The 72089-nt window shown below is 33.5% G+C and overlaps 3 long non-coding RNA genes across 4 annotated transcripts; 2 read left to right on the top strand and 1 right to left on the bottom strand.

Moving 5' to 3' along the window:
- Window positions 1–20703: 20703 nt before the first annotated feature.
- LOC127852919 (uncharacterized) lies at window positions 20704–71603 on the top strand. The gene is made up of 3 exons (XR_008036359.1): window positions 20704–20813; window positions 21617–21727; window positions 71553–71603. It is a non-coding gene; the product is annotated as an uncharacterized LOC127852919 (long non-coding RNA).
- On the top strand, window positions 22403–57266 carry LOC127852914 (uncharacterized). Of its 2 annotated transcripts, XR_008036355.1 has the most exons (4): window positions 22403–22443; window positions 23470–23549; window positions 23968–24097; window positions 57047–57266. It is a non-coding gene; the product is annotated as an uncharacterized LOC127852914 (long non-coding RNA). The 2 variants fall into 2 exon arrangements; XR_008036354.1 differs by lacking the exon at window positions 57047–57266 and having other exon boundaries at window positions 23968–24111.
- On the bottom strand, window positions 66430–68089 carry LOC127852915 (uncharacterized). Its single transcript, XR_008036356.1, has 3 exons — window positions 68033–68089; window positions 66926–67005; window positions 66430–66506 (listed from the first exon to the last, which is right to left on the bottom strand). It is a non-coding gene; the product is annotated as an uncharacterized LOC127852915 (long non-coding RNA).
- Window positions 71604–72089: the final 486 nt, after the last annotated feature.

The raw sequence follows: 72089 nt of genomic DNA, 5'->3' as shown, positions 1-72089 counted from the left end.
GCATAATGAATTAAAAATATATAACGAACTATTTAAATGGATTACTTGTGTAGTTTTACACATAGATGACATTTAAAGAATGATATAAATGACGTTGTTTAATAAGCGGTTTAATATTGGAATAGTTGTATTGCATGTGCCCACACTATGAGCTAAATCGGACAGGATGTTTTAAATAATTTAATCCTTTAAATAGTTATCCGTCTATTTGTCCGAACGAATGTGCCTATACCCTTCAAAGCATGAACTTTGCAGAAAGTGTTCTATATGGTATGAAGTTGTGCATAAGCAATGTGTATCATTAAAAATTGCAAACGCTCATTTACATTTCACATAGAGACATTCTACCACTTCATAAGTATTGATATATAATTCTAGTAAAATAACTTCTCATAAACCAAACTAGGTTCACCTGATATGTCAGATCTACTTTTTAACTTTATGTTACTGTATGACCTAAAGGTTCTCGCATATGTTTACTCTAGGGGCTTTCCTAGTTTAAGTTTAATAGTTTATTTCAGTCTCACTCTTCATGATACATAATATTTACATATATATTCAATAAAACAATCATTAAAACCTTTCTAAAAGAAATATGAGAGACTCAATATTCATGTTAAAATTCTTAGTACATTAGAAGAACATTACTATATTGGCAAAGCATAACAGATGATGGAAGAGAGAAAACCCTAAAATCCAAATCACATTTGCTAATTGAGGGTTACCTCCCTTCCCCACAAATTCCTACATTATCCAGATGAATGACAGACACCCGCAACGTGAGAGGCAGGCTAACAATCAAGGCCGACAGACCAGGCAGAGATGATAATCAATGCTTTTCAAGCCGTCCAATGAAACAACAAGGCCACAGTTGTCATAAGCTCTAGTTAAATTATTAACTGATCAAGTAAGCCATATATACAGTATGTATTATATTATACATACGGTTTTCATGAACTGAAGTCATCGAGGTTGCTTCAGCGGAATCTTGAGTATCTTCAATACGATCTTTATCGGGTTCACCTTAAATGGAAACTGTTTTCCTAAAATGATTTTCAAAAAGTAAAGAAAAAATCAATCAAACCAATTCATTAAAATAAAATTAAGAATTATGATGACACAAAATACAGCGAAACTTATATAAAAAAAATTATGTAACGAAATGTAAAACACACATTTGAATAAAACTAATATTTTAAAGTGATCTTAAGGTTAACGTCATAGATAGTAAGGGAAATATAAATGAGGTCACAACAATTGTTTGGCTTCAGGAATACTTTTCTCATCAGATGCAATCAATCAAACATGGTTAAATAGACGGGTGTGAGAAAGCCATTCCAAAATATACTTTTGTTTTTTTTAAATAGTTAACTGTTATTCTTGCCATTTAATCGAAATGTGATTCCTTTGGCTGATAAAATCTAAGAATATAATAATAAGAACTGTTTTATTTTTATTAATGCATGGTTAGTGATTGCATTTTCAATAAAAACAAATAAATTGGACAACTGAAAATATGCAAATATGTTCAGACCATTGAAAATTGAGCACCCAGGTCTTCTAAGCGAGTTAATGATGTTTTCAGCTTGTAATATATTTATTAATTACAGCTTGTAATTGTGACCTTAATTGTGTGTCGTAAGCAAGAGACTCTGGAAGTGAAATTGATTTGTCTGTTTCGCCCGCGTAGAAATTTCACAACATTAATCGAAAAGTTATAAATAAATGAAAAGTAAAATAACTCGATTTTAAATTGACTTAGGGGAGCGTTTTGAAATGACTAAATCTGTGACTTAAAAACTTCGATAGTGTGTCAATAATGTTATTTCGGACAGCTCTAGTTACTAGTTTTGATTTTCAAACAACATTTTTCATTTGAGTCAATAAATTCCATAACTCAGAGCAATATTTGCTTACTCGAATATTAAGACTATATCACATAGTCTTCATCAGCGATGTGCTGGTAAGTTGAACGAGTCACGTGACACGAGGAGAGAATTGTACACAGGCAGAAGTTCCAGCCCCTCGTCCCGGTTTAGCGACAGGTCGTTGCTTAATGTTTAATGCCTAATCGCTGATGAAGACTATGTGATATAGTCGAACTATTCGAGTAAGCAAATATTGTTATGGAATTTATTGACTCAAATGATGAATCCAGAGCAAGAGAACAATCTTCATAGTAACATTTTTGATTGTTGTCGATTTCTTTATCTGTGACAAACTTGGCGTTTTTGGTCGGCAAATGCTATAACCTAAAACCATATGATGGCAATAAACACATACCTCCAATTATTGAAAAATGAGTATCAATCATGTTGCAAATTGAAACTGTTGGGTTATGAAATCAGCTACGTGTACCATACGGTGATATATTTTCTGACGAGTAAACATCTGACCAACACATTGCAATAAGTTTAGTTAGAAGCTAAAAGATTGGCCGGCAGTTTTAAAACGGTCAGCAGTTAATTTAACTTAACAATAGCAAGTTCAGTAAGTGATTGTATTTAACATACGCGTTTCATCAAAAACAAGATGCAACGTGGTTGTTGATGCACATGCACCTTCCGTTTCGTCACCACTATCTCGCTCACCTAAAATGAAAAACTATATATAGGTGAAACCGTTTTAATAAACAAAATATATACCGAAATTTAATGTAACCAACAAATTGTAACAACAACAATTGCTCTTTTTGCATTTCGTTCCATTATAAAGATATTGTCTCTGGGAAGTTTTTGCTTGAACGGTATCAAGTTCACTAAGAATAAATATCATTGTAAGAAGCCGCTTGCTGGAAATTGAATAGTAATACTCATTCAAAAATGCGTCCTCGTCACATCTGACCGGCTTTCAGACGGCATTCTTACAGCGACAAACAACGCAGAAGTATATTCAGAAGGACGTTCAAACGTCAGAAATGCCTGAGGTGGCAACGTAATGGACCTACTGAAATCATGTTCAATATAATACCCTTGTCACAAAGGAATGGAGTTTAAAATGCGTTTTCAAGGCGAACCAGGACGCGGTAAAGGCTCGATAATCTAACAGCGTCCTGACCGAAACGCAGTAGGATCGCCTTGAGGACGCAAGGAACGAAGCATCAACGCAACAGAAACATGAAGTCAGAGGAACGTAGAACAGAGGTTCTAAAATCGTCGTTGGAACGCAATGAATGTGTGCCCAGAAAATTGGAAACTATTGAAACCTACTATGCTTTAAGTACGTCTATTAGTTTTATGTAAGGAATTGTGTTCTTAGTCGTATAGCGATGACGACATTCAACTATGTAATCGGCTACGTTTCCCGCGTGAACGCCGAGTGATTGAGGTATGCACGAAATAAATAGAGCTCAGTACACGGTCAGAGTGCCGCGAGCACGCACAGAAAACAGATAGCAGGACGCTTTTTTTCATATCTTGGAGATGGAAAATAAAGTATGGATATTGAGGTCATAATAAACCTGACTGTTGTGGTCGTAGTATGGACTGCAGAAAGGACGACAATCCGGTGTGACGATGGCATAAACGCTGACTGTTTCAGTGCTCTAACGGTGTCTTCGCTGAACTGTCGTAAGATCGCCCTTATAACACATTAAACGCAGCAGCACGGCAACAAACGTCCGAGGAACGCAGTACAATCATTTAAGGGTCGCTATGAAATGTAGATAATTGGTTCATAGACGACCGAATACCATTTGTCAATCGAGTAGCTTTTCTATTACGTCTTTTGGGTTTTCATTACGACCATGTCGCCTTCTTAGTTGAGGTGCCGTCGCACTGCATATGCAAATGTCTGACGTCTCGAAGACAACACTCAAAGACCGAAGTATTTAGGCAATAACGTCGCCGATGATCGCCGCATGCACGCAGAGAGATTAAAGAAACGCAGTGAAAACGCTCAGAACGTTATAGGAACGCCTTTCAAGCGCGCAGAAAACAGACAGCATGACCATGGTAACATAGTTGACAGACATCACATACACATATTGACAATCATAGAACGATTTGTCAAACAATCAGGATCACAATGGGGTGAGAATTTGTTTCGTCATGTCTGTTTACATGTCCGTTGATCAGCAAAAACGGGGTTTATATGATTTGTTTTAAAGTTACTGAAGATAATTGGATGAAACTTAGTATTCTATACATTGCAATGTCACTCCTAACGATCAAAGATCCGATCAGCAGGTTAATACACATTTTAACCACACTTCAAAAGTAATGGGATTTAAAATCTTTTCTCAGACATCTTCAAGATGGCACGAAATTCCAAAAACACTAAGTCAAAAGCGACATCATGAAGCATTAAATGTAGCGCAGCCATAGATAAATTGATGTTTTGACAGGACCACAAAGCAACCTGATTGTGCATACAGATTTATTCAAGCTAGGGATGTCAACGAATATCCGAATATCCGAATATTCGGTCCCGGACCGAATATTCGGATACAGTTTTCCGAATCGAATATTCGGAAGAAAAAAAAATCGAGTAATTTCAAAGACTTTGTATTCGTGAAATTTGCTTCAAACATTGTTAAAAAAAGTTGTTCCTCGTGTCATAATGTTTATTCCTGCTACGCGCGATAATGCGTCGCTATGGCGATGACAGTATACCGGTCATAAATCCCGCTAATTGCCTAACAAAGACAGACACTTTGTGTCAAAATTATGATAGGTGCAAATCGCGTTGGCAATCAAAACACCGACCTGCACTTGATCCAATGACTCGAATTACATTTAAAATTATTAAAGATTAAATGAGTAAAGGTAAAGCCAACTTGGTGTAAAAAACGAATAAAACCGTATGGCAATTAAACCACCGACCCGTTTTGATCTAATAACTCGAATTACATTTAAAATGATCCTAGATTTAATGAGTGAAGGAAGTGCCGACTTGGTGTGAAAAACAAAGAGATCGTATGGTTATAATCACGTTGTCCAATCAAAAAAGCTTTTAGAAAATAATTTAATCAACCTCTAACGAGTATTTGCGTATCGTATGGTCCAAACTTTAATTAATTACTCAATATTCAATCAGGTATTTTACTTAAAGAAATGTTTTTGGTAGTTCGCCCTCATTTAATTGAGAATATTATAATTGCTACACGCATAACGTAAATCTCTGTCCAAGCAAAATGCCACCTACGCCTTCCGCTGCTTGGAAGTATTTCACGACATCATCCGATAAGAAGTCGCCGATCCAAGTGACTTTTAAACGTGGCAACTTTAAAAGACTGACTGTTTAGTCTGTTAAACAGGTTCAAAGTGTGTTGTGGCTATGTACATAATTCGTTTAAGTTCTGTTTTGTCATGTAATTATTTTGTCGTCATGTAATACTAGTATTATGTTTCTCGTTCTATTTTGATGTACAATATTAATAGTTTAAAAACAGTTTTTGTCATTTAATTTTAACAATAAAAAGTAATCAACAAAATCAGCTTCGAATTATCGACGGCAATGCTGTGTCAATATTTAGTCACTTCCGGTGCACTTCCGGTAAAAACGAAAGTAGAATTCTTGGAGTAATGGTACGGTAAACAAAGTTGACTTTTTCCAACAGATGTTGACCGAATATCCGAATATTCGTTCGGAAGGATGACCGAATATTCGAATACCAAAATCGGTATTCGTTGCCATCCCTAATTCAAGCATATATCAAGCCCTTTAAAAGCGTTGTTATAACCGTTCTGTTCTCGTTTCCGTCCTACTACAATTGCATCGATTTAAATGAAACAGGCCCTTGTGAAAAACCCATCACCAACTACCTTTCATAAATATTACCTGAAACGGTTATTTCTTCAACTCCTCTTCTTACCACATCCTCTGCAAAGTTGCAAACACTCTACATTAGCTATTTATAGACGCAATTAAAAACAATCATATAACAAAACACATATATTATTGTACATTTCATTTTTGCATCGTACGATAAAAGCATGGTTTTTGAAAACTTACTTTTTTTTGGATAATAAGTATTTATTTTAGCTACTTGGACATATATTACCTTTAATTACGTGCTGCAGGTCCATAATTGAATCGTTTATAAATAAAATGTATAAATACTTGAAATGGTTTTGTTTAACCTTACAGCACCTGATATATGCAATTGAGGTCCGTCCGTCACGTTAGTCGCATTCGTAGACGTACATAGGCGTAGGTAGACGTAAACCGTAGCAATATATAGGATACCGTATCAGGTAAACTAACATCTATATTTATCTTCCTTTGTCCACTCTCCTTTGTTATGCTAATGCCCCTCTAACGCTGACCAATCGTATGTATATAACATCAATCGATGATGATATGCCTTTGATGTTGTATGCATACATGACCAGCATTTTGCTATTCATAAATATATATTATTAAAATATATATTTGCAGGTAATTGCGTACCAAGTTGCTTGAGTAACATTGTTTTATGCTTCTGTATGTTTTAAGCCAGTTCCATATTCTATTTTATGCTTGTAACCTGTAAGTTAGATTGATTTACCTGTGCGACCTATATTTCAAGTATTTAAAACATCCGTCGTCGCCATTGTTATTTATGTTTACATTGTTTACATTGTCGTCAGGTCTGTATATAACATCATTCGATGATGATATGCCTTTGATGTTGTATGCATAGATGACCAGCATTTTTGCTATTCATAAATATATATTATTTAAATATACATTTGCAGTGTGTTGTCCTTTACCTGCCGTTAACCAGCTTAGAACCCAATTGCAACCTCTGAAACCCATAACACCAAATACTACTGAACTACAACAGTACACAACTGTAACATACGTATAAAGACATAAAATAAATATAATTAATAGTATATATTATACAACTGTTCCAATTCGTTTATACAATGAAATAAATTAATCAAACCGAATTGAGCATAGCAAAGCAAATTATAGAAAGCGACACACATAAAACATGCTTATTTATTAATTATAAGCTCCTCTTTATTTCATATAGAAAGTACGCATTGCAAAAGTAGTAAAAACTTTACCGTTTGTATCCGAGTTATGTGTCACTACTTGAGAAGTTTGTGCACCACAGTATGGACAAAATAACCAATCACTGTTTCTTGGCTTTTCACACTTATAACAAAGCATGAGCCTACAATGACACGTGGGAATAAATACTAACATGTAAACAACAAATAACGTATACAATATTATAGATAATAAACGTAATGATGTACTTGGTTTACTGAACATTTTATCATATTTTTTACTTAACGTGTTTGTCAATAAAAAATACAGACGAAAAAAGTCATTAATATTTTATTCTCTAAAGTTGTAACGTGTTTTGTTACATACACGCGGTGTTTAAAATGACATGTCTACTCTTCTTATGTTGAAAATAAGTGCGTGAATGATATTTGATCGACAAACATTATCCATGGATGCGACGAACAGTGAGGCTAATGAGGAACAATACTAATAACATATTTATAAAAATAATCTCATACATTAAGATATCAATGTTTTGAGATATATTCAAGCCAAGATAAAAAATAAACAGTAAAACAAGTTCATTTTTATCGGAAGTGTAAACAAATGTGTAAATTAAACATTTTAAGACAAGCTAAGATTTCGATCACCAGGCATATCAGAGATATTGATTCAAACAAAAAACAATATACTTGCCTTTGCGGATCCATATTATCGTTCGGTATGATCGCAGAAACGTATCGTTTTGAACTAAAAAAGAAGTGTATTACACAATAAGACCTAAAATGTTACATGTCAGAGTTCAACTGATGTCATCGTTCATATTTAAAATTTCTGTCCTATTTAGTCCGTGATGCCTTATATTTTTTGTTTAGCATGTACTGCGCATCCAGCTGTACTTAAACAATAACTGGCATGGACGTAGAAGGACTACATGATAAGTTCATCATCATCATCATCATCATCATCATCATCATCATCATCATCATCATCATCATCATCATCATCATCATCATCATCACCATCATCATCATCATCATCATCATCATCTGATCATGTGATAAATATATTTGATATTCCACCTTAAAGTATTTTATTGGCTCTAATTTCAAGAATATGAGAGCATTATCATCGGCCGTGGGGCTTAATTAAAGCTTTGTTTGCAATTCCATACAATTTAACAGTTATTTAAAAGGTGTACTTTCGTGTGTTCATACTGATACTTGACAATACCCTTACAAGTCCTGCCACTTACGAAGTTAGATAACTCTTGTGAATTGAATGCTAAATAATGGCTATGTTGAACGTTGACAATCTGGTTAAACCGTCGCGTGCAGATACTATTTTGGCCATAAATCAATGACCACATTATCTATTAATTGTAATAACCACTTTATCTTTAAACATGGTAGTAGTATACCCAGATACAAGCAACGCAGTTAACTAACTGTAGAGTGAATTTTATGCACAGTTATTCCCCTTTTCAACATAGAAGATTTGATCCATGCTTTTAGAAATGCCCCACCATGGACATTTGTAAGCCATTGCATCTTTTGTACTATAACTTATCACTAGCATTCCTGATCATATTAACGATGTATATTCATAACTTTAACATTACGTGATAGACAACACGTCAAGTGAATTAAGATAATTATTGGCTGTTATAAACTTCAATTTAATCGTGGGAAAATAGCTCCAATTGTGGAGCTTAAATAATTAAACAAAGACTAATATATAAACAAAGTCATATTTGCACGTGTTAATACAACAGTAAGATTGTCAAAATATAAGAACATTTCACAGTTATTCGTTATGAATTTATTTACAAAAAATCATAAAGCAAATGTATTGTATCACAATCAAACACATATATTAAGTACCTGGTGATGTATACATTAATATTCATGTGTGGTCCTCTGCGTTTTCATTTTACATACGCTGAACATTTATGTCATCCTGATCATTAAAAAACAATAACGTATAAACTATAAACCTAGCTCAACGGACGTATTTGATAAGAATCTCTCTGTTGTATAATTTTATATTTAATCTTGTACATGTAGTATCGCGTATGGTCCGGCACATGTTTGGATCGATTTTTGTTGTCACCACCAGAATGCCGACGACGTGAACACGATTTGAAAGGAACAAACACGTTGGCGTAAAATATGATGTTCTAGTTGAGGCATATAAATATATTTGCCAAGCTGAATGAACAGTGTACATATAACGTTCAGTTTGCTGTTTTGAAAAAAACAACTATGGGCAATAAAGTCTAAAGCATGTTTCATCCTACAGGTATACCATATTGGCTTTGGAACCAGAAATTGACTACATAACAATGTTTATGGAGGTTTCTCATGAGTTATCGTATGTGTCTGCTATGAAATCGCGTGTACTCTCTATCATATAAGTACTTTGATGTGAGCCAAAGTTTATCATCACTATTTCATTTTTTTTATATATTGGAATGGAAGGAATGATATTAAAAAAAATAGTAATGAGCAGTTTCAACATATAAAAGCCATTAATTGCTGAGACAACCTACGGGTAAGAACAATATGGCTACTATTGTTTTATTTGACAATTACATAGAAATAAACCATTATTCAGAAATGTTAAGCTCTTAATATTTAAGCATGTCTGCTCATGTTACAAAAAATAACTTGATATATAATAAAACTATTTTTATATTAAATGTAACTAAAACACTACATAAATGTAAAAGCAAATTAGAGAACATGTTTAATGTAAGATGTTTTTTGTTAAATATGTCATAAGAAGCTGTCACACAAATTTATATATTTACCTGGACTATATAACGTATTTTTTGGCCGTAATATTCCAAGTTGAGCGAATGTGGAATGTAATGTTCATAAAGTTTTTAAACCAGACACTCAGACTTTTTGTAGATGCACAAATACAATATTGATTTTATCTGAGATCACAAAGAACGCATTCAAGTTTTAAGTGTAGAGGTTGTGTTCGTTCAAATACGCAATTGAGCTGATTGATATCCGATATACCTTTTCAAAATTTCACAAATGGTTTGTGCACATTCATTATTATGACGTAATGCGATGATTTGGCAACTTAATGTAATTTTCTATCGATTACATTTCAAACATGTGATCATTTTAAAGTGTGTTTAATTTACACATTTTTATTCATTTTTTCCTTTATTAGGCGAGTAAAACATTGCTTGTATGAAACTAGGTTTTGTTTGTTTTAATTAACGCAAATGAATTCTCTCTGGAAACAATGTCGACGTTGTATGCACAAATGTAAACAATGTAAAACTAACCAAAGTATACCGATCTGCGTAAATGTTCAAAAATATGTATCAACTAATTTTTGTGTGCGGTCGTGAGGCTTGTATAACAAGGCCGACGTTGAAGGCTCATAGCGAAATGGAGAATTCAAAACTACATGGAAATAGTGTTCGCTTTGGACAAAAACGAAATGACATAATTTTAGTCTTTGTATCACTAGTCAAGTATAAGAATAAGTCTCATAGCACTACACGTATTTAAAGGCGGTTTACCAAGACCGGGCCGCGTAGAAAAAGACGGGTTATCTTAAAACCTCCTTGCGTTACATCATTCAATATACACTGACACTCGTATAGTATCGACGGTTATAAAGAGTATGATCGCAAACGTTTTAAATGTTTTGCGTCTGCTTAGGTTCTTGTTTAGTGCATGAAACCATTTTTCCACTTTGTCTTAAAAAGATGTTTTTCAGCTCCAAGTGTTTCTATTTACAAAACACACATACCTGCATATTTATTATGCAATATGGACATGTATTAAGTAAAACTATTAAATCAGAATTTTGCCACCATTGTATGTTTACCAGTAATCTATTTTGTTTTCTTACTAATCGCTTTCAACTTTTTTTTCACAACTATATTGCCGGGATTAGATTATTTCTGCCAGTATATACCTTTCTCATTATAATACATCAATTTCTTATACCATTTTAGACCTCTTCATACTAGAATCACTGATGAGTTACCGGTCGACAATTTTCTCTAGTTTCGCATGCACACACTTGAAACAATCAGAACGTCGCACTTATGTGTTTCAAACATCAGATTTTAACCCTTAGTAGTTTGTGACACATCTTATATTTCGTTAAAGTTTTCCGATATTGTGTTCGTTTCCGGATGTAGACCTGTTACATATCATGATTTACAAAAAGTGTGCTTATTCGATCGGGCAATTATGAATTTACTGCCGGGTGTTTAGCTTCACGTAAAGTTCACTATACAGTTAGTGCAATTCATTTCTATCTAGATCATCTCAGCATGCACCATCGTTCAACACGTTTTTTAAAAGGTTTTCCTGGATATAAATATACAACATCTCGATAAGCAATTGTAGAGTTGCTTTACAAAAATTGTTTGCAAAAACCAGCTTTAGTGAAAGACAAAAGTGCTATCAGCCTTTGTAAGGAAGCTATTTGTCAAAATAAGTAAAATAATATAGATCTTTAAATAAAAGTTTTTTAATATACATGTAATGGCAACATTATCACGATGCTTTATCAGGCAAACATTCACGCAACTGCCTAGCCTTGTCGATAAGAAAATTTAATACACACACTTATAATTGTTTTTCATTCCGCATCAATTTTGCCTTGTCATGTATATATTGCGATAACGGAGAAATAATTTATACAGAAACGGTGCATTAAACAGTCTAATCTTGCAACGCTTAAGGCTCTTTCCGTCGCAAAATATTACAAGCTTGGAACACCTATTAAACGTTCAGATGGCAGTTCGGGGACGGCGAATTGGTGTTATAAACTGTGGAGATGTGCTCTGAATTTCTGTTGCAAACACATATTAGGAATACGGATGAATTATTTGTGCAGAATTTACCAATTCAAACGGAATCAACTTATGACTATCGTACACATTGCTAAATATATCGGCTTGCATCTCAAATAACGGAATGCTATTAAAGGCTGATGGCCTTAATGACATTCTTGACGACTGTTTTGATATGTTTGATGATTTTTTGAACAAATTGGGTGACGGTTTGAATATGCTTGTTGACCCTTAATAAATTCTTTCCGACGCAATCACCATTTATGTTGATATGTGTATAAACAACTTCCATCTTTTATAATAATAAGGCTTTATTTAATGCTAAGTGATGAAACATTGAAAATAAAAGTGGCAATAATTCCAATTATTACGGAATGGTTTGGGTCATAATACAAGTACAAACGCATTTCAAAATCTAATATATATAAATCCCTTTCTGTGGTCACCTTTCAATTATCCACCGACGCATTTTCCAAGTAAACTGTTCAAACCAATAACAAATAGACACTACACTACTACTACATCTATTATTTACTCCTTTAAAGCACTATTACATCGTGCATCTACGACAGTTCTACATTTTAAGAAGCATTTTTCAATTTTTCTATAACACATCTGCCTTTTTTGTGACTGTGACCTTTTGTTACTACTTGGGTCACAGACTCTAGATGAGAATATACGCTCCGTGATTGGGTCAATGGGTCAAACGACTATAACACATAAAGGTCCTTTATTATCATTATGCTTCTGTTTTATTTGTTAATATATCAAATTTTGACGAAATTCGTTGATAAATAATGCATGTTTAATTAAAAATTTAAGGTTGATTTAGAAGGTCCGTTATATTGCGTAAGATAATGATCCTTTTTAATAATTATACTAATAATAACGTATTAATGCCGGGCTAAGCCTTTATTTGTCAGTCAGCATTCCGCTGAAACTTGACTGGCATGTATGTGCCCCGACCCGGGATCGAACCCGGGACCTCTGGATTTCAACGCAAGCGCCTTATCCACTGATCCACTAAGCTACGGAGGCTATTTATTGTGCTACTTTGTCGTCCGTCTTTCCATTTTCGCATTTTGTTACAAATACATTCATTATATTCAAGGTTTAGTGCAGGTTTAGAATGAGACACGGATTCGCAAACTTGAAAAGATAATATAATTACATTCAAAGCTAACATATCTTATTTCTCGATAAGGAAAATACACCCCACACAATGCACTGCAGCATTGAATGTCAAATGCAGTTAACGCAGAGACATCTGACTACCCAGTGTATAGGTAATCAGCGTTGCTCTGAGGATCCTTATTGCTTAAAGTTACTCAGTGTGTGCACACATTATCGAGGATATCCACTAGTTAAAGTGGTTTTTATTTCATAAATACATAGGCAATTTACTTGTTACACATTCTTAACACCTTATAAGAAGCCCTCTCCTAACCAATGATTAAAAATGACAGGCGGTCGGAATGCTGTGTGTTGGCAGGGGTGATCGTCGTGTCGGTTTGAGCAAGTTCTCATTTTTCGAAAATTGACATTGTGCAATTGTTTTATAGTTTTGTTTCTTTAAAGAGACTTGTTGACAGATTGTCGACATGAAAATTTAAGAATTAAAGCAAATAAAGAACACTTTTTTATCAGGAAGCGAAACAATACAAATTGCGTAGATTTGCACTGAACATACATGTTCGTTTATGAGTAATCATCATTAGAAATTTATACAATTATAAAGCGTAACAAAAACGGACCATTGAATAATTTTGACTATTTTATTTGTACTTTGTGACAATACCTCGATTGTGTATATGTAGAAAAAAGATAGGATGGCGAAGTGGTTAATGTGATAGCTTTTAAATCTATAGGTTAGTGATTCGAGCTCAGATGGTGTAAAATGTGTTTCCTATTTTCTTTCTTCAATATTATTTTTTATACTGGAGCTTCGATGTTTACAATTATTAATTGACATAATTGAATGACGAACTTCAAACAAAATAATTGTGAAGTCCCTTTAACGAAATTTTTTTTTCGTAATTTGAATTGTTTTTCTGTATAAGTCAATGAATAAAGTGGTCTGGTAATAAACTTTTTGTGGCAGATGACGTCTAACAAGAAGGTCAGATATGTTTGAAAACGTCCAACAGGTATAAATAATAAATGTTCACACACGATGACAAAAACGCTAAGCACCGTAGAACATACTTCGCAGCATAGCATTTCGACATTCATTTATATTTATTCTTCCTATCTATGTAAACATTCGAGGTGAAAATTAGTAATCGATAAATTGATATTAATTATATACGTACGCGTTCTGTCGAGGCTTATTATAAACTTTTTCCTTTAAAATTTAAAACACACTGCAATAACCGTTCTTCTGACACATAAACGACATAGAAACTCGTTTAATACCATCCAAAGTGTTAACACCGGCCAGACTAATTTATGTTAACCTACTTGCGGCCAAAATGCATTGTATCGGCAGGTGTCGCTTCTCAACTTATGCGCGTTGTATGATTGGAAATGTGTCATTCTATACATAGATGGTGACGTAACTACGTTATTGTCAGTAAGACCGGTGTGACACAATGGGAAATGTGTAGTACTATTTTCATTTAAGGTTACACTCCACACAATTATTGTTTTCCTTTTTTCTTCTGGTTTAAATCCCACTGCGTTTTGGGGGCATTTTTCCTTTTTTGAGATAACTGATTTTTGGATGTTTAGTGCAAGAAGGTTTACTGTAATGTTTATTCGTTTGTTTTCTATGAACTAAACATTGTTAGTATCCTTTAATGTTGCATTCCGCTAAATCATGTTGAATCCGTACCTTTTCCATTATTCTAAGAGTCCCTTTTCTCTGCCGGTTTAAAATCCATTTCTCGAACGCACTGCCTTTTGTGGTTATTGCGTCTGCAACCCTGTGATCATTGCGTTGGGAGCCACATTAAAAGATGCACGTGTGTGGTGAGTTTATAAAAATACTGTGCAGTTTGTCTAAATCTTATTCCGAAACCCTGTTTTCCGAGGATGCTTTTATTTCGGCGAATACGGTTCTAGCACCATTTATCTTTTCTTTATTTAATTTTTAGATGAAAAATATTCATCGTTGCATTGATATTAAACTTACACAATATGAAACAAAGAAAAAGCAGGAAAAAGCCTTAACAGTTGGCCGTTTCATAATGAAACCCTATGGAAGTCCGATTTAGAGTAGACTAAATTTACGCCAAAATATCCAAGATACACTTCCATTAAACGTTTGCAAAATCACCTTACTGTTTACTTGAGTTTTCAAATGCTTATCAATCGGATTTGATAAATAAACACTCTTACTTATATCACATATTGATGCTTTTATACGTAAGCTTGCACAAACATGCATAACAACATTTTTATAGTGTTGGTTGTTCATACAATTTGAACCTTACCGCGTTTAAAACACGACGTTTTATAAAATTTCAATAAAGTGTACTTGTTTAAAAATAATTTCATTTTTCCACGGATTATATGTTAATGTTTGCACATGTGCTGATGTATCCGTATACAGTAACGTAATGATGTTACGTTTTGTTTACAATGGTCGGAATGTGAATGATGGGAATGCAGTACTTTTTTAACGAAAGAGTAAATAGTTAGCACATAGAGCGTAATATGTTCTACTTAGCTTCAACGCAGTTGCATTGGAAAATCGCTTCCTCTTCACAGGAGGTAAATAGACATAGTATACTTGATGTTCAAAGTATAAATGAGAGAGACCACACTCTTAGAGGGTTTAACAAAGCCTGTTTTATACGATGCACGTTCTACTTATGTCTCGATGTTAAAACTGAAGTAAAAAAACTAACGTCACACTATCTTCAAAGTAATATGATTACATAGATTATTAAGATTAACACCAATACTAAATGGAAAGTTTATTAACAGTTACTTATTACGTCATTCATAATCGGTTGCTTGGTGTTGAACTCGTACCAAGTACGAGTATTTTTCTTTGATATTGATAGGATCTGTCATTAAGTGATAAAAGTTAATGTTTATGACACGCTTTTGTCGTAATCCATGCATTGCTTATCAGACTTTATGGTGTTTAACTATCACGTTATTCTCTGCCTCGTATGAATTTTTTAAAACCATATTTAGCGGATATTTCATGAAACTTCAACAGTTTGTGTGCGTATATTACAAAATATTATTCTCTGTGTATTTAAAGCTTGACTCTAATTCATCTTATAATTCAGATTTTCCGGAGAGGATACCGGTACGGACGGACGTACAAAGACTTGTGAATCAATGTGCATATTTGGCATTTAGACGTCTATTCACACTCCAATTGGATCAACCTTGCTCTTATATCTGTTTAAGATATCACGGAATTAAACGTTTAGCTTTCATTTTATTTTGTAACTAAGCGACCGAAATACTTTTTTGACAAAAACTCACAAACTGAAATAACATACATATTCCACATTTGGTCTAGTATGAACATATTGAGTTCCATCATGCTAGCTTAAGTTCTTTTTGAGTTATTGCAGAATCATAAGATATCAGAAAGACGCATAGTAGGAACGAATGAGATAACGTGCATATGTCCCTGATTGGCTCTCCCTCTATACACAGACACTGTTGAGTTTAGCTAAGTTAAACGTGTTTTTGAAGTTATTGCAGGAACAAGGTTATAGTTTTCAATTGTTTCTGTAACCATAACATTTTTTATTATAGCAACCACAATTTATGTATGACGAAAAAACTGAAAAGGGTTCATATTTCACAATTTGATCTCAATCAATATAGTCTGTTTCATCGACCTAGTATGAGTACTTTTCAGAGTTTTAAGAGAGTCCATATTTTAGTTTTCATTTATTTTCCATAACCAAAGCTACCACGACTTATGTAGGCCAATAAAAATGGTATAACGCGTAATTCCCCGTATGAATCTCTTGCAACATACAAAATTTCTTCAAACTAGGTAAGTTTTGTTAACTGTTTCAGTGTAAAGATAAGAACGGACACTCACTGACACACGGAAATACGAACAGACGGACAAAGCATCGGACAACCTTAAGTTGCCTCTAGTTACAACAGTAAAGGGCTAAAATCACTGTCTCGGAAACCACAGTTTACTCAGTAGTATATGACATTGGATAATATTTCTCTACAAAGTGTATTTACACCATTCTCTCGTTGTCCAAAACTGACCTTGCCAAAATGGTCATTTTTTCAAATCCCTTCATATTGCGACATGTGGCTTCGGGGGCCCCAAGTCCTAGATTTATTTAGATTTCATGACTAACAATTAAAAATTTAACAGTTTGATAATCTATGATTAAGTCCCTGAACATTTAAATAATCATGTATATATAAACATTGTTGTAAGCGACCACCTGTTCGTAGGAGGTATACTATATAATATAAATGCCAGCCAATTTGTTGATTAATTTGAGCTTACATCTTCCAAAAAGATATTAAATACATTGCTTTATATTACAAACGATTGTAGCTAAGAAAAATGTGCACACTTTTCTTCTAAACAACGTATACAAAAAGTTAACGCCTAGCGTTTGGTAGTATGTTCCTTTAAGTAATAATTTACGAAAAGTCGGAATAATTCTTCCGTTTTCGAAAACGAACAAAGCTGTCGATGCTACCTTTTCACGTTATCAGCACTAGCATTTGGGTCATAGCTAACAAAGATGGCGAGCAGGTAGTAATTCTTCGTTTATTTTGTTTTTGCTTTTGTTTTGTGCAAATATAATACAAATATAAGATTTATTTGACATCTTTTGATGATAGTAAAATAATCGCCATCCAACAAAAATGATTTTATTTAAACCAATGCGATTGTCAAATATTCAATATTTATAATAATTTAGACTGGCGTTATTGGCCTTCTGTTTCAACTTGTGGACGCATGGACAGAAGGATCATGGTCATAGCTAAATGTACAAGTAGCTGTAATTGCAAAATTTAAATGTCTTAATATGTAATGTTGTTCTTAGTTCACTTAAAAAACATCTAATTATTACAAACCCTCAAAACATTAATAAAAATGAAGCGGAAACTACTTTTATTACTTGTTGTATCGTTTACCTTAAGTAAACACTGAAAACGGAAGTTGTCAATAATACCTTCTGTCGGGTGTTAACTATTATCTGCTATTTTTATTGAGCGTAATGTGTTGGAAAATGACCAAACAGGTGATATAAACGATATTAATTTTATTTGATGTGGATTTCATAGACGGCAAACATTCAATTTATTTTCATTTGATAGTTCCTAGAAAGGTGACACTTGTATTGCAATTGATTGGATCCAAACATTGAGTGATTGACTGGTTAATAAATTGACATATATTTGCTTGTATTTATATGTTGTGATGTTATTATGTTTGAATTGTGATGCTATAAGGTTAATTTGTTTTTAAATCCTCTTTATTGTGTAATTTTTTTTGCAAATGTGCATTTTTGAGTCTTTAACCCAAATCTTTTCAGTTCCCCTTCCATGACAATGACTCCAGTTTTACTTATATGTCAGTTGCGCATTTGTCTTATGTTTGTATTGCTTTTGTGATGTTTCACGCTTTTTGGCAATTGATTCCTTAATCATCAAAAAAAGAATATGTGTTATAAAATAAGTTGAAGCTGAAATTCCATTGGGTTTATAGTTAAATATACATGTTTGAATTTTCTTAGAAATCGATTCAACTTTATTACAGTAACACATTGTTCTGTAGAAGTTGTGGACAACGTCAACAAAGTCATTGGATATACTATGGCGGATGTGGGGCGAAATCTAACCTACACACTAGACCCATAGAGGATTGTGTTTTAGGTAATCTTAAATTAAACGTTTAAAATGAATTTTGTGTCAATGGGAAAAGTTATTTTCAATATCCGATTAAAATCGATTCATTATAAGATGTTTTATTTCACATATAATCTTATCTTCAAATCATCGCATATTACAATGTACTTACATATGTATTTACATCATTACAAATAAGCTTACTATGTACATTTACATTTACTAACCTTAATAATTTACATAAAAACATGATATGAAATGATAAGGTGCCTTTTGTTTAACGATTCCATGACGAGCTCATATTCATTTCTAAATTGATTAAAGCATTAATATATTGCAAATGCATGTAAGCAAACGATAAATGATTTCAATAATAAATTGAATAAATATAAACCAGAAGAAGGAGCTACTACTGTCGATATAGAAGAAACTAAAGACACAGAAACGCGATCTTATGGCGATGATAGTAAGTGATCGATTACAATATTTTTGAACCTGGTCACATTTAAAATTCCAAAATGATCAATAATGATAACTTTAGTGATTTTTGGAATATGCTATAATTCACGTCGTCTTGCATGGCATTAGTTACACATGTTTGTGCAGATCAAATGTGTTTACAATATTGCTTTCAGTCATCTACGTTATAGGTTGTGAGAATGTAATACGAATGATTGATGTCGTCATTTTTTAGTCGTACCAGGGTCTGCTTGTCCAATGTAATTCAATACATACCTTAATCCACAATATACAATCCACAAATGTCACAAAATGCAATTCCTGAACGAATCAGTTGTCCTCACACAAATTGACTTCCCAACTTTCTTATGTTACATTTTAACATTCTTTAATATTCGAAACAGAATTGAATTGAATAAATAATCGGTTAGCAGCTCAATTGTTAGGAATTCCAATTGTTACGATCTTAAAAAGTCAATTGTATTTCATAGGGTTGGTGTTGGTTGATTGTTTACATTCGACTTAAACCCAACCGCCCATTAAGACTGCAGTCTGCTATCTGCGTGTTTTCATAAACGGACGCTATTTGATTTTTAGTATGCATAACTTGAAGACAAGAGGCACTTACTTGTTCTTTGATTAGTATATGTTTAAATGCTATTACTTATTTTTTCATCTAGAACCATTTTATGTATGAAATGTTTAAAACCCACTTATCCATGTTGATGTTATCAGGCTGTGCCATCTGCATACACTGTTGTACTATTAACATCTGAATAAATGCGGTTTGTTTTATTTTACTTGTAAAATATATAGTTTTTAACAAAAGTTTTGAAACAAGTGATATAAAAAATACAATACATGTTTCTTTGTTGAGGTACATGTTATATAAGACTTGTCTGATATTGTTGATGTCATCAGGCTGTGTCATTTGCATACCATGATGTACTATTAACATCTGAATAAATGCGGTTTGTTTTATTTTACTTGTAAAATGTCTAGTTTTCAACAAATGTTTTGAAACTTGTAATATAATAAATACAATGTGTTTCTTTGCTTGAGGTACATGTTATATAAGACTCGTCCGATATTGCGTGTGATAGTGCTTCGCAAGAATCATCCTATTCTACTCGTCTGATATATCATATTATCAAAAGTCACCAACAATATTCTCCCTATATAAATTATATTTGAAAGTTTTTAATTTGTAAACTATTCAATTTACTTGCATTATATTAAGCCAAAGTTCGAAAACGTATACATGCGTTCGAATTATGAGTAATATATAAGAAGCAGTGTGCATCTTTCAAACAGGCTAACGTGAGCTTATTTTGGCGACCGTTTTAATTTATATCATCTTTTCTTATTCAAGCTTACTAAAATATATAGAGTAATTTCATTTGTATTTTAGCATTTTCCTGATTGCTAAGTGATTTCTATTGGACTTGCGTTGGTTTTGTATGCAAAAATATTCCAGATTAAGGATTAACAACCCCAAAGATTAAGTAGTAAACTTAATGATTTCGTGTGTAATATTGTCTTTATATAAATGCCAAAAAATAATGCAAATAATTCATCTTACAACAGGATATAATATGATCATAAATGTAACAACTGAACTCAACTACCGGTTATTAAGATTGTTTAGGGTAAAGGAGCTACTGGTGGATGTTCAGAAGAAACAATAGATGAAATGCACATGTTAGCACGACGTATACATATTGTCAAAACGAAGGATTTCTAGATACTGACGATAACGATGAAGGTAAGTGTTAAACGCAATTAGACGGTCATTCAGCCAAATACACATAATTCTTACTAAAATAATAAATCTGCATTAACTCAATATATCTATAATATGGGACGAATGGTGAAAACGTAGATTTTCTTCACAAATTTTTGTATCCGCCTTATAATCAGCGTATTTGTTTCGCTCAATTTATTGCTGTTTAATGCAGCTCATATACCTTGCAAACTGATAACACAGTTTTATAACACAAACTCAATATTATAAATCGCCGATTTGTATTGCATTTCAATACAACCTAAATCCACAAATTACAATACCTGAACGAATTTGTTTATCCCACCTATATTGACATCCCGACTTTCTTATTTCACATTTTAACATTCTTTAACATTTGAAACAGTATTTTATTTAATTAATAATCGGTTAGAAGCATTTTATAAGGAATTCCAATTGTTTCGATCTTTTAAAGTTAATTGTATTTCATAGAGGGGGTCTTTGTTGATTGTATACATTTGACTTATTTAAACCCAACATTTCATTAAGACTGCAGTCTGCTATTTGTGTGTTTTCATTAACGGACGCTATTTGATTTGTATTATGTTCAATTGGAAGACAAGAGGCATTTTCCTGCTTGTTTTTCTTTGATTTAATGTATGTTTAAAGGTTATTATTCAATATTTCATCTAGAACCATTTTGTATATGAAATGTTAAAAACACACCAATCCATGTTGATATCATCAGGCTGTGTCATTTGCAACTGCATATAATGTGATAATAAATGTTACAACTGAACTGATTAAGATTGTTTAAATTAAAGGAGCTAATGGTGGATTTTCAGAAGAAACAATAGATAAAATGGCCATGTTAAGACGACTTATACATATTGACGAGAACGAACGATTTCTAGATATTGACGATGACGATGAAGGTAAGTGTTAAACGCAATTAGACGGTCATTCAGCCAAATACTCGCATTTCTTAATACAATAATTCATCTGTATAATAACTATAAACACAATTTATCTATAATATTTGACAAATTATGAAAACGTTCATAGATTTTCTTAATAACTTAATTTATTGCTCACATATTCCTTGTAAGCTGATAAAACAGTTTTATATCACAAAATTTATGTTATAAATCACCGAATTGTATAGCAATACAGTACAAACCTCAATCCACAAATGTCACAAAATGCAAATTCCTGAACGAATCAGTTTATAACGTTAAGATTGACATCCCAACTGTCTTATTTTACATTTTCACTTTTTATAATATTTGAAACAGTATTTAATTGAATAGTAATCGGTTAGAAGCTCAATTGTTAGGAATTCCAATTGTTGCGATTTTTAAAGGGGCTTGTTCACACTTAAATTGCATTTTTTTTTAGTTTTTCATTTAATGCTTTAAATTGATAAATTTAAACATCGTAAATAACGTGCTCCAGTATAAAACAAAAATAAAGTTAAAATAAGAAAGAAAAAAGTAAGCCGCACCAAGGCTCGAACCACTGACCCTTGGATCGTTTTTTTCCCCGACTAAATATAGATTTTAAATATAAATTTAAATATAAACACGCATTGTGACAACACCAACAACAACAAATATGGCGGAATCTGTATTGTCAAACACGGAAGAAGAAGGTAAAATATGTTTTTTTATTGTAAAACTCAATAGTGCGTATGATTTTTTTATATAAAAGTAGGTTAAAATAGTCTAACTGATCAAATGATTCGTTTTCGTTACATAAGTATATGCATATACATCACAGAACGCGTAAATACTGATTCTCTTGTTTACACTTTAGTTACAGACAGAGACCAAAATTAAAAACCAAGTTGAATACAGAATTAACTTTAGTATTCGCGCAAATAAATTTAATTTATCATTAGCCTTGGAGTACTGAGATCATTTAAACATTACAGTATCTTTTTCTTTCCTCATAGCTGACAACATTATTTGTTGGCAGGCAATTCAAGATGCTGTGCATTTATTGACATATTCATTATTGTGTGTTATATGACAATGACATTTATTATTAACTAAAATGCATTTGAATGGTACCGGTAGTTTATTAATTTAAACCCAAAACTCATAGTTAATGAATTTATATCAGTTTCTTCTGCACAGCTATTTTATAAATAAACTGAATAACCAAAATATTTTTGAAAATAGTAACACAGTTTAGTAATTCATGGCATCAAATGCATGTAGCGGGCGCCAGACAACTCGCCCCAATACCAACTTGCCCCAAAACAAACTCGCGCCAAAGATATGGTCACTCGCTCCAACCAAGAGACAACTCGCCCCAATTTATTTTCGTGCATCTTATTGTTTCTTTATTTAAAGTATTTTATCTTTATATTCTTTGTTAATTTAGCAAAGCACGTATATATTTTGATAAATGTTTATTTCAACAGTACATTGTATTTTGAATAAATCAAATACAGGTCATCTGAAATGCATGTATCATTATATTTGTAAAAGCCAAGAATATTCTGGATATTCCTCTTTTTTCAATTGTTTTGAATATCCTAAAGATTTGATTTCCTGAATGTTGAAGAAAACTTATTAGATAATAATACCACATATTTACAACTCACTTTTTTAATAGAGACCATAAATAGTTTTAAAAAGTGGTTAAAATTGTGTATTTACTTTTTCAATAGAATACAACCATAATTAAACCAAGAAGTTTATGAAGAAGGGATCACTGGATTTTGTCACTTTGGTACAAGAAACAGAAAAGGTATACTTATTTAGCTGCATTTTTTTCTGTTGATTTCATTTGAGAATATTGAAATAGTTTGTAGATAATGTTTTCAGATATTCAGGCAAGTTGTGATTTCATTGAAAAAATATATGTCATTTCACAATAATCTTGAATGGAAACAGAAAAAACCACAGTTCAACGCACTAATTGTTGATATATAAAACAAAGTCTTTGTATGTAAAACTGTGTTGCTACATGAGCAAAGAATTTAAAAAATGATCCTACACTACACTAGGTGAATATTGAAATTTTACAAAAAAACTGACAGGAATGTTTAAAAATGGTGTCATGAAAAATAAAAAATTATATATATACATGTAGCTACATCTTGTGTCAAAATTCTTAGCTTTATGTTCAAAACATTTATTGTTAAATGCAGAAATGTCTTTACTAGGATATCATAGACCACCTTACTTATACGGAAGCATAGGAGCTGTTGAAGGAAATTGCTGCCAGACAGTCAGCAGTTATCACTGACAGCCTGTCCTGGCCCAGCTTGGACCATCCTCAAGCTAACCATGATGGTGTGTTTGCAAGAATTGTCCATTTAATAGACCATGATGAAGACCAGCTTTGTTGTGGCATTGAACAGTATCCAGATTAAGTTTGCAAATCCAGATTATTTGCAAACTTATTTTTTTTTATTTATTGAACAATTGTTATGATATTTTGCATATTTGTAGGGGGCATTGTGTACATACATATAATTGAAAAAAAAGAGTTAAAATGTTTTTAGAAAGTAGAGTTATTTGATGATAAAGTTGCCATCCCCCGTGGGATCCCAACGGGGTTTTAGTTCCCCCGTTAAGAATTGCAATTTTCCAACGGGAGATTTTTCCAGACGGGAGAATTTTACCTATATTTTACAAAAAATGTAATTTAAATGTTATGCTTTGTTTTCTGTTTAAATGTTTACCAATACACATGCTGAAGTCATAATTGTAAGAAATAAGTACTTAAATAAGAAAATAAAGTGTTTGTAGATTTTCTTCCCCCGTTGGAGTTTTACGGGAGCTCCTGTGAAACTCCCATTTCCATTAAACATCCGTGGGAGGTTTGATGGGGGACCCCGTCAATCCCCCATTGTCAATAAAATCCAACGGGCGTTTGACGGGGGACCCCCGTCTAACTCCCATTTAAAAAGAACCCCAATGGGACTTTTACGGGGGGGGGGGGTAGGAATCACAATTCATTTAACAGTTTATACACATAGCAATATATTACATTGTATAAAGACACCAAACTTAATTAAATAATTGATGTTTTCTTTTTAAGGTGTCTGAATCAAATAATAATTTTTGAGTTTTCTTAAATCAGTACCAAAATTTACGTTGAATATAATGTCCTTTTGGTAAAAGATTAGACCCCGATATTTCTGTATAGATGAATATAAAACGTTCCGACCATAATTTTGCAACACTCACTGTATATATAAAGTGACTTGTCTCGAAAATATATTGCATTTACCTTTTGATAATCCAAACGTTGCTTTTATCCATTACTGTGATGATATATACAATCCAGAAAGACAATAACATTGGAAGCATAATTATTGTCATTCGGAATTGTATTTCTTTTGCTGTTTATTCCCGTGTAACAGTTTTGGAGGTTTTTTTTTCCTAGAAATTTAGCTTGCAAACATTTTCGGTGCAATGTCGTACCTTAGTGTACCAGTTACATTCCACAAGTTGTGTTTTTACACAAAATGCCTGAATAGGGCAGTGTGTTAGGTTCATTGTTTTGTTATTGTAGTTGTTTGTTTTTTATCTTTCACAACACCGTGCACTGGTAGCGTTATTAGCAGAGACATGCGGTAGTCTTCTTGAAACATACTGTACTGGCTAGTTTCAAATATGGGACACAACACCACTTCTCCAATAGAATCGATGATGTTTAAATACATTTGAGTTATATTTGCAGTTTCAGTTATTAACTGTTTTGTTTTCTGATAAGGATATGATATCCCAGACGTTAGTTCCTGTGCTGTCTTTTTCCCTCTAAACAAACAGACATATAACACCAAGGACTTATATCACTTTTCATTATTGTGTATAAAATACAAAATACCACACACAACTGAAATATTTGATATAACCCATATAAGCAGTATGATTTCCTTTCTAAATGTAATAAAAACTTAATTTTCAATCATGAACTAGTAGTTTCAGGAAAACAGGAAACCAAGAAAAAATGTGAAACCAACAAAGGCATAGAATTGTGAAATATGCAAGCCAGAGTTCTCGACTTATGATTGTTGAACGCCGCACTTCTATACACCACAACCTACCTTTGTTCGAAGTTTGATGTAAATGGGTCTTATTGTAATTACGTTATGACCCGGACAATAAAAAAGTGAGATAAATAAAGTAATGAAGGGGCTATAGCTATAGTTCTTGTGCACTGAACTTCTCATCAGTGAGATCTATCCATATATGCATATATGAAGTTTCATGTGAATAGGTGATATAGTTAAAGACTAATACTCCGGACAAAGTACAGGAAGCTGCCCGACCCCAGGCATGACATAATTAATCCCTTAATATGGACTCCATTGGTCATTGTCGACTCGGGTACTACTTACGTGTATCCTGGGTACTCTTAAGTATACTTACATGTACCCCGGGTACGGTAAATATACTAAATCGTACCCGGTCGATATTAGACTGTACTCGAGTTGTATTCCCGCCTAAAATCCTATGTCGTAAAACGCGCTACCGATTATCTTAAACAAACTTCTATTTAAAAAAAACTGCCTCAACATGCTTTGTGAGTATGAGTTTCGATAATATAGAGGCCATTTTACAGAAAATTGACATAAATGTGAATATATTTAATTAAAAACAAGATGTGTTTGTGAAACACAATGTCCCCCTATATGACGTTTGACCTTGAAGGATGACCTTGACCTTGTGAAGGATGACCTTGACCTTTCACCACTCAAAATGTGCAGCTCCATGAGATACACATGCATGCCAAATATCAAGTTGCTATCTTCGTGAAACACAATGTCCCCCTATATGACGTTTGACCTTGAAGGATGACCTTGACCTTGTGAAGGATGACCTTGACCTTTCACCACTCAAAATGTGAGGCTCCATGAGATACACATGCATGCCAAATATCAAGTTGCTATCTTCAATATTGCAAAAGTATTCATAAAATAAGCAATTTGGGCCACATATATTTGACCTCTGACCTTGAAGGATGACCTTGACCTTGACCTTTCACCACTCAAAATGTGCAGCTCCATGAGATACACATGCATGCCAAATATCAAATTGCTATCTTCAATATTGCAAAAGTATTTATAAAATAAGCGATTTGGGCCTCATATATTTGACCTCTGACCTTGAAGGATGACCTTGACCTTTCACCACTCAAAATGTGCAGCTCCATGAGATACACATGCATGCCAAATATCAAGTTGCTATCTTCAATAATGCAAAAGTATTCATAAAATGAGCGATTTTGGCCACATATATTTGACCTCTGACCTTAAAGAATGACCTTGACCTTTCACCACTCAAAATGTGCAGCTTCATGAGATACACAAGCATGCCAAATATGAAGTTGCTATCTTCAATATAGCAAAAGTTATTGCAAAATGTTTAAGTTGGCGCAAACAGACAGACCAACAGACAGACAGACCAACAGACAGGGCAAAAACAATATGTCCCCCGCTACTATAGTGGGGGACATAAAAATAGCCGACAACGACCGATTCAGCTTTAAATTTCCCGCGTACGTTTTAGTATATTTACCGTACCCGGGGTACATGTAAGTATACTTAAGAGTACCCGGGGTACATGTAAGTAGTACCCGAGCCGACAATGACCAATCGAGCCTTAATATGCCCTGTATTTGACAGACATAAAAGAGAGAAATGGAAAGGATGAAAAAAACAACACAGCAGTAATTAGTTTTATCAGAGACATAGATAACAGAGATAGGCAGCTCGCCAAATATCGGCAAACTCTCGCGCATCCAGTGGTTTTGGCGAGATAGGTTTAAACGCGCAACTGTTTGACGGTTGCAACGGTAGTAAACACGCTTATCAACATTTCTAAAACTCGCTTTCGCATTCCAGTTTTTGCGATTTGAAACAAATATGTTATGTATTATTAAAATGAGAATGTACGCGGTATTATCACTCAACGGTAATGTGTCAATTAAAATAAATCACATGCCGCATTGTTTTATTAAGCGATTTTATCTGGCTCCAGTTTGAAAAAAACAACAATGCTTACCGGTATATAAAGATGGCCTTTGTAATGAGATAAAGGAGCGATAAGAATCTTACGACAAACAACTAATAATAGGTTGTTTTAATTAGGTTTTTGTTTTTCATTTTAATTGCATTTTTCAAATTTGAATAATCCGAATGCCATTTACCTGTAGTATAATTTGAATAAAGCTCTGAACAAGTTTTTCTTCTTATGGAGAGAATCTGTTCTTGGTCTGCTCTAATCTGCTGTTTGTGTTCTTTGCTCTCTTAAATTACCGCTCAATTCAATGCACAATTTTACCAATAATAAATAACATTACAACCTAGAGTATATGTATAGAAATCTTCAGACCTGTATACTGTGCCATTCTCCGATATTTAGCATATCGATCAAGTTATTAAGTGACTTTTCTGTTTTTCTTCAACATGTCTTAGGCGGATTTTGTGTCATGGGGTGACGAGGATGAACATTGTGATAGTGAATTTGTTGAGGACATTAATCAGTCCGTTGTGTATGAGTGCCCAGAATGCAAAAAGTTAATGAAAAGAACATATGGATTCCATGTGTTGTTAAAAAGCACAATCAAAACTTTAAAAGTATGTCCCCTTATGTACATAATGATAAACTAAATGAAATGTGTTCCGGCTTCTACAGAGGAGCTTATGCAACCATTTATGTGATACAGTCTCTAAGTAAACCTCTGTAGTAACAATTTTAGTCTGTGCAATAAAAGAATGCATGAACATAGTTTTTACAATTTAATGATATTTCATCAAAACTTCATCATTCATAAACACATATCAATACACCTGGCATAAAAAAATAAGCAATTTATTACACGTATTAAGCAAGTTGTTGATATTACAAAATTAATAACATATCGGGAGAAAACAGCTAATATTCTGCAGAGATGCAGGCAACAAACATGTAAGCATAAGAGCCATTATCGTATGGGGCAGAAAATTCATAATCACATAAGAATTTTTCATCATGGAGATTGGACTATAAATGCGACTGAGAGTGTTAACATGTTTTTACCATAGTCATGTAAGGAAAAAAGCCCCGCCCCTTGGTGGCCATGTTTTTCATGATATCATTGGGACACTATAGAGTGTTAAAAAGGTTTTTCGAATCCAGGACAATCGCTCCTACGGACAATCGCTCCTACGCAAAATTTGACAAGGCGGACAGTCGCTCCTACGATGTTTTGACAGGGCGGACAGTCGCTCCTACGATGTTTTGACAGGGCGGAAAGTCGCTAGGTCATTGTTTTTACATTTGACCCATTGATTGATATGACACTGAACAATTTCTTAATCGGCATTTCTATGATTATTAAAATACTGAACGATTTTTGTATGTGTTGAATTGTAATATATTGATAAAATGTTATATGTATATGTTACAATAACACAAAATAGACAAGAACAATTATACATTGAATACAAAATTCATGAAATGCAACATGCTGGCGAATTCAAATGTACAGACATTTTCGATTTCAAATTTAAATATCTGGCTTATTTCGCATTTTTCGACACAAGTTGGCAATTTTAATTGTCGGTTAATCATAGGTGTTAGCCTTTGATCGGCGTACACTACATTTTGCCGTGGAGTCAAAATAATGTAGGAGCGACTGTCCGGGTTGACAAAATAATGTAGGAGCGATTGTCCGGGTTGGCAAAATAATGTAGGAGCGACTGTCCGCCCTGTCAAAACATCGTAGGAGCGACTGTCCGCCCTGTCAAAACATCATAGGAGCGACTGTCCGCCCTGTCAAAACATCGTAGGAGCGACCGTCCGCCCTGTCAAATTTAGTGTAGGAGCGATTGTCTGAAGGAGCAATTGTCCGGATACCAGGTTTTTCTATAGCTATATATAGACATACAAGGAAAAAAGCCCCACCCCCTGGTGCCCATGTTTTTGAACCAACCGGAACCATTTTTGAACTTGCCCAAGATATCATTTTGACAAATCTTCTGACACAGTTTCATGATGACGGACAATAAACCGGAACAATTTTTTAACTTGTCCAAGATTTCATTTGGAAAAATGTTCTGACCAAATTTCATGAAGTTTGGACAATTAATGTGGCCTCAAGATTGTTTACAAGGCAAATGTTGACGCCACACAACACGCACCCCACGACTGCCAAAAGGCGATCAAAAAAGCTCACCATTAGCACATTGTGCTCAGGTGAGCTAAAGGGCAAAAACATAATCACTAGAAATTTGTTCCCACAAAAAATGGTTCTGGGCAACTTCCTAACCATGAACATGTTCAGTAGTGTGTCCTGCTTCATTAACACATACTTTCATCCTTAAATATGTTTTGCCATGCTTTGATCTGAATGTAAAAAGCGAATGTCCAGGTCTCTAGCGTGCGTATTGACAATAAATTGCTTTGGATCACTTCGTTCAGTATGTAACACTCAACCCTGATAGGCACAGTGATCTCAACTTGACAGTCTCCAACGTCAGCTTAGTCTGGTTCTGTTGTTGACGATGACTAACCACACTGAGTTGCTTTGTCTTCATACAATGCAGTGTTGAGATTAGTATCATCCTCAGTTCTCAGTTATGGATTCATCCTCATTGACCAGGAAACCATCCTCAAGCGCTGTTGGGGATGATTCATCATGTCGAGATGGCTTGTGCTTCTTCTGCACCCCATAACTCAGTCACTCCCTCCTGGGCATGGCCAAACTGAAAATACAAATGAGCATATCAGATGAACACCAAATAATATGAAATGTATTATATGCTATTCTAAATTTAGATAAAACAAGAGATGTGTTCATCAGAAACACAATGCCCCCTACTGCGCCGCAATTTGACCTTTGACCTTGAAGAATGACCTTGACCTTGAACTTCCACCACTCAAAATGTGCGGATTCATGAGATACACATGCATGCCAAATATCAAGTTGCTATCTTCAATATTGCAAAAGTTATGGCCAACGTTAATTTTTTTTTCGGACGGACGGACAGACTGACATACTGACAGTTCAACTGCTATATGCCACCCTACCGGGGGCATAAAATATAAAGGCCTCATGGAATTTATAAAGAAGGCACATAAGCATGCAATTTATAATGTTTCATATGTGAATTCTTTTTCTTTCTATCAGCATTTTAACCATTTTAACCCAACAACATTCAGGCTGTTTAGTTGACTTGTTACTGCATAATGTAATAATGGCAATTTCTCCATAAGATATAACAGACTACTGCAGTTGATGGCCAGTTACCTTTAAAATAGGATTTATGTGTGTTACATGAATATTGTAACTTAAAAACTCTTCCATTATACAAAATTCCTTTTCTTGTAATAGAATGAGCTTCATTTTTATAAATTCATTGTCATATTTCAGCAAATGAACACAGAAAGACAATAAACAACCAATCCACCATTTACACCACACAATAACTGGTAATAAGACAAAATGCTGTCTTATTTCCAGGTATTGTGTGGTATTTAATATTACCTGAGCTAAGACACCTTATTAAATTATCTTCCTGTATTATAAATTGATCAACAAGCACCTGTTTTAAATTAAATTCTTAGATTTAATATTCCTTGATCACTGGATTAAAATTAAATTATTAATTAAATTCTTATCTTAATTATTAAATGACTCTTGTTTCAAAACTAAATTTATAAATAAAATCATATATTATATGATCAATTTATTAAAACTTTCCTTAACTTTTAAAACTGAAGCACTTTTTTAATTAAGCACATTCTTCGATGATTTTAACTACACAAAATAAACAAACCATTATTTATACTAATTTACACAAAGTAAGATTTCGAATGAGAATGAAGTCAAATTAAAAATGTTTAAATTATTATAAAAAGTTGATTTAATTGGGGAGGGCTAATCTCTTATCTGGCACCATACTGTGTCTGCCATTATAACTTTGATATACATCAAATGATATACATCACCATTCGGTGGACGGACGGACTGACCGACATGTACAAAAAATCTACCCCCTCTTCTTTGAAGGGGGCATAAATATGGGAAACCATAAAACTATTGAAATCAGAAATTTGCTTATATATAAATGCATAATATATTATAGATTGATTATTAAATGAGGCATGTATTGATACGTCTTGCTAATTACAGCATTTAAACTTAGAGCAGATAATATAAAGATTTTTTAAAGAGTAAATTTTCCCCCCACAACTAAAATTTTGTACATAACATCTAACTGTATTTTTTTCTTTATCAATTGCGGATTTTAAAAATTTACTTAACTTTGTTAAAACAGAAAGAGCTTTCTCTTACATCATACATTCTCACAAGTCATATATTTGTACAAAATGCATAAACATATTTTTGGTGTTATTTTGATGCATGTGTATTGTGTATTTATTATTATGGTAGTTTGATGTTTAGATGTATATGCTTATGTCGCAAATAAACTCGCTGTTCTGTTCTGTTAATTTTATAATATTGGGATTTATTGTGCTCGAATCAAAGTCAGGGGAAGTCTACACTGTGTATTAGCAACCTGCTGTGTTGATCACTATCTTATTAGCTCAATACACAGGCACCTGGCTGCTGTACTGGAAAAATTGGATTTACTGCCAAAATAACTGATTTCATTTATTGCTAAATTGTTGTGTACCTTAAAAAAACTTCAATAAATAGTAAACGCTCTACCATTGTCTTATATTTATACCGTTTGAAAAAGTTAATGACAATTATTGCAAGCGTCCGTTTTATTTACCATTATTATTTTAAATACGCGTTCAATGGCAAATAATACAGGTAAAATCATTATTTGATGTGGATATCAGTACAGTTAATAAATGTTAATAAATGTCTATATATTCAAAGCATAGCATACGCAATTGTATAATTCCGAACTAATATTATTTACTTAAATATGATCTAGCTAGAATCAACATCAACATGGATCAACATCACCGTTGTACTTTTTATTTAGTTTTCAGTAATCTGTCCTTGAAAAAGAGGTAGCCTTATTAAAGACAGCGCTAAGTGTGAAAGTGGAGAGTAAGAAATAAGATCTATAATGCATCGCACTGGCGGTATAGCATGTAGTCTTAAATAAGACACATTTAAGACATGGATAAAATACAAATATGACACATATGAATCTTTCATTTCTTCAAAAAATAAGCACGTAGTCACATATAAATAAGACACATTTAAGACACAGAAACAATATGAATAAGACACATTTGAATCTTTCATTTCTTAAAAAAAGCATGTGAATCTTTAGAATACAATATAAAATAACATGTATTACTGACACATTATTCTCAAACAACATGTTTAATTACAAAAATGTATCCGTACAATACTCAATATCCTTTTACAATGAATTTAACAAGTTTTCTTTAATGACCGATTCATCAAAGAAACACAAATTCCCAACCATTAACAACATGTTCAATTAAAAAAAAAAATGTTTCCGTACAATACTCAATATCCTTAAAAAATATTGCTCAAAAATCTGTTTTACTATATAACGTCTGGCATTTTTACCTATGGCATTTTTACCTGTGGCATTTTTACCAATTTACCTCTGGCATTTTTAACGCTGGCATTTTTACCTCTGGCATTTTTACCTATGGCATTTTTACCTCTGGTATTTTTACCGCACACCATATAAATGGGTATCAAAAAGTAAATTTCAGTAGCGGGAAAGATATAATAGCAAATTCAATAAGTATACTGTATTGATATGACAGAAATTAAAATTCAAGTATGAAATGTGTCCACTTTATCAAATTCTAGTATTTAAATGGGTCCAGTTTATAAAACTTCTTGTATTGAAATGGGTCCACATTTTCAATGTTGTCGTATACAAATGGGTATGCTTTAAAAAAAAATATTGTATCAAAATGGGTCTACTTTATCAGAGTTCCAGTATAAAAATAGGTCACATTTCGCAAGTCTCAGGGAGGGGGGGGGCTACATCTTGTTCGGATTACAATAATTTTAATGTTTAAGTGGTCATTATTTTATGTTATTTTCTATTGATGCAAAGAAATACTTAAATTACTTCCCAAAATGTATAATATATTATAACATTATTATTTTTTTGCAAGCATTCCCCACACATTTGGCAACGTCAATATGGTGAAATAATCAAAAATAATATTTTCAGGATATTGTTGAAAACACAATAAGAATCTTTTATTGACATACCATATATATATATATCGCTCAAATCAGCCAATGGAATAAATGAAGTGTCTTTATTTGTGTCTAGCCGCAGGAAATTTTATTGGACAGTCTGTCTTACCATTAGGTCAGGTAAGGTGAAAAGCTGGCTTAGACAGCTTCCACTAGAAAGTACAATTGAAACATATACATGTAACTGTTAATCATGTGCTAATTATAGCAAAAAACAAAACCTGCATATTTAATTGGCTCTGGAGATAATCTGTCTACTGGGGTCGGTGATGTCCCCCAATAGCTTATCTTATCAGTTAATTTATAAACTGCAGTGTGATAGCTCTTATAATGAGGTGAAGCAAAATGTCTATGTCACAAAAGAATGTTACTCTCAGTTGCAACTGGGCAGACATGTGGTCAATTACTCGAAAAAAAATCAATGAAATTAATGATTTTAACTTATTTTTTAACATGATTAATGTTTTTTTTCATTGATATATTATTAATTGGTAATCTCAACCAAAGTGATCAAATTGATTACAAATGTATTAATTCATGCATTTAATAATATTTGGGCTTCTAGACCCTTTATCAACCACTGTTCATCTATAAAAAAAAATCCTATTCTTATTACGGGTGTCACGATACGCTCCCCTTCATTACTATACGTATCGCGGTACAGTGTGTACGATACAATATGTACCGGGATACGTATTGTCAGATGGAAACATTACATACAAACCATTTTAAACCATTTTTTCAATTTATTTAAAGACCTCTACATACATTCATTTCTTTTATTTGTAAAAAATGTAATTTTATTTTAATTCATGATTACAAAATTTGTCATTTAAAAATGTGATATGAGATGATATTGGGAGAATTTCCGTTAACATTGATCCAATTACTGTGCCACATATTTTATTGATTGCGCCAATGGAATCTTTCTTGCCGCGTATTGTTACAACATCCAAACATTAAAAGTTTACTTGGCGCGTTGGCGCATATGAAAAATGCTGTACCGTACCATACGCACTCGAAGGCTTATCATGCACTGTACTGAGAGGAGACTATTACGATATACCGTCCCACACAGTACCGTGACACCCTTAATTCTTATCCTATTAACTTGCAAAAAAGAAAGATGCATAGTACTGCACGATTATTGCATTTGATGTTCATGGGCATTTGAAAAGTGCGGTCACTCATTCAACTTCTATCAGAAAGGAAAGAAAATGCCAGAGTCTCTCCACTGGTGCAGAAGTTGCATGAATTGCTTTTCCAAAATGTAACTTGTATACATGGGTTAACATGGTTCACTAAAATTCTCATGAAATCAAGTATTTGACTGATTACTTAACTGTTCCCACACCTAATTAAGCTCCAACACTTATTTTTTGCATAAATGCAGATCATCAATGCAATAGACTGTATTCGAAACTCCACTAATCGTTAGGTACAATAAACTTTTTACCATTATGACCCTAGTGTCACATGAATATTCTGGTACCGTACTTGCTTAGTTTGAACAAGACTATTTCCAAGCAATATAAGTCCAATACCGATGAAACTCCACCATTTTCAGCAATATTTCTAGTCTATTTGTTGCCATACCAATCAGAATTATTGACATTGGAACACAATGAATTGACATGCATAATCTCCATGTTGCCTTCTATCCATGTTTCAAGTTTCATGAAAAAATATGTAGAACTTTTAAAATTATTGCAGGATCCACTATTTTCAGCAATATTTATAATATATTTGTTGCCATAGCAACCAGAATTCTTGACGTAGGAACAAAATGAAATGACGTGCATAATCTCCATATTGCCATCTATCCATAATTTCAAGTTTCATGAAAAAATATGAAGAACTTTTAAAGTTATCACAGGATCCAGAAAAGTGTGACTGACTGACTGACAGACAGAGCAAAAACCATAAGTCCCCTCCATTTTCACCTGTAGGGGGAATAACAATACGCATTCCCGTGGATCTAGGTCAATCTTATTTGTAACTCATGTAAATTAGCCGAAAAACCAGTTGTAGGCAAGTTCCAAATAAGAACTATTGTTCAGACTTAATCCCTTGAAATACCCCTTGGACCGAGAGCTATCAGAGATCTACACCACTTGAGTAATTAACTACATGATAAGTTGGCAAGTATCTGATGTTGTTAATGTGTCATTTGTCTTCATGAATTGAAATTGAATCTGCTTTTTGGTCAAAAGTAATCATAATCATAAAATAATAATGAGTAATGACCTCTTGTAGTGGTAATCTATAAAATTATTATTTAAGTAATACAAAAGCTATAATTAATGATCAATCCATGATTAATGAAAAAAGTAATCAATTAATAATCATGATGATAACAGATTAACAACTAGAAATGGCGCGGCAGAGGCCGACGCGTATCCCCACGCCGAATGTTTGACCTAGGTGTGCCCCAGGGTTGGTAATGGGGCCATGCATAGTTGAGATTGACCGTATTGTCATAAGAGAGGTTCAGTATCAATTTGAAGTGAATCGGTGTAGAAATGAAGAAATTATAGTAAAAGGCAATTTTGGGTGGGTGTGGTCTATGTGGGCGGGGCGCCCCAGGGTTGGTAATGGGGCCATGCATAGTTGAGATTGACTGTATTGTCATAAGAGAAGTTCAATATCAATTTGAAGTGAATCGGTGTAGAAATGAAGAAATTATAGTAAAGGCAATTTTGGGTGGGTGTGGTCTATGTGGGCGGGGCCCCAGGGTTGGTTATGGGGCCATGCATAGTTGAGATTGACCCTAATGTCATAAGAGAAGTTCAGTATCAATTTGAAGTGAATCCGTGTAGAAATGAAAAAATTATAGTAAATGGAATTTTTTGGTGGGTGTGGCCTATGTGGGCGGGCGCCCCAGGGTTGGGATTGGGGCCATGCATAGTTGAGATTGACCCTAATGTCATAACAAAAGTTCAGTATCAATTTGAAGTGAATCTGTGTAGAAATGAAAAAATTATAGTAAATGGAAATTTTTGGTGGGTGTGGCCTATGCGGGCGGGGCGCCCCAGGGTTGGGAATGGGGCCATGCATAGTTGAGATTGACCGTATTGTCATAAGAGAGGTCCAGTATCAATTTGAAGTGAATCGGTGTAGAAATAAAGAAGTAAATGTAAAATAACCTAAAAAAATGAGTGATAATTTCTGACGCGGCCCCACCCCAACCGCTATAACTTTTGACCCAGGGGTCAGATCAAAATTCCAAATAGTGCAGGGTCGCACATATGCTCATAGCTACCATGTGTGTAAGTTTCAAGGTTCTAGTGCTTTTAGTGTAGGAGGAGATAGTGGCCAGGACGGACGGACAGACAGACGGACGGACTGACGGCGGAGATAACCACAATATCCCCACCTTTTTTTCAAAAAGCGTGGGGATAATTATGATTACCCCATGTCTGCTACTGGCAACTTATTGAAAATATAACCCCATTTCTCAGGTAAAAAGTTTTATCAACTCATCAAATAATTATGAAATGGTATTTGTACTAAATACTTCAGGTAAAAATGAAAGTTAGATTTAAAATTTGAGATTTGCACAACAGTAGATAGCAGCTTGTGCTTCAGTGATGTGAGACACAAAGAAACTATTATCAAGCATGTGCAATACCCTTAATGTTTTGAAGCATATTTAATTTGCATGAAATGTACAACTCTTTTATCTTGAAATAATTAATGAGAAAATCAGAGCCTCCCTTGACATACTTTTTTGTATCTTCATCACACCCTAGGGTGAATTAAAAAGAGACAAAACAAAAACACAATTTCTGATAGAATATTGGAAATAGTGTCACAAAGCATTTGGAGATTCTCAGAATGTTCAAAAGAAATTGTAAATACATTTTAAATGTTTATTTATGGATTATGATGAACAATTTAATGATCAATATAAAAAGTGCTTATGAAATGCTGGGAACAAATTAAAATGAATGTTGCCTGATTGAAATCCCATTGTGTTTTTTCCAGAGACTATTTATCATCTTTGATGTGAGGTGTGAGCATTTAGAAGCCCTTAAATCAATTGAAAGTCTGTCACATTGAATCTTAAATTATGAGTCTGAATATTGAATTGTGTAAAAGGTCCCTTTTTTGGGCTGGACTAAATGACTGCCAACTTATGACATTGAACAACAAGTTTTACTGTAAAGTGTCAAATGAGCAGTACAACAATTGGCCCAGTGACACCCCATTTGCACAAATATTTGTTTGGTACTTTTTCAATCATTTTTGACCCTAGCATTATAACTCCTTAGTAAACTCCTAACAGCAAGTATCGTTGAAAACGATGGATGCTCCCTGATGATGCTCTTTGTCAATCTATGTGTTAATAACCACCTAAAAAAAATCTATTATTAGCCTCGGTGACCTTGACCCCAAATGACATCAAGCGTCATCAAAAGGTAGGTCTATATATGTAAGGTACCTACATGCCAAATATGTAAGAGATCAGTAAAATATTGAAGGGGCTATGAAAAACTGTAACAAAAGTGTGACGGAAAAATATATAATTAGCCTCGGTGACCTTGACATTTACCCCAGTGACCTAAAAACTCATCAAAAGGTAGAGGTCCATGCAAGGTACCTACATGCCAAATATGAAAGAGATCGGTAAATTAGTTAAGGCGGATGGCCCTATGAGAAACTGTAACAAAAGCGCGACGGAAAATCTATTATTAGCCTCGGTGACCTTGACCTTGAACCCAGTGACCTCAAACCTCATCAAAAGGTAGAGGTCCATGCAAGGTACCTACATGCCAAATATGAAAGAGATCAGTAAAGTAGTGAAGGCCCTATAAGAAACTGTAACAAAAGCGTGACAGAAAATCTATTATTAGGCCTCTGTGACCTTGACCTTGAACCCAGTGACCTCAAACCACATCAAAAGGTAGAGGTCCATGCAAGGTACCTTAGACATGCCAAATATGAAAGAGATCCGTAAAGTAGTGAAGGCCCTATGAGAAACTGTAACAAAAGCGTGACAGAAAATCTATTATTAGCCTCTGTGACCTTGACCTTGAACCCAGCGACCTCAAACCTCATCAAAAGGTAGAGGTCCATGCAAGGTACCTACATGCCAAATATGAAAGAGATCGGTAAAGTGTTGAAGGCGCTATGAGAAACCGTAACAAAAGTGTGACGGAAAGAAGTAAGGAAGGAAGGAAGGAAGGACAAACTGGCCACTATATGCTCGGCCAAAATTTTATTTCAGGCAGCATAAAAATATAACAGTATAACTTCAGAACAGCCTGTGAATAAAACGCAGGCTGTTCAGGTTTTATGCTGTTTGCTGCTCATCAGTATCTAAGGGTTGGAAATGAAGCCTTTAAAACTTGGATCTAGTAAGAAAGGTCTTGAATTAAATATAACTTTCTAAGTGACTACAAATGCGTCAAAATACGTATCTAAGGGGTAAAGGGATAAACAAAAAGTAAGGATTTGTAGTAAAAAACTAAGAAGATTGCCAGTAATATTACAAACAAATAAAACTATGTATTTAAAACTGATAATATTGTCTTTGTGAAATTAATCTGCAGATTCATTAGCCCATTGTTCTCAATAATTAAATCAAATACAACTGATAGATTTACCATGCCAACACATTGTTTAAAACCATTATTATAATACTTGTTTTCCTCAATAAAAAAACAACTGATTTCGTATTCATTTAAAATTAATAAAAAACCCTCAAATCTCAAGATTGTTTGACCTGGAGATAATAAGATATTTGTGTGGAGTGTGTCCTTCAGCTTATCAGTTACTGTGTTACTGATTGTAATCTAATAAACCGTGGGTGACTGTGCTCTCTAGGGGTCTAAGGTGAATGCCGGACAAAACCCCTCCCGGATTAAAACCCTCCCGTCAGTTTTAAAGGGGCCGGACGAAAACCCTCCCATGAATAAACGGGGACGGACAAAAACCCTCCCATTAAAAAAACGGGGGAGGACAAAAACCCTCCCATGAAAAAACGGGACCGGACAAAAACCCTCCCGTGAAATCTGAGCCACGAATTCAACTATCAACAATTATTTATGAATTTTTAATCCGAAATCGGTCATTTCATTTGTATTTTGTTGTCGGTTATCCGAGATATTTATTTATTTGTTATAGTGACTTCACTTCAGTAGGTAACATTACACTATATATTGACTAATTAAAATATTTCCAAATTGAAATGTTGTTATTTTACACCCATTTGACGTCAATTATATATGTTTGAACTAAGATTTGTATTATAACTTAGTATGATAAGAACTACGATATTCATGATAACTTAGTATGAATAACAAGTAGGGTGTTTATATAAAATATATAAAATATCAAATTGTGCGCCGGCCAGTGCATTAAGAACATCAAAGTCGTGTTTCTTTTTTAGTCATCATCGCAAAAATAACAGAGGCGGACACAGGCTTCCCAAGACATTCTTTATTTCGTTTTATAACAAGTATTATGAAGTCTAGACAGTATAATGTTACATACATTGACAAATAAGCATAATCAATTGATAAACAAAAACCAACATTGTAGACACTTGTGTGCCTTTACACAAACAAATTGCTTTTTATATGTTGCAGATTCACAGTATGATATTTTGAACAAATGTTGTCAGAATTGAGTGATTTTTTCGGATTAATGAATGCAACATTGTGTGAAGCAAATACATTTGTCGGCGTTTAATTGCTTTTAATTGATTCTGTGATTAAACTACTTAAAAACTAAAAGTAGTTGCAGATTCACAGTTTTCTATTTTGAGTAAATTTTGCGGATTAATGAATGCAACAATGTGTGAAGCAATTTCATTTGTCGGTGTTTAATTGCTTTCACGGGAGGGTTTTTGTCAGCAGTTGCAGATTCACAGTTTGCTATTTTGATACATATTATTGTATGCCATTAACTAGTTAATTGTTATGCTTAGCTGATTAGTGGGCCTAAATAACTGAACCATTGACATATTTGACAATACAGTATGCTTTTATATATTGTCTGTAAAAATGCAATTGAAAACGTAACAGTCAAAGCTAAATTAAATAAGTAATTAAGACAAATTAGTTACATGCAACGAATTGTTAGTTGTTAACAGAATTTTACTTTCATTTTCGCAAAGTTTTCAGAAACTTCCCGGAAAGCACGTTTTTTGCATGAATGAGCATATGACGCGATTAATCGTTGCACTGTATCGTATTGCATTCAATCTAAATTTAAATTCACTTGTCTATAAATGGCCCCATTTTATGTTTTCATTGATGTTGTTATTATATTGGATTATCGGATATATATGCACATTAGAAAGCGGTATGTTAAAGTTAATGGATACACATTTTCTTTCAATTTCATACCCCTGAAAACAAAATACACACAATGGGTAATTTTATCTGATTAATGAATGCAACACTGAGTGTTTCTTTTACGGGAGGGTTTTTGTCCGGTCCCGTTTTTTCATGGGAGGGTTTTTGTCCTCCCCCGTTTTTTTCATGGGAGGGTTTTTGTCCGCCCATGTTTATTCATGGGAGGGTTTTCGTCCGCCCCTATGAAAATGACGGGAGGGTTTTTATCCGGGAGGGGTTTTGTCCGTATTCCGTCTAAGGTGACAAAATAAGATAAGACCGGATGCATGTATTTAAGAGGGCATAAGGCACTATTTGGATTTTTTATATTAATAAATGACATTTAATAAAAATGGAAACTAACAAACTAACAGCTCATAGATTATGGGCATTCAATAGTGGTGATATTATATTGTTAGTAAAAAACAACTGCATTAATTTATCAAAAAGAAACTTAACACATAAAATTGTCTATTTGGTATCTGAAAAATCTTTTCTTGCTGAAATTGTGATGTACACACCATCAATGCATTTGGTTACGTAATATCCCATATTTCTACGAATTCACTGATGGTATTGACACAACTTACATGTCACTGTAACAATAATAAATATTAATAATAATTATAATGCGAAAAAGTTTCCACCGTAGATTTTCATTTTCAAGTAACTGATCGCCTGATAATAAAGGCCAATTTGGTGCAGTCACACCAGCAACCAGTATTCGATTTGCATTCTGGGACCAGGGTCCATGTAAATTGTTTCGGTGGTGACAATACAATATAGGTGGAGCTTAAATTAGGTACTCTGGTTGATCCACATGGCACATGACCATGTCAACTTTAAAATATGTTTTTCAGTGAGTCAGAGATTAATGCATAGAATTAAGCTCTTAATATTGAAAATTCTTCCCACATTTTGAGTCTTAACTGCAGGAGCTCCAGGTCAACACATTGTCATAAACATGATAATACATATTCATCATCACACACTGTCATGTAATTATTCAGGTGAGGAAGGAACTAAGAAATAAAATATATGCACACATGCAGACATTTGTTCACAACCTGTGGCTTTCAAGCCTAAAAGATGCAGCAGACGTACACATCCTCAGGTGTGAAAAATGATGTTCAATAAATTTAAAATAATCTACAGTAGATACACTTGATTAACCACACAGACAAAATCTACAGTACTGTAACAACACTGAATTGCACTTAAGTATGTGAATAATTTCATCATTGTTCAATTAATGGATTTTTTTCAACATTTGACCAACAAAATATTTGTTGTAGTAAATACATTCAATACCAACAACAAAAAAATCAATTATAAAAGTGGATAACATTCATTAACCCTTTCAGTGCGGGAACCGAATTTTAAAGGCCTATGCAAAACGTGGTGTCTCATCAGGATCCAAACTGTTTGCTATTCTGATAGTATTCTTTGAAAAAAATCAAAGAAAATGCTAATTTTAGAAATTCAGCAGACGACATTTTAGCAGACGACAAATTTCCCAGCATGCAAAGGGTTAAGGGGGAAGGGGATATATTTTTGCCCAAATTTCAAGTTCCGAAAGGCAGCAAACAGTCAAATCCATTTCATCAAAACAGAAAGTGACACAAGAACGCCTATTTGTGTCAGTGTCATAACATAGCGCTAAGGCAACATGCATTGAAAATAAAACCAAAGACAAGGCCAGCTTCTTCACTTGTGAAACTATTGCCCTTGATCTTCCCCCCGGAAGCGAGACAATTCACCCCCAAGACAATTCACCCCGAGGAGACAATTCACCCCCTAGACAATTCACCCCTGCTCCCTAGACCATTTTTTTTGATCTTTTGCTGTTTGTTTAGGATTTAGTAATTACAAATATCTGTTTTCTAAGGATAGTTATTTGTATTCTTTTTTATTTTTATGAAGTTCTAATAAAAGCATATTAAGATGTTCTCAGAATTTCTTTCTTTTTTTCATAAAATTACTTGCAATTGAAACATAACTGTGCTTTTTATCTATTGATGTTTGTTTTTGTTATTAACAATATCTTATTATAACACTGTATTATGTGAATTGGGAATAAGACATCAAACTGGGAATGGACATCATTTTGGTGATTTTCTCAAACAAAACTATTCATTTCATGATCTACATATATTTTTGTAATACATTATCTATAATTTAAGCTTAATAAGAAATTTTCCATGACTTTTTCATTAACAGTGATTGAATTTGTTTCATTTAAAGTGTATTTTGAAACCGTGTCCATGCGCGCGGCATGGACACAGTTTCATTTCATGAGGATTTTTTGTTTAAATTAATAAAATATCAAGTTTTGAAGTAAAATCAATTTAAATGATGCTATTATATATGCAAGTATATGTTTTAATTATAATTTGTAAAACTAGATAAATGCAACATATAAAACTGCATATTATGCACTTTTGATAAAACACAATTTATTCCCAAATTGATGTCTTATTCCCAATTCACATAATACGGTGTTTTATTATCCCCACGCTTTTTGAAAAAAAGGTGGGGATATTGTGGTGATCTCCGCCGTCCGTCCGTCTGTCCGTCCGTCTGTCCGTCCGTCCTGGCCACTATCTCCTCCTACACTAAAAGCACTAGAACCTTGAAATTTACACACAATATGGTAGCTATGAGCATATGTGCGACCCTGCACTATTTGGAATTTTGATCTGACCCCTGGGTCAAAAGTTATAGGGGTTGGGGTGGGGCCGCGTCAGAAATTATCACTCATTTTTTTAGGTTATTTTACATTTACTTCTTTATTTCTACACCGATTCACTTCAAATTGATACTGGACCTCACCTATGACAATACGGTCAATCTCAACCATGCATGGCCCCATTCCCAACCCTGGGGCGCCCCGCCCACATAGGCCACACCCACCAAAAATTTCCATTTACTATAATTTTTTCATTTCTACACGGATTCACTTCAAATTGATACTGAACTTTTGTTATGACATTAGGGTCAATCTCAACTATGCATGGCCCCAATCCCAACCCTGGGGCGCCCGCCCACATAGGCCACACCCACCAAAAAATTCCATTTACTATAATTTTTTCATTTCTACACGGATTCACTTCAAATTGATACTGAACTTCTCTTATGACATTAGGGTCAATCTCAACTATGCATGTTTCCATAACCAACCCTGGGGCCCCGCCCACATAGACCACACCCACCCAAAATTGCCTTTACTATAATTTCTTCATTTCTACACCGATTCACTTCAAATTGATATTGAACTTCTCTTATGACAATACAGTCAATCTCAACTATGCATGGCCCCATTACCAACCCTGGGGCGCCCCGCCCACATAGACCACACCCACCCAAAATTGCCTTTTACTATAATTTCTTCATTTCTACACCGATTCACTTCAAATTGATACTGAACCTCTCTTATGACAATACGGTCAATCTCAACTATGCATGGCCCCATTACCAACCCTGGGGCGCCCTGCCCACATATGTCACACCCACCCAAAATTGCCTTTTACTATAACTTCTTCATTTCTACACCAATTCACTTCTAATTGATGATGAACTTCTCTTATGACAATACGGTCAATCTCAGCTATGCATGGCCCCATTACCAACCCTGGGGCACACCTAGGTCAAACATTCGGCGTGGGGATACGCGTCGGCCTCTGCCGCGCCATTTCTAGTTAACAATATCTTATTATTGTTTTTATGTCATTAAATAATTTATTATGTGTTTATGTTTTATTATCCCCACGCTTTTTGAAAAAAAGGTGGGGATATTGTGGTTATCTCCGCCGTCCGTCCGTCTGTCTGTCTGTCCGTCCGTCCTGGCCACTATCTCCTCCTACACATAAAGCACTAGAACCTTGAAACTTACACACATGGTAGCTATGAGCATATGTGCGACCCTGCACTATTTGGAATTTTGATCTGACCCCTGGGTCAAAAGTTATAGCGGTTGGGGTGGGGCCGCGTCAGAAATTATCACTCATTTTTTTAGGTTATTTTACATTTACTTCTTTATTTCTACACCGATTCACTTCAAATTGATACTGGACCTCTCTTATGACAATACGGTCAATCTCAACCATGCATGGCCCCATTCCCAACCCTGGGGCGCCCCGCCCACATAGGCCACACCCACCAAAAATTTCCATGTACTATAATTTTTTCATTTCTACACGGATTCACTTCAAATTGATACTGAACTTTTGTTATGACATTAGGGTCAATCTCAACTATACATGGCCCCAATCCCAACCCTGGGGCGCCCGCCCACATAGGCCACACCCACCAAAAAATTCCATTTACTATAATTTTTTCATTTCTACACGGATTCACTTCAAATTGATACTGAACTTCTCTTATGACATTAGGGTCAATCTCAACTATGCATGGCCCCATAACCAACCCTGGGGCCCCGCCCACATAGACCACACCCACTCAAAATTGCCTTTACTATAATTTCTTCATTTCTACACCGATTCACTTCAAATTGATATTGAACTTCTCTTATGACAATACAGTCAATCTCAACTATGCATGGCCCCATTACCAACCCTGGGGCCCCGCCCACATAGACCACACCCGCCCAAAATTGCCTTTTACTATAATTTCTTCATTTTTACACCGATTCACTTCAAATTGATACTGAACTTCTCTTATGACAATACGGTCAATCTCAACTATGCATGGCACAATTACCAACCATGGGGCGCCCTGCCCACATATGTCACACCCACCCAAAATTGCCTTTTACTATAACTTCTTCATTTCTACACCAATTCACTTCTAATTGATGATGAACTTCTCTTATGACAATACGGTCAATCTCAGCTATGCATGGCCCCATTACCAACCCTGGGGCACACCTAGGTCAAACAAATCGGCGTGGGGATACGCGTCGGCCTCTGCCGCGCCATTTCTAGTTTAAGATTGATTTTATTCATTAAAACGGTTTATATTTGTAAAAAGTGTATAAATAAATAATAATGGTATTGGATACATTATTTGGAAATAATCTAATTGTTTTATTTGATAAGTTATGCAAGATTTCGAAATTTTTATAATATTACTATATTTATTTTTAAATGGGAAATATAATAATAAAATATTTGTCACATAATCAGTCAACAAAGTAACAACACCTAAAAAACAACCTTTTTCACACCCATAAAGGTATCAATAAACAGATAATCTGTCAGGCATTTAGAGCTGATGAGGGTACTGATTATCTAATGGTAGATAAGGCTATTACTGATTGGGGTTGCTTAGAGATAAGGCTGTAGTATGGAATGAGTTAACATACTGTATGATTGAAGTGGACTTGAATTGAGTACAATTTTTGTAAAAAGTACATTACATTTCAAAACATTTTTAAGAGGAGCATACTAGTGGTATTATAGTAGATTTAATAAATCATGAGGTATTCGTGTATAAGTAGCATTTTAAAAAATTATAACATAAAATGGTGTGAATTTGATACTGGCTTTGAAATGAATACTGATAATTGCAGACTAAAATATGTTTCAATACACAACATTACAAAACACAACTTCTATCACTAATCCTTCAATGAGAGAAAATCCAACAACTTAATGGATAATAAGAATAAAAATAATAATTTTTTTAATGAAACACTTTTGTTTATAGGCAGTTAAATAAAAATAATAATCAAAATATCAGGTGAACAACAATGGAATTTTTTAATACAATACCAGGTCTTAGAATTGCCCAGCCCAACATAATAATTTGTCAATGTGTGTAACTGAAGTCTTTGTTTATCTGTGTTGACACTTTGATAAAGCCTTGTCAGGTGTGTGAATGCTTATCATGTACCATCATGTAACTCTAATGGAACTCAAAACTCCCCATTTTTCTTATGTAACTGCGGCGTGCGTCAGGGAGAAAATTTATTGCCCATCCTCTTTTCCCTTTTCCTAAATGACCTTGGGAATTACTTAGAATCTAAAGGCCACCATGGTATAGAACTTACAAATCCAGAAAACGATATTGCTACTTTTCTCAAAATAATTGTACTATTATATGCAGACGACACAGTCTTAATTGCTGAAAATGCCCAAACACTACAAAACTGTCTGAATGACTTTGCTGATTACTGTAAAACATGGAAGTTAAATATAAATAAGGATAAAACAAAAGTAATTATTTTCGGATCAAGGCAAAATAGAAACTTCTCTTTTAAAATAGACAACACGTCTCTAGAAATTGTTAACTCATACAAATATCTAGGTGTTTTTTTTAGCAAAATCTGGTAGCTTCCTAACTGCAAAGAAACATCTTGCACAACAAGCAAGGAAAGCAATGCACCTACTCTATTCAAGAATTAATAACCTTAATTTACCAATATATCTGATATTAAAACTTTTTGATAACACTATCCTGCCAATATTAACATATTCAGCAGAGGTTTGGGGCTATGAAAGCATTGATTTACTAGAGAAAATACACAATGAATTTCTGAGAAAAATTTTCAATCTAAGAAAAAGCTCCCCACTTTATATGATATACGCAGAATTCGGAAGATACCCCATAGATCTCACTATAAAATGCAGAATGATTGCATACTGGAATAGATTAATAACAGGGAAACCGGATAAATTAGCATATCTCATATATAAATACATGTTAAACCTTCCTAACTTTGAATCTAAATGGATAAATTATGTAAAAAATATCTTCACACAAACTGGCAGAAATTACATATGACTAAATCAAGATCAACTCCAAAATAAAAATATGTAAAGTACACTATAAAGGGCATATTACTTAATCAATACCAGCAAACCTGGCATACCTCACTTCAAAACTCAACAAAAGGCTTAAACTATTCAATATTTAAGGATAAGATTGAATTAGAGAAATATTTAATCACACTAACTAAATATGAATCATCTTTATTTATTAAACTTAGAACTGGTAATCACTTTTTCCCAAATGAGACAGGTAGATGGACCAATCAAGACATAAATGAGAGAACATGCCCTCATTGTACATGCAGAGATGTGGCGGATGAATTTCACTACATGCTTATATGTCCCTTTTTTAATGAACATAGAAGGAAGTTTATAAAAAAATACTACTACTGTAGAATAAATACGCTAAAATTTAAAGAATTGTTGACAACAAGGTCCTTAAAGGATTTTAAAAAAAATATGTAAATTCATAAAAGTATTATTTCAAACATTAACCCGCTGATAAGTTTAACTTAGTGTATATGTTAAATTATGTTTGTTATCTTTTATGTATTTCAACAATTAAACCTCATAAGACTAATTCATATCCACAAAAATTATTACTTTAAACGCTAACACGTTGATAAATTTATTTATATAGAGAACAAAATCATGTCTAATGCAGTACTTTTTGCATTTCGTCTCAATCAATCAATTAATATTTTATAAGATGAATTAATCATCTTACATATTGGTATTACTACATCATAGTTCATGTTGAATACCTAACTTCATTCACTACGCATGTTTAAAATATTTGTACGCATGTTTTTTCAATCTGGCAACAAATATCAATGTCACAAATTTGAAATTACTGATTTACTCATAAATGTTGTTAGCAAATTGTGATTTATATTTTAAACCTTGCACTAGCCAAATTATATGCAATGTACATGTATGTTTGTATCTCAAGCTTATTGTTAACCTTGCTGGAATATGTTTTTTAATCAATGACACTTGACACTTATTACTTATTGCAGCACTTCTACTCATCCCCCCTCTCCATCACCCATCCATGCCTTTCACCATTGATTTCATGGGGTGCTGGAGGTTTCGGTAAATGACAAGTTCGGTAAATTGATTTATAGAGTAAAAGCCGTGGAGGTTTCGGTAAATTGATTTTATAGAGGAGGTATACCTACGAGGTGTAAATGACACCTATTATCGGCTTACAATAACATTAGGGGCATTTATTTGCAAACTGTGGATTAATTTTGAGTAGAGTAATTAATGCTATGCCTAAGGTAAAGAATTAAAGGAAATGAAAATGCAACCTCTGAAAAACGAATTCTGTTAGGAAATTTTTGGTTAATTTTACGATTTAAATAACGCAATACTGTTGTTTGTTTTTAAATTGGTGCTTTTATTTAAATAACATAATAGTAACATAATAGTAATAAGAAATAATGATTTATGGCGGAATCAATGTAAGCTCTTCAATTAAGTTTAATGCTATTTTAAAAAGTTTCTTGTAAAATATGATTTAATAAAAATGATTTCATGTTGAATTTTATATTTATTTATATGTTTTATTATTTCTTTCTGGTTTCTGGTTGAGAAAAAACACAAGAAAAAACATCTCTAATTTGATAAAATCAAGTCCGTACATTTAAACCGATAAATTAATTAGTGCCAAACAACTCAATTAATGTACATCAAAATTAATCCACAGTTTGCAAATAAGTGCCCCTAATGTTATTGTAAGCCGATAATAGGTGTCATTAACACCTCGTTGTAGGTATACCTCCTCTATAAAATCAATTTACCGAAACCTCCACGGCTTTTACTCTATAAATCAATTTACCGAACTTGTCATTTACCGAAACCTCCATAACCCATTTCATGTGCCATGTATAAACTTACACAACTTCACAAATACATGTACAGTAAAGTACTTTTTGTCATGCAATCTCACTACTGCAGGTCAAATCGACACAATTTAGTACATGATTATATAAAGCTACTTGCTGAAACAATAACATAAAGTCCTTTACTTACGAATCACATGGTCACTGACACAGGACAAACATGGGCATGGTTAATCTGGCCTGACACAACATCGGTCAATGTCACGTGAATGGGTCACTTCACATTTGATCATTACTTAATTTAAACACACCAATTAATCCCAAGTAGAATTACATTAACAGACAATGTCGGTCTACAAAATGTAAATCTATACGTCACTTTTGAAAGTTTAGTTAATATGCGATCTATAAATGAAAAACTCTCCACGATTATTCTACAGAGGAAACAGTGAAAACACAAACAATACGCACATTTCTGACCTAATTCCAGGGTTTACACACAGATCAGCGAAGCGCTGCAGACAAAAATAAATTAACCAATCAAATTCACCGGGTTTTAAATAGAACCGAATGGAAAAACCATAACTATAGTCTGCATCAGTAATCCATGTAAACAAACAGGTTATTCAGGCCAAAGGAATAAAAAATGTTTATTTCTCAGGTCAACATCATCATTCCCCCACTCAATTCAAATGTATGTCTCATATCTTTTTTCATCTCCAATTCTCTTTCTCTTTTCTATTTTCTATGTAAAGTTTAACACCATGTCACAATTGTTAATAACTCTTTGTAAAAGATGCATTGTCACTGTATACTCATGTGTCACTATATTTGTGATTTGAGCTTAATAAAGGTTATGTTGTTGTTGTTGTTGTTGCTTGATTGTAATACCCATTAATAGCACGCTTCCAACCAGATTAAATTTCCTTTCTTTAATTAAGGTTTTCTTATCAATTAAACCATAATATTTTATTAAATTAATTATCCCATCTAACATGAATAAATAAGTAATTGTCATAATGTAAAATTCTAAGAATTAAATGAAACTAATTAATCAACTTCAATATTTGACAAAGTTCTCAAATAATAAAATAGCAGTTAACCTAATAATATTATTTCAGTCTTCACGATAGTTCATTTTATCCACTAGCCATTCGGGCTACTGGAATGGTAAAGACAAGTAGCCCAGCAGCAAAATTACTAGCCCAAAGTAAATTTGTTAAAATATACACCCTGATAAAGGGTTTCATCTTTCAATAGCAGTTAATCTATTAAAAGTAAAATTGTATCCAGGGTATGTTAACTGTAAAGCCTATTGCAAAAACAATTGCAACACAATATAACAAGTCAATGTAATTATGTCCTTTATTAATTATAAGTATTTAACATGTGATAAACAACTTCTTCGTTCATCTAATCATCACTGCAATCCTGGAGATCCTCTAAGTCAGAAACCATATCCTGTAAAACAAGCAACCCGATAGTTATTTTCCAGAAGTTTACTTGACAAGTGAAGGCATAGATGGCATACTTTTATCATACATGTTGACTTTTTTCTTATGCTGTGTTTTTAAGCGTAGCTTATTAAACTCTGTCTTACAGAAGTAGCTTCTCCTTCATCACTGATTTTTTACCACTTTTCTTGAAATTCATGTTTCCGTGATTTTTCATAGTCATTTGTTGACTTACGATCAGAAGTGGGCAGTTTCTTACCAGGCTTCACTCCAGCTACGCATTTAAGCATTATGCAGCCTTATGCGCGTAGGGACTTACAACTTTGGAAATAAACACACAAACAAGGTTACAAAGTAAAACGATGTTTATTCGGGAAATGCAAGCCGCGTACGTCGATAAGTTTACTTCAGCAGAAAACACATCAGCATGACGTGTGCCACTAGTAAATAACCAGTCTAAATTGTTCACCACGTGGCCTGTGTTACGACTCGAAAATGACCGTTGAATGTATGGACCAATCGGAACGCGTTTAAATCTCGTATTTTAGGCGAAGTTGAACGAAGTTCTGTCGGAAATCTTCGCGAAGTACTCACAAAATAATGACTTTTATCACACTTAAAAATGAAACAATATTGATACACGGAAATTCTACTGGCCCGACGGGCGTACAATATGGCAATTTTAATAGGCCCGAGCTATAATTTACACGCCCAGGCCAACGGGCGTGCGCTTATTTCGCAGACTGTTATACAACAATATCCCGGAAAGAGAAAAATAATGCATTTGAATATCAACCGTAGTTTCGTTTTGACAACTGACGACACACAAGATTCGATTTACGAAGTGAATCTAAATCTAGTTTTAGTGCAGATTCGTTCATACGACACAAATACACTATTTTGTTTTACGGATCATTTCGGATTAGAGGACTGGGTGAGTCATGTAAAATATCGATTATAATATATACTTTTTATAAACAACTGGCAGCAAGATGAGTTGCAGATAATTCGTCAGTAACCACATTTAAACTAACTCTTTTGACCTGTTAATTATGTTCAGCTCAATTCAACAGTGAAACATGCCCATAATATCACTTTAATTGTTAATTTGGAATTGTAATAATAAACCATATGTCACCTAATCAGTCAAGAAAGTAACAATACCTGAAAACACCATATCCTATTTCCCACCCCTAAAATTACAATAAACAGCTAATCTGTCAGTCATTCAGAGCTGATCAGGGTACTGATAATCGAGGGGTAGATAAGGCTATTACTGATAGGGGTTGCCTAGAAATAAGGCTGTAGTATGGAATACTTAAATAAATATTTTAATTTGTCATGCTTTACAATTTAATATTTAATTAATTAATGTAGAACTGTAACTCATGTTCAAATTTTAATAATGCTGGGCAATTTTATTAAATTATTAATAAAATACACATTTGATTCGGTAAAATTGTATTATGACTGATTATTATTGTAAAATTAATAATCTTTGCGTAGAAAAATGTTTCAATACATGTAGGTATGATAATCATATATACTCGGTTTATATGATACTAAGCTATACGTATTTGTACTCACGTTAACATTATTGTTATACGTTTTTTTACTTATTATTGTAAAATTAATAATCTTTGCGTAGAAAAATGTTTCAATACATGTAGGTATGATAATCATATATACTCGGTTTATATGATACTAAGCTATACGTATTTGTACTCACGTTAACATTATTGTTATACGTTTTTTTACTTATAATTGTGTGCGCAATAAGTTTTCCATAGGTAACGGGATCTTCATTAATAGTTTTATGACAAATATTAAATTCTTAATAATTCATAGTTCTATCAGTCTTTATGTCCTATTCATTAAATTACAATAATAGTGTACATATTGTAAATCTTTGATAATGTGTGTAAATATTGAAATAAATATTAAAATAAAAGTATATAGATGTATGTCTACTTGTGTACATATTGTACAGCTTTGATACTGTATGTAAATATTGAAATAAATATTAAAATAAAAGTATATAGATGAAGTATGTACATGATAAAGCTTTGACAATGTGTGTTTCAAATATTTTAATAAAAATAATAGTTTAAAAAATATATTTTAAAAAGTACTTTTACTGTCTGTTATAATGTGCCGATAATGTAACCTGGTGTAAACACAATTTGTTAAAAAAAATGTGTTATTTTGTGAAAATATTGCAATAAAAAGTATTGAACTAAACTCTGAAAGTATTTCTCATTTGTGTTTATGCATAAATAACTCATTCAGAACCCATCAACACATCAATAGTTTCACTACCGTGCGAGTTGACTTTTAGGTACGAGTTGACTTCCGTGCGAGTTGACCAAACAACGTGCGAGTTGACTACCGTGCGAGTTGACTAAGGTACGAGTTGACTGTAAACCTTGTATTGTGGAGTCGTCGTGGTTATTGTTGGTTGTGTGTAGCCTAAAAACAATGTTCATAATCGCGAACATGACTTTAGAGTTCGAAACATGATAATGGCTAGAGAATTGATCTATTTATGTTAACAGTCTTAATTATATTTTACATTTAACTGTAATTTGTTGATAAAAACATTGCAGAAAAAGCATCAATATTGCAAATATTCGATCATATTCGCTCGTTTCGTTCATATTCGCGAAAATGAGTCATATACGCATTATAGACGGACCCAAAATTTCGAGCAAAAAACTTCAAAAACTGTTAAACGGGAATAAACAACACAATAATACAATTCCGAATGACAATAAGTATGTTTCCAATGTTATTGTCTTTCTGGATTGTATTTATCATCACAAAAATGGATAAAAGCAACGTTTGGATTATCAAAAGGTAAATGTAATATATTTTCGAGATAAGTCACTTTATTATTTATACAGTCTTTCAAAATTATGGAACGTTTTAAATTCATCTTTCCAGAAATAGCAATAGGAGGTTTTGGGGATTCCGATAATGACGTCACGTTTGCGCATGCTCAAATTTGGCCGTCAAAACTGCGGCCATTCTGCTATTGTTTGCATGTGATGAACCGCATCGTGATAAGGTTACAATCATATTCGCGACCATTTTGAAGAACAAAAAATACTCAGAACTTGAAATTCGTTCAGATTAAATTGAATCCAATGAACGAACACAAATAAGTACGAAAACAAACAACAAATTAATTGAATTTTTGTAATCAAATATAGAAACTGATTTGAACCTATTTGTTTGTAAAAACTTACCTTGTTGCAGATTAACTAAATCCTCTTGATAAATGTAAATGCTTTTATTTAATTGTTCACACCAGTTTTGACACTCTTTGTTTCAGCATTTTTAACACAGTGTTTAATTGCCCCTTTGTTTATCACAAACCGATTACCTCGATATGATCGGATACTGTCCAGACATTTACTAAGAAAACAGTGTGTAATAAACCCAGGGACCTATACTTGTATGACTCTGTATGGGGTCTCTGCATAAACCACATGTGTCTGGTCATTAAACACAATTTATGATACCTTCATGTCATCTGTTAGCATATTAAGTCAAAAACTAAACAGTTGCTTAAATAAAATATTTGAACATATTTAAAAAATAGACATTTGTCCGAAATGGATTAACAGCTAGGAACTATTAAGTATATACATTAGCCAGTTTAAAAATAACAATAAAGTGTTTAATAACTATACATTTAAAATATTTTACAAATTTACTGCTACACAACGTATTTAACGGGTACCTGCAAATGTAAACTCTGCTATAATGTGTAAAGATCGTGTGTTACTGCAGTATTCAAAACATCATCATGAAAACAAGCAATCGCGTTTGGTCATTATATACGGATATATAAAATACTTGCGTAAAATAAATTAAATGTGTAGATTTATGGTATCATAAAATGCTAGATTTGTATCGCTCATTATCACTAGAGAAGAGTTTTCAATATACATGTACATGCAAAGACAGTTCAATTTGCAAAATATGCAGGTGTATTTTTCAATTGGAATACTTAAATTATTAATATTTACATTCAATGTAAACGAAACGAAAATTCTTCAATGTAAAAGAAAATTAAAACTACATTTCAAGATTGAAAAATTAAATGTATTGAGCTATTTAAGGGCTTTGTTTTATAACCGATTCAATACACCCCTTACACTAAATTTCAATCTCTGTAAAAAATAACACTATCGCATCCGCACCACTTATAATAATATTCATTATTATTATATGTTTTATAATTTTTGAAATATCATTTATTAAAGTCTTACTTAAAAAAGAATACGGGTAGTTATAGTTTTGTTTTGTGAAATTGTAAGTATTAAGTCTTCCGACGACCTTTACTCTGATACAATGTAATAGGCCGCGATCGAGAAGTTGACGGCCAATCTATTTTTAGTAACGGAAAACCCCTCTTGTGGCGTCACACAAAAACCTATATGTGGGTCTAATCTCTTTCAAAAAGACATTTTATTCAACGTAACGTAACGAGTTAAGAAAATTCAAAAATTATAAATTGATTTTGACACCTTAAAAAGAAAACATCAATTATTTAATAAAGTTTGGTGTCTTTTACTCTTTATACTATAGAATATATTGCAATGGGTATAAACTGTTTATTGAAGTCTGGTTCCCCCCTCCCTTCTCTGGTCAAACTCCCATTGGAGTTCTTTATAAATTGGAGTTAGACGGGGATCCCCCGTCAAACTCCCACTGGGGTTTAATTTAAATGGGAGTTTGCCGGGGTCCCCCGTGAAAACCCCGTTGGAGTTTTATGGATATGGGAGTTTCACGGGATCCCCCGTCAAAACCCCACGGGAGAAGAAAATCTACAAACACTTTATTTTTTTATTAAAGTACATATTTCTTACAATTATAACTTAAACATGTGTATTTGTAAACATTGAAACAGAAAACAAAGCATAATATTTAAATTACATTTTTTGTAAAATATAGGTAAAATTCTCCCGTCTGGAAAAATCTCCCGTTGGAAAATTGCAATTCTTAACGGGGGAGCCAAAACTCCGTTGTGATCCAACGGGGGATGGCAACTTTATCATCAAATAACTCTACTTTCCAAAAACATTTTTACTCTTTTTTTTTCAATGATATGTATGTACTCAATGCCCCCTACAAATATGCAAAATTTCATAACAATTGTTCAATAAATAAAAAAAATAAGTTTGCAAATAATCTGGATTTGCAAACTTAATCTGGATACTGTTATTGCCTGACAATACTGTACAAGCCAGAGACCAGTATGTTTACTGTTGTTGAATATGACCCATTTTACATGTTTATTTTTCTGTGGGCCTGTTTAACAGAATTAATAATGCACTTTATCTATTTCAAATATGTTATTTTTCTGTGGACTGTTTAGCGGAATTATTAATGCATTTTATCTATATCAAATATTTTATTTGTCTGTGGGCCTGTTTAACGGAATTAGTAATGCATTTTATCTTTATCAAATATTGTTGCTTGTAATATGAATATAGAACACGTAAAACTACTCATGTAATTGTCTCAGCTTAAAATCAAAAGTGTAGAAAATTTTACTCATTTACTGTCGAAACAGTGGCCATTATAATCCTGCATCTTAAAAGTTGGACAATAACAGCTAATATATATATATATAGAGAGATTTAGCAAGGGGTTTTGAGTTTTTTATGTGTTCATATTTTTCAGAAAAAGGGTTAAGTGGTGACTGATCCTCTCACCCTCCTTATCCAGGAAACGTTTCGGAACAACGTGTTGGCACTGAAGATGTGGAGGACACAGATTGATCACAGTACATCCTTTGGATACATGGACATCTTCAACGGGACGACAACAAAACTGTACCTGCCTTTTTTTTGACAGGAAGTAGTTAATAAAATTATTGTTAACAGCTTTTTTAGTCTTGTTGTTTAAGAATGCTTGCAACATTTAAGTAGATAAATGGTTGTTTTCAATTTGAATCTTCAGTAATTCATTTTTTATTAAATGATGTAATCTTATTTCTTTCAATATAGTGTAAATAATAAGAACATAATTATCCTTTGTATACAAAATGAAAACCAAGTTTACTGTTCTATTAATCATTATTTATTTATCTTGTTTTTTTTGTCAGAAATATTACAGGGGCATACATACAGTATTTCTTAAATAAAAGGGGCAGTTCTTAGAAAATTAACATGTATTTTAGCAATGCATATTCAAACTTTTTCCACATTTATAACCATCAACAATATGTAAGTATTATGATGTAATACAAATTAATACTATGAATTTACTACTGATTTTGCCGTTCCTGTCATCAAATAAACATGTTTTATTGAAAGTTTCTTAAAAGATGTTATGTGGAAGACTTAATCAATCATTTAATAAATATTTGAGCCTCGCTCTGGGAAAAGGGGGTTTAATGCATGTACTCAATGTTGTCCAAGATAAGGCTGTGCAGACTGCACAGGCTAATCAGGGGCAACACTTTCCGCCTTATCTGGATTTTCTCTTAGAGACGCCCTTTCAACAAAAAAATACAATAAAGCAGCAATTGTCTGCCTGATTGGTATGATCAGCACAGGTTAATCTCATACGACAATTTACGCACATGCATTAAGCCCCATTTTCCCAGGGCAAGGCTCACCTATTTAGGTTTTAGCTGTCTATATGCTCTTTAACTTTTGAATCATGATGTAGTTTCATATAATAATGTATTATGAGTCGTTTTTAATTGATGCATATTCTTTTGTTCAGTGTTGAACTCAACATGTATTATAATAAGGTATTCACTTAACATTCTTGCAGTAACATTCTTGCAGTAATGTTTTGCTGTGTAATATACATGTAATAATAAATCAAAATTGAACAACTAGCTTCTTATTCCTTCATGTTATTTATTAAAACATTTTAAACCAGAACAACAAAGTCCATAACATAATGAACACAAAACATAATTCTCTATATTCATGAAACAAAACTATGATTGATAACATTTTGAATAAATGTTTCCAACTTTAAACATTTGACAGATCAAATTATTTCTGAATTCCACCAATTCTTTATTTATGGATAAACAGCACTTTATCATCTTTATGACAGTTTATGTAAGGCTATTACAATAAATGGTTGTTTATAGACTGATAAACAATGGAAAACAATACATAATCTATGCATAGCATTGTGCTTTGATGTCATTGTTAATGGAACATAAACAAATGTGGTGTGCAGCTAGCACTCAACATTGACTATGGTAGCTTATACCTAAAAGAGTCAATAATTCCTGTTCATAGTCTTTACTTGTGACAAAAAATCAGGAAAATGCTGAGCCCAATGTTTATTAGCTATTTGCCAGACAAGATTTTCACAAATTCTTCTGTTTCAGAGTGACCTATGATCAAATACTTTGGATCCTCTATTGTAATAACAAAACATTTAATTCACCATATTTGATCATGGGTCTCCCATAAAAAACTTAACACAAATCATGATACATTACACCTATAAAAGTCAACAATTCCTGTTAATGGTCTTGACTTGTGACAAAAAAATCTGGAACTTGGCCCAATGTTTATGTAGTTATTTGCCAGACAAAGTTTTTACTTATTCTTCTTTTTTCAGAGTGATATATGATTGAATACTTTGGATACTATATTGTTATAACAAAACAATTAACAAAATTCACAATACCTTACACACTTAAAACTCATATACATATTCTCATGGCTTTTCAGGGCACTTGTATGCTATGTTCATGAGTATTTTATCAATGATATTTCTGCCCTATGTTTATAAGCAGTTCCCCTATTAAAATCACATTTTATCACCATGATGATGACAGGACAGTCGACCATAATGTCACACATTTGGTCACGCCTTCATATTACACAAATAAATTCAAGCATCATTTCAAATACTAAAGTCATCTACTGACTGAAAAAAAAGCCAGGGTCACACATGCACTTTCATACTCAATGTTATACATCCTATAAAACCATGCTGCCAAATTCACACAACATGTTCCTACCCATAGTCAGTTATCATTGATTTCAGCTTTGTCAATTTTTTAATTCATAATAATGGTATGTTGAAGTTAGTTAAAACAACATAGTTACATACACCATGTACCAATTTGTATGAGTAAATCTTAATATTGTCTCCGGGTTGCTTGTCCTTGACCTATTGGATATCGCAGCTCCTCATTAGCCGCAGGTGGATATATAAGGGGCAATTGTAGAGGCAATCAGCTTTGGATAAGCTAAATCAACAAGGAACTTTGATCGAAGGGTTTTTTTCCTTGATGATCTCTGTGTACTCAGTGCATGTACGTGTATCCCTTCTTTTCATTGATTGGCACCACCGTTCAATTGTTGGCTGCCTTCAATTTACTCTGAAATAACATATAAGCATATTTGTAATTTTGAAATGTACACTAAAACTTATCATAAAAACTATGTATGAAATTTGTTTGCTTTTTTAAACATTATTTTATTCATATAATGCCAACCAGGTAACCTACCAATACTTTATGGGCTACTTGATTCACCAGTATTAACTTAGGAACCTAAAAATACTTTTCTGGGCTACTTGATTCACCAGTATTAACTTATGAACCTACCAATACTTTTCTGGGCTTCTTGATTCACCAGTATTAACTTATGAACCTACCAATACTTTTCTGGGCTACTTGATTCATCAGTATTAACTTATGAACCTACCAATACTTTTCTGGGCTACTTGATTCACCAGTATTAACTTATGAACCTACCAATACTTTTCCGTGCTATTTGATTCACCAGTATTAACTTATGAACCTACCAATACTTTTCTGGGCTACTTGATTCACCAGTATTAACTTATGAACCTACCAATACATTTCTGGGCTACTTGATTCACCAGTATTAACTTAGGAACCTACCAATGCTTTTCTTGGCTTCTTGATTCACCAGAATGAGCTTATTATAAGATGAAGTTTTCATACTTGAGTCACTAATTGATTATGTAATCAATTATTATGATATGATAATATGATTATACAGTTTATTCCCTGATTTTAACATCAATTTTGTTGTTTCTTTAAATTGATATGTGATCAATTTTATATTCTAAAACAAACCTTCTTTTTAAGGTATTTAGGAAGACGTGCGGGCCAAACTATTGCAAGTCTGACTGTTCAGCATAATGTTAGAACAACAAGCTCTTCACCTATGCACGGTCATCAGCCCTTTCCAGGTCCTGGCCTGTCATTTGTGTCACAAGGAAGTACCACACCTGGTCATGTGTCAGGAATTGGAGAGATAACATCTAACTTAGAGTATGCAAACAACCCTGTCTTAGCATATTTTAATTGATAAAATAATATATTTATATTCAAGAAGATTCTATGTGCTTGCTAAAGTTCCTTGGTAATATAATTGCTTTATCTTTTTTTTACCAGAAACTTATTATGTTATGAAAACCAGAGGATATCCGATAGCTGGTTTGTTTTCTGAACCGTTTAGATAACTTGTATGGTGATTGGTCATGAAATTATTTCAATGCCATTCTCCTCCAATCTCTAGTAGTACAATAATTGTCAGTTAGTGACTCAAGTATGAAAACTTCATCATATAATAAGCTCATTCTGGTGAATCAAGAAGCCAAGAAAAGCATTGGTAGGTTCCTAAGTTAATACTGGTGAATCAAGTAGCACAGAAAAGTATTGGTAGGTTCATATGTTAATACTGGTGAATCAAGTAGCCCAGAAAAGTATTGGTAGGTTCATAAGTTAATACTGGTGAATCAAATAGCACAGAAAAGTATTGGTAGGTTCATAAGTTAATACTGGTGAATCAAGTAGCCCAGAAAAGTATTGGTAGGTTCATAAGTTAATACTGATGAATCAAGTAGCCCAGAAAAGTATTGGTAGGTTCATAAGTTAATACTGGTGAATCAAGTAGCCCAGAAAAGTACTGGTAGGTTCATAAGTTAATACTGGTGAATCAAAGTAGCCCAGAAAAGTATTGGTAGGTTCCTAAGTTAATACTTGTGAATCAAGTAGCCCAGAAAAGTATTGGTAGGTTACCTGATTGGCATGATATGAATAAAATAATGTTAAAAAAAGCAAACAAATTTCATACATAGTTTTTATGATAAGTTTTAGTGTACATTTTCAAAATAACAAATATGCTTATATGTTATTTCAGAGTAAATTGAAGGCAGCCAACAATTGAACGGTGGTGCCAATCAATGAAAAGAAGGGATACACGTACATGCACTGAGTACACAGAGATCATCAAGGAAAAAACCCTTCGATCAAAGTTCCTTGTTGATTTAGCTTATCCAAAGCTGATTGCCTCTACAATTGCCCTTTATATATCCACCTGCGGCTAATGAGGAGCTGCAATATCCAGTAGGTCAAGGGCAAGCAACCCGGAAACAATATTAAGATTTACTCATACAAATTGGTACATGGTGTATGTAACTATGTTGTTGTAACTAACTTCAACATACCATTATTATGAATTAAAAAATTGACAAAGCTGAAATCAATGATAACTGACTATGGGTAGGAACATGTTGTGTGAATTTGGCAGCATGGTTTTATAGGATGTATACCATTGAGTATGAAAGTGCATGTGTGACCCTGGCTGTTTTTTCAGTCAGTAGATGACTTTAGTATTTGAAATGATGCTTGAATTTATTTGTGTAATATGAAGGCGTGACCAAATGTGTGACATTATGGTCGACTGTCCTGTCATCATCATGGTGATAAAATGTGATTTTAATAAGGGAACTGCTTATAAACATAGGGCAGAAATATCATTGATAAAATACTCATGAACATAGCATACAAGTGCCCTGAAAAGCCATGAGAATATGTATATGAGTTTTAAGTGTGTAAGGTATTGTGAATTTTGTTAATTGTTTTGTTATAACAATATAGTATCCAAAGTATTCAATCATAGATCACTCTGAAAAAGAAGAATAAGTAAAAACTTTGTCTGGCAAATAACTACATAAACATTGGGCCAAGTTCCAGATTTTTTTGTCACAAGTCAAGACCATTAACAGGAATTGTTGACTCTTATAGGTGTAATGTATCATGATTTGTGTTAAGTTTTTTATGGGAGACCCATGATCAAATATGGTGAATTAATTGTTTTGTTATTACAATAGAGGATCCAAAGTATTTGATCATATGTCACTCTGAAACAGAAGAATTTGTGAAAACCTTGTCTGGCAAATAGCTAAATAAACATTGGGCTCAGCATTTTCCTGATTTTTTGTCACAAGTAAAGACTATGAACAGGAATTATTGACTCTTTTAGGTATAAGCTACCATAGTCAATGTTGAGTGCTAGCTGCACACCACATTTGTTATCCCCACGCTTTTTGAAAAAAAGGTGGGGATATTGTGGTTATCTCCGCCGTCCGTCCGTCCGTCTGTCCGTCCGTCTGTCCGTCCGTCCTGGCCACTATCTCCTCCTACACTAAAAGCACTAGAACCTTGAAACTTACACACATGGTAGCTATGAGCATATGTGCGACCCTGCACTATTTGGAATTTTGATCTGACCCCTGGGTCAAAAGTTATAGCGGTTGGGGTGGGGCCGCGTCAGAAATTATCACTCATTTTTTTAGGTTATTTTACATTTACTTCTTTATTTCTACACCGATTCACTTCAAATTGATACTGGACCTCCCTTATGACAATACGGTCAATCTCAACCATGCATGGCCCCATTCCCAACCCTGGGGCGCCCCGCCCACATAGGCCACACCCACCAAAAATTTCCATTTACTATAATTTTTTCATTTCTACACGGATTCACTTCAAATTGATACTGGACCTCTCTTATGACAATACGGTCAATCTCAACCATGCATGGCCCCATTCCCAACCCTGGGGCGCCCCGCCCACATAGGCCACACCCACCAAAAATTTCCATTTACTATAATTTTTTCATTTCTACACGGATTCACTTCAAATTGATACTAAACTTTTGTTATGACATTAGGGTCAATCTCAACTATGCATGGCCCCAATCCCAACCCTGGGGCGCCCGCCCACATAGGCCACACCCACCAAAAAATTCCCATTTACTATAATTTTTTCATTTCTACACGGATTCACTTCAAATTGATACTGAACTTCTCTTATGACATTAGGGTCAATCTCAACTATGCATGGCCCCATAACCAACCCTGGGGCCCCGCCCACATAGACCACACCCACCCAAAATTGCCTTTACTATAATTTCTTCATTTCTACACCGATTCACTTCAAATTGATATTGAACTTCTCTTATGACAATACAGTCAATCTCAACTATGCATGGCCCCATTACCAACCCTGGGGCGCCCCGCCCACATAGACCACACCCACCCAAAATTGCCTTTTACTATAATTTCTTCATTTCTACACCGATTCACTTCAAATTGATACTGAACCTCTCTTATGACAATACGGTCAATCTCAACTATGCATGGCCCCATTACCAACTCTGGGGCCCCGCCCACATAGACCACACCCGCCCAAAATTGCCTTTTACTATAATTTCTTCATTTCTACACCGATTCACTTCAAATTGATACTGAACTTCTCTTATGACAATACGGTCAATCTCAACTATGCATGGCACAATTACCAACCCTGGGGCGCCCTGCCCAGATATGTCACACCCACCCAAAATTGCCTTTTACTATAACTTCTTCATTTCTACACCAATTCACTTCTAATTGATGATGAACTTCTCTAATGACAATACGGTCAATCTCAGCTATGCATGGCCCCATTACCAACCCTGGGGCACACCTAGGTCAAACATTCGGCGTGGGGATACGCGTCGGCCTCTGCCGCGCCATTTCTAGTTTATATTCTATTAACAATGACATCAAAGCACAATGCTATACATAGATTATGTATTGTTTTCCATTGTTTATCAGTCTATAAACAACCATTTATTGTAATAGCCTTACATAAACTGTCATAAAGATGATAAAGTGCTGTTTATCCATAAATAAAAAATTGGTGGAATTCAGAAATAATTTGATCTGTCAAATGTTGAAAGTTGGAAACATTTATTCAAAATGTTATCAATCATAGTTTTGTTTCATGAATATAGAGTATTATGTTTTGTGTTCATTATGTTATGGACTTTGTTGTTCTGGTTTAAAATGTTTTAATAAATAACATGAAGAAATAAGAAGCTAGTTGTTCAATTTTGATTTATTATTACATGTATATTACACAGCAAAACATTACTGCAAGAATGTTACTGCAAGAATGTTAAGTGAACACCTTATTATAATACATGTTGAGTTCAACACTGAACAAAAGAATATGCATCAATTAAAAACGACTCATAATACATTATTGTATGAAACTACATCATGATTCAAAAGTTAAAGAGCATATAGACAGCTAAAACCTAAATAGGTGAGCCTTGCCCTGGGAAAATGGGGCTTAATGCATGTGCGTAAATTGTCGTACGAGATTAACCTGTGCTGATCATACCAATCAGGCAGACAATTGCTGCTTTATTGTATATTTTGTTGAAAAGGCGTCTCTTAGAGAAAATCCAGATAAGGCGGAAAGTGTTGCCCCTGATTAGCCTGTGCAGTCTGCACAGCCTTATCTTGGACAACATTGAGTACATGCATTAAACCCCCTTTTCCCAGAGCGAGGCTCAAATATTTATTAAATGATTGATTAAGTCTTCCACATAACATCTTTTAAGAAACTTTCAGTAAAACATGTTTATTTGATGACAGGCACGGCAAAATCAGTAGTAAATTCATAGTATTAATTTGTATTACATTATGATACTTACATATTGTTGATGGTTATAAATGTGGAAAAAGTTTGAATATGCATTGCTAAAATACATGTTAATTTTCTAAGAACTGCCCCTTTTATTTGAGGAATACTGTATGTATGCCCCTGTAATATTTCTGACAAAAAAACAAGATAAATAAATAATGATTAATAGAACAGTAAACTTGGTTTTTATTTTGTATACAAAGGATAATTATGTTCTTATTATTTACACTATATTGAAAGAAATAAGATTACATCATTTAATAAAAAATGAATAACTGAAGATTTAAATTTAAATCAACCATTTATCCACTTAAATGTTGCAAGCATTCTTAAACAACAAGACTAAAAAAGCTGTTAACAATAATTTTATTAACTACTTCCTGTCAAAAAAAGGCACGTACAGTTTTGTTGTCCCGTTGAAGGTGTCCATGTATTCAAAGGATGTACTGTGATCAATCTGTGTCCTCCACATCTTCAGTGCCAACACGTTGTTCCGAAACGTTTCCTGGATAAGGAGGGTGAGAGGATCAGTTACCACTTAACCCTTTTTCTGAAAAATATGAACACATAAAAAACTCAAAACCCCTTGCTAAATCTCTCTCTCTCTCTCTCTCTCTCTCTCTCTCTCTCTCTCTCTCTCTCTCTCTCTCTCTCTCTCTCTCTCTCTCTCTCTCTCTCTCTCCTCTCTCTCTCTCTCTCTCTCTCTCTCTCTCCTCTCTCTCTATATATATATATATATATATATATATATATATATATATATATATATATATATTAGCTGTTATTGTCCAACTTTTAAGATGCAGGATTATAATGGCCACTGTTTCGACAGTAAATGAGTAAAATTTTCTACACTTTTGATTTTAAGCTGAGACAATTACATGAGTAGTTTTACGTGTTCTATATTCATATTACAAGCAACACTATTTGATAAAGATAAAATGCATTACTAATTCTGTTAAATAGGCCCACAGACAAATAAAATATTTGATATAGATAAAATGCATTAATAATTCCGCTAAACAGTCCACAGAAAAATAACATATTTGAAATAGATAAAGTGCATTATTAATTCTGTTAAACAGGCCCACAGAAAAATAAACATGTAAAATGGGTCATATTCAACAACAGTAAACATACTGGTCTCTGGCTTGTACAGTATTGTCAGGCAATGCCACAACAAAGCTGGTCTTCATCATGGTCTATTAAATGGACAATTCTTGCAAACACACCATCATTGTTAGCTTGAGGATGGTCCAAGCTGGGCCAGGACAGGCTGTCAGTTATAACTGCTGACTGTCTGGCAGCAATTTCCTTCAACAGCTCCTATGCTTCCGTATAAGTAAGGTGGTCTATGATATCCTAGAAAAGACATTTCTGCATTTAACAATAAATGTTTTGAACATAAAGCTAAGAATTTTGACACAAGATGTAGCTACATGTACATATATAATTTTTTATTTTTCATGACACCATTTTTAAACATTCCTGTCATTTTTTTGTGTAAAATTTCAATATTCACCTAGTGTAGTGTAGGATCATTTTTTAAATTTTTTGCTCATGTAGCAACACAGTTTTACATACAAAGACTTTGTTTTATATATCAACAATTAGTGCGTTGAACTGTGGTTTTTTCTGTTTCCATTCAAGATTATTGTGAAATGACATATATTTTTTTCAATGAAATCACAACTTGCCTGAATATCTGAAAACATTATCTACAAATTATTTCAATATTCTCAAATGAAATCAACAGAAAAAATGCAGCTAAATAAGTATACCTTTTCTGTTTCTTGTACCAAAGTGACAAAATCCAGTGATCCCTTCTTCATAAACTTCTTGGTTTAATTATGGTTGTATCCTATTGAAAAAGTAAATACACAATTTCAACCACTTTTTAAAACTATGTATGGTCTATATTAAAAAAGTGAGTTGTAAATATGTGGTATTATTATCTAATAAGTTTTCTTCAACATTCAAGAAATCAAATCTTGAGGATATTCAAAACAATTGAAAAAAGAGGAATATCCAGAATATTCTTGGCTTTTACAAATATAATGATACATGCATTTCAGATGACCTGTATTTGATTTATTCAAAATACAATGTACTGTTGAAATAAACATTTATCAAAATATATACGTGCTTTGCTAAATTAACAAAGAATATAAAGATAAAATACTTTAAATAAAGAAACAATAAGATGCACGAAAATAAATTGGGGCGAGTTGTCTCTTGGTTGGAGCGAGTGACCATATCTTTGGCGCGAGTTTGTTTTGGGGCAAGTTGGTATTGGGGCGAGTTGTCTGGCGCCCGCTACATGCATTTGATGCCATGAATTACTAAACTGTGTTACTATTTTCAAAAATATTTTGGTTATTCAGTTTATTTATAAAATAGCTGTGCAGAAGAAACTGATATAAATTCATTAACTATGAGTTTTGGGTTTAAATTAATAAACTACCGGTACCATTCAAATGCATTTTAGTTAATAATAAATGTCATTGTCATATAACACACAATAATGAATATGTCAATAAATGCACAGCATCTTGAATTGCCTGCCAACAAATAATGTTGTCAGCTATGAGGAAAGAAAAAGATACTGTAATGTTTAAATGATCTCAGTACTCCAAAGCTAATGATAAATTTAATTTATTTGCGCGAATACTAAAGTTAATTCTGTATTCAACTTGGCTTTTAATTTTGGTCTCTGTCTGTAACTAAAGTGTAAACAAGAGAATCAGTATTTACGCGTTCTGTGATGTATATGCATATACTTATGTAACGAAAACGAATCATTTGATCAGTTATACTATTTTAACCTACTTTTATAAAAAAAAATCATACGCACTATTGAGTTTTACAATAAAAAAAACATATTTTACCTTCTTCTTCCGTGTTTGACAATACAGATTCCGCCATATTTGTTGTTGTTGTTGTTGTCACAATGCGTGTTTATATTTAAATTTATATTTAAAATCTATATTTAGTCGGGGAAAAAACCGGTTCGAGCCTTGGTGCGGCTTACTTTCTTTTTTCTTTCTTATTTTAACTTTATTTTTGTTTTATACTGGAGCACGTTATTTACGATGTTTAAATTTATCAATTTAAAGCATTAAATGAAAAACTTAAAAAAATGCAATTTAAGTGTGAACAAGCCCTTTTAAGACAAGAGCCACTTATTTGTTCTTCGATTAATGTATGTTTAAATGCATTTTTTATCTAGAACCGTGTTTAAAATGTTTAAAACCTACCAATTCATGTTGATGTCATCAGGCTGTGTCATTTGCATACCATGATGTACTATTAACATCTGAATAAATGCGGTTTGTTTTATTTTACTTGTAAAATGTCTAGTTTTCAACAAATGTGTTGAAACTAGTAAAATAATAAATACAATGTGTTTCTTTGCTTGAGGTACATGTTATATAAGACTCGTCCGATATTGCGTGTGAAAGTGCTTCGCAAGAATCATCCTATTCTACTCGTCTGATATATCATATTATCAAAAGTCACCAACAATATTCTCCCTATATAAACAGTATTAGAATGTTTTTTAATGTGTAATATTCGATTTACTTGCATTATACTGAGCCAAATGAAAAACATATACATGCAAACAAGCAATGAGCAGTATGTAAGAACCAGTGGGTAACTCTACATCAGGCTTACGTGAGCATAGCTTTGCGGTCGTTTTAAATTATATCATGTAATCTAACTAAACCTAATACAAGCTTACTAAAATAGATTGGACAAGTTCATTTGTGTTTAAGCAAAGGCAAGATAACGATAGTTGAATCATTGCGTTTTAAACGTGTGTTGGTCTTGTCTTCAAAGATTTTCAAGATTAAGTGTTAACCACTACAAAGATTCGGTTGTTAACTTTATGATGTCATAAAATATTCACTAAGAGTTTTCATATTTTGTCTTATCGATGTTTGTTTTGCAAATCTTGTTGAAGACATTGATGATTTCTTGTACTTATGGCATCATATTACGCCAAAAATAATGAAAACAAACTATCTTACAAAAGGATACAATATGATCATACATGTAAAAAAAAACTAAAGTCAGTAAATCTGAGATTTTAAGCTGTTAGTTGACAGTGTGATTTATATATCTGATTATAGCCACAGCGACAGAAGCAACAATTTCTTAAATATTGAAATGATAACACGAAATACAGCTTTATTAGAAGATTCTTGTAAATATCTGAATATCGCTTAGTTGAAGTAAGCGACAAATTACAATTGCAATACAGGAACAAAAATCAAACAGCACAATATTAAATAAAAAATAATTAAAACTGGGGACTTTGCGGTTGAATGGGAAATGAAAAGCATTGAATAATTAAACCAATTAAATACACTTGTAAAGTAACTTAAACCAATAAGCATTGTAATGAAACAATGTTAAAATAAATTAAAATGAAATGATCGAATGTGTTAAAATTGAATTAATCAATGGTTAACTTTTACCAGACCAGCAAAATAACACATTCCTGATGCACGTTTAATTGAAGTTCATACACGTATCAATTGAATTCACTATTATTTACACAAATACACACCGATGCATCATATCATTCCAGATAAAATTAATATGTATTAATGATCGAAATCAACTGAATAACATTGTTTAAGGAGCTAAAAGAGCTACTGGTGGATTTTCACAAAAAACAATAGATACAGTGACCACGTTAAGACGTTTAGAAATTGACGATAATGATGAAGGTGGTTTAATGGATGGTCATGGCCTCCCTCCCTCCCTCCCTCCCTCCCTCCCTCCCTCTGTGTCTGCCTGTCTGTCTGTCTGTTTGTCTCTCTCTCTCTCTCTCTCTGACTCTCTCTGTGTCTCTGTCTGTCTGTCTGTCAGTCTCTCTTTCTGTCGCTCTCTGTATCTCTCTCTTGACATTATTTTCTATAAGTACTTTTAATCCTGTATAACTAAGCATGTGTAGACGTTTTTTCCGTGATATTTGTTTCACGAGATAACATTTTAGTCACGGAGAGTTGCAGAAGCGAAAAATATATAAATCAAAGCGCTGAAGGCACTGAATTTGTTCGCTGTTGTATATTCTTAGACGCAACTCAGTTTTCAAAATTATGTTAAAGCTGTCTAAATCGCAAGTTTGAAATGACCACAACCAATACACATGTATAAAGGGTGGGTCTTAAAGCACAGGTCGAGATGTTGTTTTTTAAATCATCGATACAGCTAATCAGTGTACACAGGCTAATCTTATTTGAAATGCATTAAGCCTCGTTTTACAAGAAAGCAGCCAATACGCACAGATTTCAATGATAAACACTAGACTGGCCAACGTTGTCTTACAAGCTGTTTAATGCTTTTGCATACATACACAGGCAGATGCGGTGGTGAGAGCGGACGCTTTTAGCATTCGTCGTTTGCTTAATTTTACTGCAGTTATCCACACAGGCAGTCAGGGGCTACGGTTCCTAGCATAGATAAGCCCAAACTGATTTGCAAAATTGCCTCTTCATTATTTGTGAGCTAACGCTCACAAATAAAACAAGTTGAAATAAACTGGATTATGAAATGTTACGTGTTCTGTTTTAAACATTGTTATACATATTCAGATGGAATTACCAAAATTGACCAGTTTGATATATTTTTATTAAGTTCTGACTAAAGGCAGCAAAAAAACTATGTAGTGTACTTTATTTCTTTTTTTCAATCCATATATTTCCCAATCAATTAATTTTGAAACGATTTTTATAGGAGATAGTATTACTATCGGATTGTATTGGGTTTTGTATCCTTCTACACGTTATTGTAGTTGAGTACATAAAAGTTGAACTTGATTACATACTGTGAAACCTGTTTATCTGTTGTCTCGTTGCATATTAACATATCATCCATATGTTATGTTTTTCAAGGTCAGTAGCATACATATATTTGTTCATAATCAAACACGGGGCAACCATACAGACAGATACTATTTTGAGCCATATGCTGACTTAATTTAACAATGTACGATCACTTTATCAGCTTCACTTGATTTAAATCCTTTGTATGTTAGCCAAGAGGGGATAACAAAATTAGCGGGATCACCAAATGACAGCTCCCGCAAGAAAATTCGAAGCGAGTAACGTCGAGTCAGAAAGCTTATATTAAAACGAAATAAACGAAATAAACGCTTATCCCTTCCTGATTGATATGTCTGGAAAGTGAGCGGCATTGTAAAATTAAACAAAAGTAATAAAGGCAATAAAATGGCGAAAAATACCTTATATGGCACGGAGATTGCCATCTTAATCGTCACGTGATTAGCCCCGCTGTAGTCAGTCGATATATCAGTCTGTATTTGCCCACTATCAACTTTATTTGACACCTAATCTTCAAACAAGACACAAATTCAAACTTTTTTCTCTATTTATACAGATACCTACGATCTTGGAAGTGATGAAATTGACGAAATCTACTTGGTAAAGTACTCATTACAATAAAACTTTCGTTTCGTTTAATACTTTATTTAACGATGTGTATGGAGTTGCGTTTACTTTCAATTCAGATTACCTAACAAGAATCAACCGAATATCAGTATGTGCTTGACCAATGCGGGTACACAGATCTCGTACGAAGGTTGGAGAAAGACAAAAATGCATGGAAAAACGTTAAAATCAATATAGCCATCACTGGTGAATCAGACAGTGGAAAATCCAGCCTTATAAACGCTTTGAGGGGGCTGAAAGACGGTGACGACGGTGCTGCGGAGACTGACTGCGTTGAAACGACAATCAACCCAACAGCTTATCCTCACCCAGAAAACGAGAACCTTTTGTTGTGGGATTTACCTGGGGTTGGTACTCGAAACTTCCCACAAGAGAGTTATCTAAGGAAAGTAAACTTCCAAGATTACAATTTTATTATCCTAGTATCATCGAGTCGATTTACTTCTTAAGACACGTGGTTGGCGAC

The sequence above is a fragment of the Dreissena polymorpha genome, chromosome 12, assembly GCF_020536995.1.
Source record: "Dreissena polymorpha isolate Duluth1 chromosome 12, UMN_Dpol_1.0, whole genome shotgun sequence".
In the NCBI taxonomy this organism is placed as follows: domain Eukaryota; kingdom Metazoa; phylum Mollusca; class Bivalvia; order Myida; family Dreissenidae; genus Dreissena; species Dreissena polymorpha.
This window is presented reverse-complemented; position numbering and strand designations above follow the sequence as displayed.